The sequence below is a fragment of the Choloepus didactylus genome, chromosome 4 (assembly GCF_015220235.1).
Source record: "Choloepus didactylus isolate mChoDid1 chromosome 4, mChoDid1.pri, whole genome shotgun sequence".
In the NCBI taxonomy this organism is placed as follows: Eukaryota; Metazoa; Chordata; class Mammalia; order Pilosa; family Megalonychidae; genus Choloepus; species Choloepus didactylus.
The window spans coordinates 6,956,194-7,028,282 of NC_051310.1; the positions used below are offsets into that span (position 1 = coordinate 6,956,194).

At 45.5% G+C, this 72,089-nt stretch overlaps 1 protein-coding gene across 1 annotated transcript; it reads right to left on the reverse strand.

The window, feature by feature from the left end:
• Nucleotides 1-1,067: 1,067 nt before the first annotated feature.
• Nucleotides 1,068-39,649, reverse strand: YY1 (YY1 transcription factor). The gene is made up of 5 exons (XM_037831889.1): nucleotides 38,636-39,649; nucleotides 22,220-22,382; nucleotides 8,883-8,943; nucleotides 7,049-7,207; nucleotides 1,068-6,283 (listed from the first exon to the last, which is right to left on the reverse strand). Exons 1-5 carry the CDS (start codon nucleotides 39,324-39,326, stop codon nucleotides 6,101-6,103), a joined length of 1,257 nt encoding a protein of 418 aa, XP_037687817.1. The 5' UTR covers nucleotides 39,327-39,649; the 3' UTR covers nucleotides 1,068-6,100.
• Nucleotides 39,650-72,089: the final 32,440 nt, after the last annotated feature.

The following is a 72,089-nucleotide window of genomic DNA, read 5'->3' on the forward strand; positions in this document are numbered from 1 at the left end:
GGGTGTGAATAGCTTTGAGGGTGGCCAACCGCTTTGAATTTTGTCAGGTAGGAAGTGGGGAGCCACTGAGGGTGTGGGTGGGGTGGTGAGACCCTGGCCAGCAGACCCAGGTAGGAGAGTGGCACTGTAAGGAGAGGGCAGCAAGGCTGGGAGGGAAGCAGGGGTGGGAGCGGGGGGCCAGGGCGGATAGGCAGGGAGGGAGCGCCGAGGGCCAGGTGCCAAGGACAGGTGAGAAGTGGGCCTGGAGGCCCAGGGCAGTGGCGCTGTCGGGAGAAGAGGGAGTTTGCCCCATAAACCGGGACCAGGGCTTGTTTGGAGGGAAGGCTGGTCCGGGTAACAAAAGGCCCCACTGGGCCCCGGGGCTCACCAGGCTCCCCCGTGTTCTCCCAGGCAGGGGGAGACCCAGGCAAGTGCCAGGTTCCATTTTCACCTGGGGGCTGGGCCTACAGAATGCAATTCCAAAGCCCTCACGGCCTCAGTTCCTTTCCACCTAAAAATCTGCAGAGGTACACAACTATTTTTCCCACAGCAGTTCCCCGGCCAAGCGCAACCCCAGGCCTTCACTCGGCAGCTCCGGCTTCGCCACCTCACCAGCGGCCACTGCCATCACCAGCAGGGGGAAGGGGACCCTTGCCCCGCAGCCACCCCAGAGGGCAGCACAATGCTTCCTTTGCACTTTGCTTTGGTCCAATTCTCAGTGTACTTGATTAAGTTCTTAGGAGACTGTCTCAATCAGGAGGCTTTCCTTTGGGCCTGGAAGGCCGCAGGGCCGACCTGGGGATGCCGGTCCGGCTCCTGGGCACTGCACTGGGCTGTGCTTCCTGAGAAGCCAGCGAGTCCTCCTGAGGCTCTGTCCAGCTGCGAGTCCACCATTGGGGCAGCATTTCCTGCTGGCATGAGGCCCCGTTCCTGTGTGAGAAAGAAACCCACAAGGATCTGCCCCGGGCAGACCCGGCAACCAGCAGGTCAGACAGCAGATTCTGGCCAGGTCTGCCATGTAATGCAACCCTGAAACTCGGGGAGAGAGGCAGCTTGGAGGAATGAGGAACAAATGAGAACCACAGGCATTAAAAAGCTTAACATTATGCGTTTATTATATTTTATAGAGCCGTGTTACACATGCTTGGTGCTTCAAGCTGAGTTATTGTTAAATGTTTTTTTTGGATGCAAAGCCATCTGATGCTTGATGCAGATGCCTTAAATACTATAATATTTCTGCATCTATGACCTATGAGCTAGGGAAAAAACAAGGACAATTCCAGAAATGGCAAAGAACACTTAATAAAAAGATGTCCATGAGGCGCAACGCTCAAGTCCTCGAACCAGGCCCAACAGAAGTCACTAGAAAGTGAATCGAAATAGAACTGTTCTATCTGGTCTGCCCAGCCCGATCTGCGGGTAACAGAGCTCACAGCAGGGGTGGACAATGGCAAAGGAGGCTATCATTCGGTATTGATGCTCTTCACCCTCCATATCGTACCCCGACATCATGCAGCCCCCAAGCAGCGCAGCAAACAGAGCACAGCTGAGCAAACCACTTCCTCACTTCCCCTAGACACCCCAGCCCTGTTTCTTAGGGCGTCTGAGTGTCTTTCATTAATGAAAGTGGTCAATTTGAGTCAAATTTGTCACTAGGTAGGAGATCAGCCATTGTGCTTCAGATGAACGTGCTACACCACCCTCCTACTCTGCAGCCCCCAGAAAGCTGGCCGGAAACATTGGGGGGACCCAGCTTGGCCAGAGCTGTCCAAGGCAGCTCACGCCTTCTCGGACCCAGTTGATGGGAAGGAGTTTGATTTGCCTGATGACATTAACGCCATGTTAAGTCTCAATGTGCCCTTCCGGCTTCTGTAAGGGGAGTGGGTGAAGTGCATCACCAAGATGCTAGCTGCCCCTTCCCACCAAATCTAGTACCAGCCCCAGCCGAGAGACTCTCCAGCCCTGTGCAGCCACATCTCAGCGGCGGGCTGGGAGGCCTCAAGCTGCCTGCATGTCCACCCATGCACACCGAGGAGGGCAGCAAGCCCTCTCCTGCCCGATGCCGTTGGCCTCAAGGGTTTACACTCAAACCGTCCTCGGGTAACACTCTGCACAATCTGAGCAGCAACACGAGAGAACCCAAGGCCCAGGGTGAATTAGATCTCGCCAGCCACTCAGCCGAACTGAGGCCGAAGGCAAGGGCCCGCCCTCTGCTCTTGAAGAGCGAGCCGGGAAGCGCATGAGCAGAGCTGCAAGGTGCTCGGGAGCGTGGGCTTCCTCCCGCAAGTCCCCAGCACCTGACAGGCCTCACCTCTGAGGACATCCCTCACCTTCACCAATGCCAGTGGGAGCCAGACAAAGGGCCTTGCAGCCAGGGGGCTGCCCTCGAAGGCCAGGGATCCAAGTCAGCCCAGCAACAGGCCAAGAGCTGGCTTCAGCAGGCCACAGAGCAGCTGGAGGAAAGTCAAATCATTAGGTCGCGTCATCAAGTGGACGCCTGTTAGCAGCACTGGATCTCACCAGTGTTTTGACCCCTTGCTTTTGCTGGTGGTCAGATATCAAAGAAAGAAGACAGAAGGAACTTACGGAATTAAAGATTAACAAATGGATTCTGTAATCCACTCTGATCCCAAACTACACAGGAGTCAGAGAACACAGGAAATACATTATCGACTCTGTAACTGGGAGGTGGGGTTGGACTGGAATCAGGTTTCCAATTCAAAATCTTCTTTTAGGGACCCAGGCTTTCCTGTGCCACGGGCATGAACTCACTGCAACAGAGCTAAGTAAGCCAAGCAGACGCCAACACCCAACAAGGGTGCAGCGACAGGCCCGCTCAAGCCAGCACTCTTAAAGACTCAGGCAGAACATGGGTTTCTCTCATCTTCCTGCTGATTAAAAAGTGATTCTAGTTTGTAAAGAAATGAACTAGAACTTTGCTTGGAAACATTGGCAGGCATTGAGCATACTGTTCCATGAAAGGGTCTTACTTTAATTATGCAAGTTTAGCAAAATAAGCAACATTTAAAAGAACTTGTGCATGAACACCAGATAGGAATCAATTTCTAGTTAATTTTCTTCAAATCCTCAGGCTTGAGTTTAGGCAAAGCACACAAACACCATATGAAACCAACAGCATGGATTCAATGTCACCTTGGAAAATAAATGTCACTCTGGGGTGACTTCTTTATACAAATATTATGCTCCCCCCTGAACCCCACTACCAAAAAGGGGGAAAATAATAAGAAATTCAAAAATAGAAAACAACATCTTTGAAGTGTAAACTTATCCTCTGGAGTTTTTATATTACATATGCTAGAAACATGCATTTATTTCAGCTTAGATGTAAGAAAATATGTCTATCAGAATTACTTATAAATCAGATGACTCCTCAAGACAACTGACTCACTGTTGGAAACACCTTTTCAAGTTTTAGTAAATCATATCTATAGCAAAATTATAAACCTTTAACCACAAGCAAAATGGGCTGGAGTTGAACACAATGAGAACTACCTCTCTACTCTTTAAATTGTTGCTCATTTCTTAGTTTCCTACACTACTATAAATTGAGTGCACTAGGTCAATGAGGAACTTAACCCCAGATTCAACTCCTTACAGAAATTCACTCTGCAGACTGAGAGGAGACACGTGAACAGAGACAGAGTCAAGGGAAGTGAAGCTACTCCAGAGACAGAAAGGACAGAAATTACAGAAGAGAGCCCCCTTCCGAGGGACCAAGGCACACAGGAAGTGGGACCTCCCTCTGCACAGGAGCTTGGCGCCTGTGGTCAGTGCGTGGCCCTCAGACCGTTCCCGAGGGCTTCCCCACAGCACGGGTCTGCTCTGCTCTACTGGGAGCCCCTGGGCAGGAGTCCCAGGGACGGCACCCGAGCCAGGCTCCAGCGTGGCCCGATGCAGCTCCAGACCCAGAATCCAGCCACCAGGCCTTTGTGGCTTTCCAGCCCAGCTACGCTGGCACTACTTGACCTGACAGTGGGGAGGGAAGGAATGGACACCAAGACGACAGTCATCAGTGGAGGCCTTGGCCCTAGGTCTAGTCAAAAAGCTAGGTGTCAGCATCTGGGCACTCGGCCATGGAAGGAGCCTCCTCTGGGGGCTTACCTCTCTCCCGACTGCCAGATACAGCAAAGCCCAGCTGATCTAGAGAACAGCTAGGGTCTTCTGATTAAACTTAGTTCCATCAAACTACTCAGTGGATTACAATTTTTTACAGTCTCAAATTAAATGTCTCCTTTATGATTCAGAAGGCACTTCAAAACTCTGCAGAGCCACAGGGTCCCTGTTGTTAGAGCATCAATCCCCTGTACAGGGCTGATGGAGAAGCTGTAAGAGATCGGGCTAAATATCTTGGACCTGATGACGTCCTGCATGTTCTGTAAGTAAGTCTCTGATCTTATTAGCTAGTTGGTCATTTATCTTGCAGAGTCAAGCCTACAGCAGAGAAAGATGCAGAAAGACAAAAGTATGTTTGCATTTTAAGTAAATGGGATTTTGCAGAATCACAGCAGTTTATATAAAATATTCTCAGTGAGTCTGATATCTGACCAAGTAAAATTCAAAAATTTTAATTGTATATTTAAGAGGTCACATGTGAGAGGTAAAGTACTCATCGAGTACAACTTTCTAATAATCTAATCACCTTGACAATCTGCATCAGTAGCTGTTTGGAAGTATGAAATTAATTTACTGGCATTCAACTGCCTCATTTGCTAGCATTTAAGGCCTCCTCTAGATGGAGAAACAAAGGCTCTCAAACCAAAAAAAAACAAAAAAACAAATGCTTTCCTGTAAGACAAGCCGAAGTACCTGCTGGTGCTGCCTCTGAAGGCTGCGTGCGTAAGGGAAACGCCCAGTCTTCTCCTGCTTGCACCCCACTGCCAGTCAGCACCTTACCTGAGGACGCACACAGGCCACATCAAAACGGCTTCAGTCAAACATTTGCTGAGGGTGCTAAAATCAAATCCTATCACCAATCGGACTGGTTTGGGGGTACTCTGAGGTAGTTCCTTAACTCAGGGTGCCTGTTACCTACACTCTCTTTAGAATTCATAACATGTGGGAAGTATTAAGACATCCATGCATCGTTTAAATCACAAATCACTGTAACTGAGTACAAAAGAAAGGAAACTTGAGTTGCTTTATTTAGCTTCCAATTTCTGGGAGGCTCAAGAATTAGAATTATTCTGGACAAAAAAGAAAATAAGACTGTGCTTACAGATCTTTTTCTGCCATACTCTTTCTTCAGGATTGCTGTTTTATTGCTGCCCTTTCTGTTACATGGGATGTACACATCAGGTGTCAAAGGTACAACACATCTACAACTGAGCACCACTTTCTGTAACTGAACAGGCAAAGAAATTACACTGAACGTCAGCATCTGGCAGTATTTTTTGGGAAAAAAAAAGGTGACTAAAATGGGTTTAAATTGATTAACACTATTAAATCACATCTAATATTTGATACTACATGATTCAATACAGCTATACGGTACAATTATACAAAATGTGTTAACATCAAAGAATACAACCAAAATTAAGATAGCAAACAAAACCTATATAACTTTTTTTTTTTACAGGAAAATACTTTTGAAGTATGCATGTAACTGCCCATTCTTTTAAAGAAAATCTACTGCAAGCAAAGTTATCAACCTCCAGAAAAATCACACATAGCATTACTAAGCATATCCCCAAAAAGTGTACAATATGCACACTTGGAAAATACAAAATTAAAAAAATTGTAAGCAACAGGTGAGCTTCATATTTATAAGAATGTGAAAAGAAGTCCCATTTTTAGCACTGTTGTATAAAGAATTGTCTTTTGATGCGAAGTTCATGAATTGTCCTCCTGTTGGGACCACACTTTACAAAAACACCGTGTTTTTGAAACGAGATTACAGAGCAAGATAGAGCATCTTAGCAATGTCATCTTATTAAAGTTTTTTAATTTTTACTACTTTATCAAAACACGTCCCTTAGGTGTGTAGGATTAATTTTTAAAATTCTTTCCTAGAAATAATATACAAAGGAGAGGCATATTTATTCCCAATCACACTCCTGGAAGAAGCTTCCCGAGGGCGAGAAGAGTCTTCTCTCTCTTCTTTTCACTGGTTGTTTTTGGCCTTAGCATGTGTTAAGATGTGAGATTTCAGGTTAGTTGACTGGGCAAACTTCTTATTACAACCATCGAAGGGGCACACATAGGGCCTGTCTCCAGTATGGATTCGCACATGAGTGCGCAAATTGAAGTCCAGTGAAAACCGTTTCCCGCAGCCTTCGAACGTGCACTGTCAAGAAAGACCAGAGATCAGCCCACCTGGCAGCCGTGACCAGCCCCCAGGAGACTCGGGAGCAAGCTCACTGCTGGGCCTACTCATTTACCACACATTTTTTCCTCCCTACCCTGGGTGAACCTTCTAGATATATTTTAGGATCAATAGGCAGGGATCTCTAATTCTGCTTGCTGAACAACTCCTAAAACCCATGGATTGCCCTCATGAAATGCTTAACTATAACACAAGAGAAATACTTGGCAAAAAGGCAGGAATCTAGGTTTACTAGCTGGATTGCTAGTTTGTTCATTTATTTACAGGCTTCTGGAAATAAGGCAAAACATTACTTACATTTACTCTCCTACAATAAAACTTGAGGACTCCCCAGTTCATTAAACAGCAATTCAAAATGTCATTAACTACAAAAAATAAATTATTGCAACACCACGGTGAATGCACTAGAAATTTAGTTTTAGATTTGCTCGTGAGCAATAATGTTCTTCTCCTGATTACATAGTATACTCCATAAACACCTCGATACCTTTTGTATCCAGTAATATAAAGATTACATATGGGTAAATCAAGAGCTCCAAAAGCTTGGGGCAACCCTTCTAAATGATTAACTGGGACCCGATTTTAGTTACTCATTAAGGGAAAAAGCACATCCCCAAGAGCAACCAGACCCTGCCTCTCCAGGCTGGTGGTCCCGCGCCAGCCCACAGCCCATACCCAATGAGCTCTGGCCAGCGGGATGGTGCAGTGAAGGAGAACTGGCTCTACCTGAAAGGGTTTCTCTCCAGTATGAACCAGTTGATGTCGTTTTAGTTTTGAGCTCTCAACAAAGGCTTTGCCACATTCTGCACAGACGTGTACTCTGGGACCGTGGGTGTGCAGATGTTTTCTCATGGCAGAGTTATCCCTGAACATCTTTGTGCAGCCCTTAAAAGAGAGAGAAGCTTAGTGGTTCACACTGCAAACTGTTAGAAAGGATTCAACATGTCAAAGACATACCAGCCTTTACTGACATTAAAACATAGTAACCCCCTAGGCCCTAGCAGGCATATAGGCAGGGCCCCTCAGAGAGCTCCTTTACCTGATCAATCCCCCCATTTTAATTTTACTTTCACATTACACTGAATGTAAATGAACTATCTCAGACAAAAAAGCAGACAGTTGAAAAAGGCCTTGTCATTAATGAAAACCCCTTGTTTTTCAGACGAGGAAACTGTCTTTAAGTAGACTGCCCAAGGCCACACGACTGAACCCCACACCCTGGCTCCCAGCTACACACAACTACCTCACCAAATATGTTCCCCAAAACGAAGTAACAGAAGCACTGATAAATAAACGGAGTTAAAACGATGGTGGTCCACCACTACCTTTGGTGGGCCCCAAATTCTGTGCTGCAAGAATGGGCTGTCATGCTCCATCGCCTACTGTTCCCTCTTCTCTCTTTTGCCTCTTTCCCCTTCTTGACAGAGAAAGAAGCAAGAGGGTCTCCAAGGAATGGCAACTACAGAAGAAATTTATTTTGTGAGACACTAGGAAAAGGAAGAAGCCACAAACTGACTCCCGATGTGTGTGGACTGAGGCGGATGGCTATGTGGCGCTCAGAGAAGCATGTCCCTCAGCATTTCTTCTGCAGTTGTTGCCCGACAATGGAGTGGTGGTGGGGGGGGGGGTGAAAGACAGCATGGTAGAAGGACAGCACAAGTCAACCACTAGACAGCTTCACAGGCAAAAGGCAGAGGAAAGTCAGTTTTGTCACCTTGACCTCTAGGTTGATTTGCCATTTGGAAAACGGAATTTAAAAAAATTAATCACAAAGAAGCTGGCGATGACAGGCACTTAAAGCATAACTGTTCTCAAATGTTTGTTTATATTTTTGGCCCCAATGGAAATCATTTTACATTTCAAAATCTTTGCAGAGTCTTAAGAGATGATATCATAAAACTAAATTTATCCTCCTATCATTGATTTCTTTAAAAATTCTTTATTCTGCTCAAAATTTCTCCTCATCTGTTTCTCTGCATCTACATGATACTTTTTCTGTTAGTTCAACATCCAAGTTTGAAAACAGATTTTAATCATTACCTCAAAAATCCCTTTTCAGGCTCTCCTATTTTAAAGATTAACAACATTTGAAAACAGTTAAGTATCCCTCTAACAATATGCAATTAACAGGGCAGATGGAAAAACTGTGAAGGAAATTATGAAGCCTTCGTAGGCTTATTTTAGCAACATCCAAAATGATCTCCAGGTTTCAATTATGAGCCTCAGATCTCACAAAGGTCCACAGGAAAGACAGCCCAATGTTTTAAGATTGAGTTACTAATAATCCAGAAAGAAATAAAATCTTAACATACTATATTTGATATATAGTAATAAAAACATTCGCACCCTAGCGTAACCTCATTTACTACTATTTAAATTTAAGTGGCTTTACCGAACAACAAAAATTAATCACAAAATAGTCTCTTGAATTTAGAGATAAAAGATTATAGTTCCTCACTTTATCTCAACCATGAAGATGGAAATAAAAATGCAAATTTCTTATAAGCATGATAAAATTTCATAACGGTTTAATGCACACTTTCCCCCTAGCATTACTTACTTTATGAGGGCAAGCTATTGTTCTTGGAGCATCATCTTCTTTAATTTTTCTTGGCTTCATTCTTACCAAAAAAAAAAAAAGAGAGAGAGAGAGACAGAGAGATTTGTAGGGGTGGGTAGACTTAACTGGCATAAATCATATAGTCCCTAAAACGTTTTCCTTGTAAGTATAAAAGCTAGGGTTATATAAAATATTTCCACAAAGGGGGAGGGATGAGATAGCTAACAATCACTGAGTATCTACAACTGTGAATTACTATTCCCATTTTACACATAAGGACACGGAATCTCAGAGTGGTTGAGCTGTTTGTCTATGTTCTCATAGCTAATAAAGTCAGTGCGGCTCTGAATGGCACTTTGCTCCATGTGATTTAAACACATGCTCTTTCCTCCAAATCCTATAAAAAATACAAAAGATCAACAGCTCAGACAACTAAAGACTGTTTGGGAACCAGACAAGGTATCCAAAACTAGCTGCTACAATAATAAAGGCGCCTTCTAAGAAGGAAGTAAAGGATAAAATACAAACCCCTACATAATTGTTTAAAAGACTGAAACAACAGGAGTCCAAAAATGGGTCCATGTCACACTGACAGGAAATGATCTCTATTTAAAACATATCTTAAGAATACAAGGTAGAACAGTTGCCTTTTGAACAGGGAATTAATTACATACATACAAGTATAAAATACCTCTAGCAGGAAACACAAGAAACTAACACTGGCTACCTTTGGGGAGGAGCCCCTAGAGACTGGTGGAGAGGTGGGTCTGTGCCACCTCCCCCTTCTTACTGTTTAATTTTATAATATATTACTTTTGGCGGGGGGGTGGGGTAGAGTTTTTAAAAAATTAAGAGCATTTATTTTACAAGACATATATTTCTAGATATGGGGTGGAGGCCCAGAAGTTCACACATGTAACAAGAGTCCTGGTGACGTGGGTACAGACAGACAGAGCCACGTTTGGAATTACTGTCCAGAGAGCTTGCTGATTTGTGACTTACCTACCTGCCATTTCCACTGAACCAACCTTTGGTATTTTGGTAAAATTTTTCTTTCCAAATACTCCCTACAGATCTGTGTGTGATAGAAGGGGCGAGAAGTTAAGAGTTCCTAGAAAAACTAGAAAAAAAGATTTTAATCTCACAGAGACTCTCTTATTTTCCCCTTAGTTTTGCCATTTCACTCTAAGCAGGGCTCATATTTGTTAAATAACTAAATGAGTGATTCCTTAACAGTAAAGGTTAACTTATCACCACCCTTTTATTACAAAACATTATTTCTGTCATCTTTAAGTTAGCAAAGGCACTAAAACTACCCTTTTTCTTCATCCTTGATCTGGAAAAAGGATTACTTGATGATTCTTATTTTATAAAACCCGAACTCACTATAACTAGTTAAACTGTCCACCCCCTGGAGCAGTATAGGTCAAGTAACAGACCTGCTTATCTCAGTGGCGTTTGCTCAAGATTGTACAACATTATCTTCTATTTCAATTCTATGGGAATATTTTTAGTCTGGTATCTCTGCCACCACCAATGTTATGTCTTGTAATTGGAGTGTTACCACCCATTTAGCAAATATTTCCTAAGTGCCTATTGTGCACAGGATTCTGAAGTAGCCTTTTTCAACTTAAATACCAACATAACCTCAGGTTTTGGTCTCAGTTCACCAAGCTAGGTAGGACAAAAAATTTGGTGCCACTACGCCACCTGGAGGTTGAATCAGAGTTTGAAAAACAATACTAATTCACACCAAAGGTTTCCATTCCACTCAAATATTAACTACACACACACACACACACACACACACACACACACACACACACACACACAATCAAGTTTTAATCTCAATTAAGAATATTTATTGTTTTTAAGAGTCCATTGAAATGTTCTATGTCTTGATTGTGGAGAACGGACGTATTGGTAAAAGAGGGTGAATTTTACCGTATACAAACTACATCTAAATAAACCTGACCAAAAAAACAAGGCCAGTAGGCTGACACAGCCCCTTCCCATGCACCACCCTTCCTGGGGCTGCAATGGGGGTGGGGAGTCAGTGGCAATTAGGTGCCTGTGCCAGGAGGATAAGTGTGGCACAGTTACCCAGAAGAAAGATTCTTTTTTCCCATCAATGTTCTTATACACTGTTAATTACAGTCTGTAATTCACATTAGGATTCACTCTTTTGTTGTGCAGTTCTATGCGTTTTAACAATGGTATTTTTCTTAAAATGTCCTTTTCTAAATGTGCTAATATTTAGAAATATAATTAATTTTATATATTGATTTTGAAAGGGAACGGTCTTCTTTTCTCAGACTAAAAGAATGAGAATGTAAAATGCATTTGGACAAATCCTCCTTGGCATTCAAGGAGGAAACAAAGTTTAATTCCTTCTTCACTACAGAACAAAAATGTGGTAATAAACGTTGGTACATTTTATTTGCATTTGAATGCAAATACTGGAAAAAGCTGTTTTCCAAAAGATGTATACTCAGTGCTCCGTTTTGTGAATAAACACTAAATCACATGCTACTATGTAGAGTAACTTCTGGACCCTCCCAAACTATTCAGAAGTAACCGAGATTTGAGCTCTTCCATCAACTGTGATACTTGACAAGATCTTATGAAGCCAGAGACACATAGAACAGCAGAGGCATAAAGAAGCAGACACTACAGGACGTTATCTCAGTGCTGACTTTTACCGGCTGCATGACCTTGAGCAAATTAACTCTCCAGCCCCAGTTTTCTCTATGAAAAGGTATGTTGCCTGCTTTAAGGATGTGAGGATTAAAAGAGATGACGTCTGCCAAGCACTTGGGAAATGATAGCTATCTCATCATCGGCTATGTGTTAAATGGGCCCCGCTAAAAACAAGTTCACTCCTAAAATGTTACACCAGTTGTGCTTAACAATCTGGAAGGTCCTGATCCATCAACCTCGCATCCCCTCAACTAAAGGACTGACAGTTGGAGAAAGAATGGCACAAATAAAACAGAAAGGATCACATACAATAGAAGAGCTGAGTCCCCAACAACAGAAGTTTCCTGTTCAAATAAAAATGTAGAATACCCTCCCTGTGACATGACTGCTGGTTTTATAACATCTCATTCTGGCATATGTGGAAGGAACAACGTTGTAAAGGCTGGACTCCAGGACCCAAAACTGCAGAACTTCCTGGCATCATTCCACAGGACACTGTGTAAGCCAAAAGTTCCAATTAGTAAGTTAAATCTGCCAACATCCCTAAAGCTGAGATGAAACATTTTTGTAGTGGTTCTTTAATGAAAATAAGTCTTATCTCTGCAAAAATGGTCCAATTAGTTTACTTCTTGCCCAGAACTGCCAATTTTGACCTGCACTGGTGGGACCTAAGGGACAGAAGTTCCTATGCAATAGAGCAACCACTAGAAAGCATAAATCACCTCCCTTCTTTGTACAAAGAATAATGTTGCCTTAGACAAATGAGACAGTTTGTAAAGACCAAAAACTGTAAAGAATAGACAGTGTATGCTCATGGGATGACACTGCCGAGTTCTAAGGTACTTTCACCTCCACTATCAACATTTCATCTTTATATTAAGCCTAAGAAAGTCAGAGAAACAAAAATGAGTGGATAGTGAACAAAAAAATTAACCAATTTGGGATTCACTTAATTAAAATAAGACCACACATTATCTTTATCATTTTAGACCAAAGGTTTGTTTTCAAAGGGCTAACTTTAGTTGACATAAATCAACATAAAGACTGTTGATTTAATCAGAAAATAGAATTCTCTGGTTTTAAAAAATTTTTATTATGGTTACAGATATACAACACAACATTTCCCATTTTAATTTTAACCCCTTTCAAGTATTCAATTCAGTGTTGTTAATTACATTCACAATGCTATTCAGCCATCACCACCATCCATTACCCCCACAAAGCTGATAACTTTATTAAAGAGACATTTCAGGAAAGAACAAAGTCATCCATAGTCGTACCTCCCCAATACCAAGACGTCAAATCAAGTCACCCACATGCACATGTAACTGATATACGAAGCAGTGTAAACTCAGTGCAGCAGGAGCCTGAAATGGTCCATACTTTTGGTCAGGATCAAGTTCAATCTAGCACCTCATCACCCCACTACGCAAAGGAGGGAAAAGCAGGTCATACTCCACCTTACATATGCCAACAGTTCAGAATTCTAGTGTTGTTCATGAATCACCGAGTAGACGGGGCTGTGAGGAGGGAGTATGGCGGGCAGGGTGGTGGTGACCGTACGAACAGCAGAACAAGAGCTGCGGATTTTAATAAGCTTTGAAGATGTGGTCTGGCCCCTCCATGGTTTGAAACTTGGTGCCTCTCTGTTTTCAGCTTTCAGAGTCCTAGTTAACAATTCTGGGGCCTCAGGAAAATTCTACTCAACAGTTACACACATTCTCAAAATGTAAAGACCTAATAAAACAGAGCACTTCCAAGCTCAAATATCTCTTGCCAACAGCCCCATCCAATTAAGAGACTGGTTTAGGTGACCAAGAGCTTCTTCTCAAGAGATCCATGTAGAATGGGGATGAGAGTGAGCCCAGTCCTCAACCCACCTCACAATGCCCAAACCCTAGGCCTGGATTTTTTTTTACATTGTAAAATTTAGGAGAGGAGCAACCATTCATTCTATTTTGTATACAAAATGAAATCGTTAACAGGTTGAGTATAAAAGAAAAAAAGGAACACTTATTTACATTATATTATAATTTCTCTTATGATTATGAGCCGGGTTTAACCAAGTTGTTCCTCCTTCTTCTGGCCTCTTAGGCATTCTACCCACTATAGAATGAAACAGACTTGTAAATACAACATAAAATGAATCCTTGGGTGTCTAAAATTGTCATCAAACTGCCCTGACATTTGTCTGACAGATTTGCTGAGTGAAGAATTCTATGTTACAGTAACTTTTTTTTTTCCTTTATAGCCTGATGAGCACAGTTCCATCACAGCCTTCATTAGCTCTCAACTGAACTCTTCTACTTCCTGGTTTTATCTGCACCAATCCAGCTTGGATACACGTGAAAAGTAATTCTCTCAAATTAAAGCTCTGATCCTGTAGCCCCCTTCTATATAGCTCAAAAAACCTCTCAAACTGCCCAACGCCTGCTAAATAAAGTCCACATATCTTGGCCCAGTATACAGAGGCCTTAATGGTCTGGCTTCAATTTACCTAAACTCCACTGATTTCTGTATAAGTAACTCAATTTCCAGCCAAACCTGATTCCTTATTGTTTCCTGAATATGTACCATACACTATACACTTCAAATATATTTTTCTGCTGTGTTCATTCAGGTGGGCTCCACTGCCCTCCCCCCACACCATCTCTACCTACCAAAACTCTAGTTTTTCAAAGTGCAAATCATATGTCACCTCCTCTACAAAGCTTTCCTGGATTTCTCTGTTCCATCTATATCCCTGGGATAGCATTTTGCATCCTCAATAAATTCTGAGGCAATCAGGAAAGTTGATGAACTTCAAGAACATCTGACAACATTAAATGATGGCACAGTACTTGGCTCAATCTGTCCAAAACTCTAGCCTCACTGCTGACTATATACCCTACAGATACAGTTTTTTTTCCCCCCTTGGGAGGGAGAGATTAATATTTGATACACATAATCATATTTGAAACATGGATGGCAATAAAATCTGAAAAAAGTCACTAACAAAAGGATAGAGCCTTGATTTTCTTGCTAAGCAATGATAAGCTAAAAATAAAGTACATATTCCCTATAGCTATAGTTTCACTGAAGTAAAGAAGAAAAGGGTGGTTCCTTTTTATTAAAATGTAATTGGCACAACAAAGCTCCTAGAGCTAATAATAAATAAATTCAGTAAAGTGGTGGGGTACAATATCAATACCCCCAAATCAGTAGTGTACAGTAGTCTTCTATACACTAGCAATGAATAACCAGAAGAAGAAATCAAGAAAAAAAATTTACAATAGTAACTAAAATAATCAATTATCTAGGAATAAATCAAACAAGGATATAAAGGAATGGTGCACAGAAAACTACAAAACATTGCTAAAAGAAATCAAAGATGACCTAAATAAACTGTGTTCATAGATTAGAAGACTGAATATTGCTAAGAGGTCAATTCTACCCAAAGCAACTTACCTGTTCAACACAATCTGAATCAAAATTCCAAAAACTTCTTTGCAGAAAAACAGAAAAGCCAATCATCAAATTTATATGAAAGGATAAGGGACCCCAAATAGCCAATGCTAAAAGAAGAATGGAGCTGAGGACCCACACTTCCCTTCTGTAAAACTATTATAAAGCCACAGTAACCAAAGCAGCACGGTACTGACACAAGGACAGACATATAGACCAAGAGAATCAAATTCAGAGCTCAGAAATCAAACCTCACACTTATGGCCAACTGATTTTTGATAACAGAGCGAAGACCACTCAATGGGGAAAGAACAGTCTCTTCCACAAATGGTGCTGGAAAAACGGGACCTCCATATGCAAAAGAATGAAGGTGGACCCCTACCTTACACCACATACAAAAACCAACTCAAAATGGACCAAATATCTAAATATAAGAGCTAGCACTATAAAATGCCTAGAAGAAAGCATAAGGAGGCATCTTCAGGACCCTGCATTAGGCAATGGTTTCTTAGACTTACTCCCAAAGCACAAGCAACAAAGAAAAAGTAGAAAAATGGGACCTCCTGATATTTAAAAACATCTGTACCACAAAGGACTTTTTCATGAAAGTGAAATGACAACCTACATGACAGGAGAAAATATTTGGAAATCACACATCCGATAAGTGCTCAATTTTTCAGAATACATAAAGAAATCTTTCACCTCAACAACAAAAAGACAAAGAGTCCAATTTAAAACACCCACCAGAAGGGCTACTATTTAAAAAAAAAACTAACAAAAAAAACCAACCAACAAACAAAAAAGAAATTGCCAAGTGTTGGAAAGGATGTGGAGAAACAGAAACACCCATTCATTGCTGGTAGAAATGTAAAATAATGGTGCAGCCACGATGGAAGAGAGTTTGGTGGTTCCCCAGAAAGTTAAGTATAGAACTACCATATGAACCGGCAATCCTACTTCAAGGTATAGACCCAAAAGAATTAAAAACAGGGACCTGAACAGATACTTGCATAATGACGCTCAAAGTGACATTATTCACAACTTCCAAAAGATGAAAGGAACCCAAGTGTCCACTAACTGATGAATGGATTAACAAAATGTGATATGTATGTACAAAAGAGTATTATTCAGCAACCAAAAGAAATAAAGTCCTGATACATGTGACAACATGGATGATCCTTGAAGACATCATGCTGAATGAAGTAAGCCAGATGTAAAAGATCAGATGTTGTATGATCTCACTGATATGAAATAATGAGAATAAGCAAATCCACAGAGTTAGAATTTACAATACAGGGTGTGATGGTTTGGAGGCTTTATGGGCCCCATAAAATTAGTTCTTAAAGCTAATCCATTCCTGTGGGTGTAGACCTATTGTGGGTGGCAACTTTTGATGAGGTTATTTCAGTTGAAATGTGCCCCAGGCAGGTCTTAATCCTCTTACTGGAGTCCTTTATAAACAGAGATGAATCCTGGAGCAACACACAGAGAGAAAGCCACAGAAACAGAGAGAGGAAGCCACTAAAGCCAGAAGCTGGAAGCCAAGGAAACCTGGAAGAGAAGGGAGAGACCCAAAGACACTGCCATGTGCCTTGCCACTGAACAGAGGAGTCCAGGATCACTGACAGCCTGTTTTCGGGAAGAAGGTATCCTCTCTTGATGATGCCTTGATTTGGATAATTTTCAGTCTCAGAACTGTAGGCTTGTAAGCGAAGGAATCACCATTGTTAAAAGCTAGCCCATTTCTGCTATATTGCATTTTAGCAGCCTAGCAGGCCAAAGCACAGAGGACAGGGTAAGGGTAGGGAATAGGGAGTTAAGGCTTAAAATGTGTAAGTCTCTATTTGGGATGATGGAAAAGATCTGATTATGGATGATGGTGATTGTGGCACAACATTGTGAACATAACTAATAGTACTAAATTATATATTTATAATGTGGTTAAGAGGGGAAATTTTAGGTGGTATATATGATAATAGTATAAAAATTAAGAAAAAAAAAATCCATGGACCTGCACAACAAACACTGAACCCTAAGTTAAATCATGGACTAAAATTAATAGTACAATTATAAAAATGTGCTTTCATCAATTGTAATAAATGAACAACACCAATACAGTGTTAACAGGGTAGCATGTGGGAATCTTATGTTTTATGCATGATTGTTCTGTAAACCCACAACCTCTTAAAAAAAAAAAAAGCTGAACCAACTGCACATGTGCTTTTCTTGAAGATAACTGTTCTACTTCAGTATGTAGAACAAGTGTTTTATATTCTTATTTTGTCACCTAGAATATTAAACAGACATGCAATCAAGAGTTGAGAATGAATAAACTGCTGGTCTAGAACTCAGAACGACCACCAGAAAAAGCCCTTGAATGTTGTTTAACTACAGGAGAAGCGTTACACATGGGGGTTATAGTTGTTACCACACACTGACATAATCCTATAATCTGCTGGTAAACCTTTCTGTAAATTTTGGGTGGGGGTGGGCGGGGCACAACCTCAATTGGTTCAGGTCCCACCTCATTGAGATGGCAGAATGAGAAGATGCAAGGCGTCACCTGTGACCAAAGCTTTGAACAACCATCAAGAACTGGCAAAACCTCTTCCTCAAAGCTCCAGAGAATAGTTAAAGGACTACAGTAACAGGGCAAGCGTCAAATCAAGAAAAAGGCTACTTAAAAGCAGCAGGCTCTCGTGGTGCCCTGGTTGCGCCCCTTGTCACCTCTCACCAGTTTGTAACAGAGCCAGCCCATACTCCCAATGCGGGTAACTCAGTCCTGGTGGCGGCAGACGAGCCATCAGACACATACTGGGAGCACGCATGTCTGGCCCACTATGTCCAGTGGTAGCCCAAAGGCCTCGCCATCCCAGAACTTGCCTTGCATGTAGAAGGCAGTTCAAAGAACTCTCCTCTCCTACAGAGCACTGCAGGAGAGAAGTTACACGGTGCCCAGGCCAAGGGACTGCTGGCCATAGAATATGAGTGCAGTGCCCAAGACTGCGAGGAACCTGTTACTTATGCAAGAGGGGCCATTTGAAACTGTGTGAACAAGGGAATTCCTAGGGCCATATGTGCATGTCCAAGACAGGAGGAGGCACAGAAAGTATCATGGAGGCCCCTGTGCTTTGGCCTGGAGCTATTCTCTGATCTCATTTTATTGATAAACTCTGAAGGAGAATACTCCCACAGGTCAATCTGCAAAGACTGGGAAAGCTCTCAGGCTTTTCTTTTTTTCTTTCTTTTTTTTTTTTTTGGTTAGCTCCTGGCATTCCAGGAGAACTGTCATGATAACACTAGCTGGATATAAGCCTAAGGAACAAATGCCTCAGAGTCTAAATTCCAGTACCAGCACATTACAAAACATACAAAGAAACAGGAAGCAATGGACTGGGCAAACAAAAAGATTAAAGTATTAAAAACTATCAATGAGAAGGACCAGGCCTGGGACATACCAGACAAAGACTTAAAAAACGGTCCTAACTCAACAGCATTAGCTATTAGGGAAATGCAAATCAAAACCACAACGAGATACCATTTCACACTCATCAGAATGGCTACTATTGAAAAAAGAAAAGGAAAACTACAAGCGTGGGAGATGGTTTGGAGGAAAAGGAACACACACTCATTGCTGGTGAGAATGGAAAATGGGGTAGCTGCTGTGGTTAAGTTTAGGATTATCACATGACCCAGCAATCCGACATCTAGGAATATATCCAGAAGACCTGAAAGCAGGACTCAAACAGATCTTTGTACACCAATGTTCAAAGCAGCATTAATCACAATTGCCAAAAAATGGAAGCAACCCAAGTGCCCACTAACCAATAAATGGATAAATAAAATGTTGTGTATATACACAATGGAACATTATTCAGCCCCTAAAAAGGAGTGACCTTCTGATACATGTGACAACATGGTTGAAACCTGAAGACGTCATGTTGACAAAATAAGCCAGATACAAAAGGACAGATATTCTATGATATCACTGATATGGAATAATTAGAATAAACAAATTCAAAGAGTCAGAAGTTAGAATAGTTTCTGTTTGGATTGATGGAAAAGTTTTGGTAATGGATAGTCACTGCAGGTTTTTTGTTACTAGAATAAAAATTAAAAAGAAAAACAAAAAAACCTAGGACTATACAACACAGTGAACCATATTGTAAATGATGAAGTATAGTTAATAGTATGACTATAAAGATATTCTTTCCTGAATTGTAACAAATGTACCATACTAATGCAAGGTGTCAACAATAGGGTGGTATATGGGGACTCTGTATTTTAAGTATGACTTTCTGTAAACCTTCAATGTCTCTGGGAGGTGGGGGAAAAGGCCCTAAATATGCTCAAAGAGCTAAAGGAAAATATGGACCAAAAAACTAAAGGATACCAGGAAAAAAACAGATAAACACAAAGAGACTATTAACAGATGGAAATTATAAAAAAGAACCTAACAGTGCTGAAGGACCAAAGTAACAGGAATTAAAAATTCCCTAGAGGGTTTCAAAAGCAGACAGGATGTGGCCGAAGAAAGAATCAGTGAACCTGAAGATAGGACAAGTGAAATCATCCAGTCAGAGGAGCAGAAAGAATGAAGAAAAGTGAACAGAGACTGAGGAACCCATGACACCATCCCAGCATACCAATATTCTGAGTCCTAGAGGGAGAAGAAAGAGCAAAAGAGGAGGAGATAATACTCATGGAAATAATAGCTGAATACTTCCCAAATTTAACAGAAGACATGACTGCACATCCGAAAAGTTCAACAAACTCCAAACAGGATAAACCCAAAGTGATCCCTAGTGTCCCATATTATAATCAAAACACCAAATGCCAAAGGTAAGAGAGAGAGCTCTGACCGATGCATGAGGGAAGTAACACGTCATGTACAAGGGAGCCTCATTAAGATTAAGTGCCAGTTTCTCATCAAAATCCATGGAGGCAAGGAGGCAGTAGGATGACTTATTGAAGTGCTGAAAGCTAAGACTGCCAACCAAAAATTCTACATCCAGCAAAACTGCCTTTCAAAAATGAGGGAGGTGAAGACATTCCCAGAGAAGCACCAGCACCACTAGCCCACCCCATAACAAGAGATGCTCAAGAGAGTCCTGCGGGTTGGAAGGAAAGGAGAACAGAAAACAAACCGAAGCCACATGAAGAAATAAAGATCTCCAGGGAGGGTAGCAACATGGGTAAATATATATGCCAGTACTATTGCATTTTGGTTTGTAACTCCATTTTTTACTTCCTACAGGAGCTAAAAGGCAAATAAATAAAATGCAATGATAAATAAGTTTTGAACTCATAAACACAATTTGTGACAAGAACTATATAAAGGTGGGGGGTCGGAGGGGTATAAGAACATAGTTTGTGTATACTATTGAATTTAAGTTGGTATCAAAGCAAATGAGGTTGCTATAGATGCAGGATGCTAAAGTTAAGCCACATGGCAATTACGAAGAAAATACTGGAAAATACGCAAACTCATAGAGATAGTATAGGTTGCCAGGGGTGGGGGTAGAGGAAATGGGGAGTTAATGCATGATGGGCATAGGGTTTTTCTTGGGAAGTATGCCAGTTTGAATATATTGTGTCCCCCAAACGCCATTATCTTTGATGTAATCTTGTGTGGGCAGACATTATCAGTGTTGATTAGATTCCTTTGAGTGTTTCTTTGGAGATGCGCCCCACCCAGCTGTGGGTGATGACTGATTAGATATTTCCATGGAGGCGTGCCCCACCATTCAGGGTGGGCCTTGATCAGTGGAGCCATGTAAATGAGCTGACAGGCAAAGGGAACTCAATGCAGCTGTGAATGATGTTTTGAAGAGTAGCTACAGCCAAGAGGGACACTTTGAAGAAAGCACAGGAGCTGCAGATGAGAGACAGAGCATGAAGATGGCCGTTGAAAGCAGACTCTTGCTCCGGAGAAGCTGAGAGAGAACAAATATCCCAAGTGCAACTAAGAGACATTTTTGAGGAACTGCAGCCTAGAGAGAACGTCCTGGGAGAAAGCCATTTTGAACCAGAACTTTGGAGCAGACGCCAGCCAGGTGCCTTCCCAGCTAACAGAGGTTTTTTCCAGACTCCATTGGCCATCTTCCAGTGAAGGCACCTGATTGCTGATGTGTTACCCTGGATGCTTTATGGCCTTAAGATTGTAACTGTGTAACCAAATAAACCCCCTTTCATTTCTGGTGTTTTGCATTCCGGCAGCATTAGCAAACTATAACAGGAAGATAGGAAAAAAAATTTGAATGCCAACTATAACCTTGATATCAAGGTTAAAGTTCTTGAACTTGATAAATGCACTTAAGTTGGTTACATATGTGAAGATCCTTGTTCTTAGGAACTGGACATGGCAATGTTAAGTGTTCAGGAAGCATGCTGTGAGCAACCTACCCTCAAGTGTTCAAAGGAAGGACTGGTAAGACAGACAGATGGATAGATACTGGGAAACGTGGTAAAATGTCAAAATTGGTAGATCTGCGTGTCTGAAGGAGTGGGGGTATGTTGGAGTTTTCTGTATGGGGAATTACTTTTGTAACTCTGCTATAAGTTTGAAAGGATTTCCAAATATAAAGTTAAAAAAAAAAAGGTCACCTTGAACAGTCACAGGGGTCTCAGCCATAAATATTTGCTCTCTTCCGGTTACGCCAGCTTTAATTAACAAAACACTGGGAGCTTAAGTGATGACAGGCTGAAATATGAACTGATGCAATCCTTTCCTATGGTCAGTGGGAGGGTCTAGTATAGACCCAGGTCTGCAGCAGCTCAGTCCAGTACCACACATTTAAAATGTATACAAAGAGGCCAGGAGGTGCTGTGAGGATGTCCAACACAAAACAAATTATTTGCAAATGCAAGGTATTAGTAATAGGGTGGTATATGGGAATCCTGTATTTTATGCATGATAAATTTTTTTTAAAACTTGCAATTTTATTATTTACTCACCAGCAATGCTGGTTGGAATTAGAGCGTATTTGCTCAGCTTATTGTCTGCAAAGGTCTAAATGTTGCCACTCACATTAACAACAGTTGATACTAAAAATAAAACTATTTTTGTTTCCAGAAGTTTCCCTAGAGAAAAAATACAAACCATCCATGTGACTCAAGCACAAACAACACCGCTGGCCAAAACTCCAGTATTTTCTACAATTAAAAGAAAAAGAAAAGTTTTTATAACTTACCTGGCAAATTCTGCCAGTTGCTTGGGATCTGAGAGGTCTATGCCAGGTATCCCTCCAGGAGGAAGTTTCTTTCCTGTCATGTACTCTGAATAATCAGGAGGCGAGTTCTCTCCAATGATCTGTTCTTCAACCACTGTCTCATGGTCAATATCTTTTTTTTCATCTGAAACACGTCATGAGATTGATTATCTTAGCTGAGTAAAAATGTACACGGGGGCAAATACATTTTAAAAACCATAAAAACTGCTTTCATCAACAGCTGCTTAAACGGATGATTTATAGCTCCTCCCTCAATTTCTTTACTATCCACTCTACCTCCTTCATCTCCTGAAATCCCAGTTTTTGCTTGAAGGTCACCAAATCCAGTAGCATTTTATATTATTAGTTTACCATTAGTGTCCTCAACACTGCAACTTCCTGGTTCTCTTCCCAATTCTCTATTGGCTTATTTTCAGCTTTCTTTGCTTCTCCTCCTGCCACTTCTCACAGTTCTATTTTTTATCCACTATACACCCTTCCTGTTAACAATCAACTCTGTAACACTGACTCCAACCTAATTTTATAGCCTCCCCTCTCAGCTAGCCTCCTGCCTACCCCTCCTCAGTCTCCTAGTCTTTGCTGTTCTCTCCTCACTCACTGCACCAGCTCTAGTCTACAGCCCCCTAGAGTTCCTCCAATGTACCAAGGCCCACCTATCCTAACCTCACGCCCTTTACTCATGCAATTTCCACTGGCTAGTTTGCAGTCTTAGCTGTGTGATTTGTTAGTCTCTCCCACTAGACTATAAGCTCCACAAGGGCAAGGGTGTTTGTCAGTTTTGAACCCCCATGAATCCCCAGAGGCTTGTTCAAAGTCTACACATAGTTGGCTCTCAATAAAAACCTTTTTAAAGAATTTAGAACATTTCTATTCGCATATCTTCTTACTGTCATCTCAAATCCAGCAGTTAAAAATTAAAAAAAAAAAAAAAAAAAAAGCAATAGTGGCCTCATTTAATTAATCTCTTATACCCCAGACATCAAATCATATCCAATCACTGTTAAAAGGCAACCTCCCTTAGTTCCACTGCCATCAACTTAGCTCTTATCATTATTATCTCAAACCTGGTTTATTAAATGGTCTTCACAATTCTGTTCTCTACCCTACTGGTACTGTAAAGGATGAACTGCTCCAGAAAATAATTTCATCCAGGGTACAGATCCTTCAACTGCAATATAAATTACTTCAACTTTACTGCTTCTCATCAGCTCCCTCTAAATCCAACCTACCCTTCAGTCTAGCTCAAGGGCTCTAAGCACTCTCAACTCTATCACCCCAGCCTCAGATATTTACCTTTTCTTGAATTCCTAGATTATTTCATAATAATAATGACAGACTCTAAATCATTCAATTTTGAATTTCTGTTGGCCTTGCCTCTTAAAATAGTGAAAGTTCCCCCAGGCCAAAAAGAGTTTCCTGATACTTTGGGGGAAAAAAAAACAGAAAACAATTGCTCTGGAATTTGCAATGCTAACTGAACTTTTCTGCTTCTTGATCAAATTATCTATTTCAAAAAGAAAAGTAAATAAGAATCTTCAGAAGTGAAAATAGGCTTATGAAACCCTTACCTTTTAAAAACAAAAATTAGACCAAAACTAAACCCAAACAAAGCGCTACAATTGATGTCACTACCAAAAAACTACATATAGTTGTTCAGCACACCACTTTCTGACATCAGAGAAAAGCTAGAGCTGGAAGGAAAGATAGAGAAACAAATGTAGGTCCATTTTGTTCAAGTGGTATTATCAAGCAAAAACACCCTCAGCAGTGAAATACACAGAATACAACAGTTTCAAACTTTAAACGCCTCTCTTCTTCCACCACTCTTCATTTTAGGAAACATTATAGGTCATTACAAGGAATCACAGAATGTAACAGCAACTAACACTTCACTGAATGTTTACAACACACAGGCACTGTTGTAATCACTGCACAACTCATCAAATCCCCACAGACACCCTATGAAGTGGGCAAATGATCAGCTTCATTTTACAGAGGAGAAAGCTGAGGTACAGAGGTTAACTTGCCCACGGTTAACTAGCTAGTAAGTGGCAGATTTCATGAACTCATGAGTCTAAGATCTGTGTGATTAACTGTTAAGCTCTGCTGCCTCTTGTCTGGAGCTAAAAGGACTACTATACTATGTCCAAAGTTAACCATTTACAGATGAAAAGCCTCTATCTATGGACAGATGAAGGATCTAAGGCAAGAAAAACAGCTGGACATATTAACAAAAAAGGAGAGGAAATGGGATTATTGATGATGTTACAAAACTGGGACTCTATAATCTCACCCCTCTTTTCAGGGCTGCCTGTACTCTGGAGGCACTCCTTTACCCTCCAATCTCTCCAACTTAGGTACGACTACTCTACACCAAACTTCCAAGTGGTTCCAATATACACCGGTGCTCAAGGAAGCTCTTTTTCTCAATGACATTTTATATTCCTGGTGCAAGGATGACAGCAAGGCTGAGAATCACTTCTGCTCGGAACCAGCTGCTGATGAGGGTTTGCCTCAAGTGTCTGGGGACGCAGAGAAGGCTGCGCTAATGACATAAAGCAATCATGGGCTAAATCGTTTCTTGTGTTGGTTCAACGTGTACTGAGGCCCTTCTATCTGCCTGGCACTGGGCTAAACATGGGGAATAACAGCCAGAAGATATTTTTAAAGGCTCAGTTCTTGGTACCAACATTCAAGAACACTCAGAACCCAGAAGACAGTCACCAAGATGATTAAGAATTAGAACACAAAGTACCTAAGAAACCTAAACTGCAAGCTGACGAGATTTTATCTCTATGAGAGACTGGCAAACTACAGATGGTCCATGGGTCAAAACTAGCCTGCCACTTTTTTGTAAATAAAGTTTTACTGGAATACAGTCATGCTCATTTGTTTATGTCTAAGGCTGTTTACATGCTACAATGGCACCTGGCATCACAGTGTTGAGTATGGCCCACAAAACCTAAAAATGTTTACTATCTAACCCTTTACAGAAAAAGTCTGCTGACCCCCAAATCTTTATGATGGCATTTTGTTTAGAGAAAATAGGACTAAACTGTAACAGAAAATTTTCAAGGTGAAACAAGAACAATCCCTGTTAGTGAGATTACTGAACAATGGGATTCACTACCAATTAAAGCAACATTTTTCCTGCAGATCTTTAAAAGAGGACAGATTTAAAATTTACTTTGAAGGAGGAATAAACATGGCTGGGTAATGAATTAGAGGGAAAAGGGATAGGGATGTCAAGTATGACAACTAAGTTTCTTGCTTTTGTTTCTTGGTGGGCAGTGCTACCATTTAGTGAGATGGAAAGCAACAAGAGACATTTGTTTGCAGAGGATCTAGAGCTCCATTTTGGTTTGAGACATCTATGAGACATCCAACGGACAGACCTCAGGGAGGCAGGTGGATGTGCAAGCCTAGGGAATAAAAAGAAATCCAGGTTGGAGAGAAATATGTGAGAATCACTGGCATACAGACTGCGTTTAAAGCGACAGAAATAGATAAAATTATCTATCAAAAAAGATTCGCTGACTACACTGACAAGAGATTTGAGGAAAGAGGGTCCAGAACCAAATGTGGGTAATTTCAACATTTAGAGGACCAGGAAGACTTTGCTAAGGAGACTGAAGAGATCTGTCCACCTGTAGGGAGAATTTTACCCAGTGTATACCAAGTGTGGTGCAGTGAAAGCACCCTGTCCCAAGTACAGACACTAAGGGAGCATGTCCGTACAGAATTTTAATATTGTATTCTACACAGATGTTAATTTGGAAAACTCCTTGAAGACCAGCACACTGTGAAGAGTTATTAACTATGTAACAACAAAATGTAAGGAAATAAAAACCAAATTTTGAAGACTGCTAGAGAAACAACAAAAGATACTAGCTCCACCACTAATGTGAACTTTGAAAAATGTAAAACAAATGGTTTATAATATAGAATGTAGGGGAACTAGCGATAGAGAGCAATTAATGAAGGGGGAACGATAATCCAGTAAGAACAGATACGCTATCGTGTATCTGGAATGCCCAGGAATGACTATGGTCTGTTAATTTCTGATGGGTATAGTAGGAACAAGTTCACAGAAATGTTGCTATATTAGGTTACTTTCTTGGGGTAGAGTAGGAACATGTTGGAAATAAAGTAGTTATCTTAGATTAGCTGTCTTTTTCTTACTCCCTTGTTATGGTCTGTTTGAAATGTTCTTTTATTGTTATGTTTTTTAAATTTTTTTAAATTTTTTTTTATTTTTTATACAGTTGATTTTTTTTTAAATGTTAATTAAAAAAAAAAAAAAAGGAAAAAAATATGTAGAGCCCCCTTGAGGAGCTGGTGGAGAATGCAGAGGTATTGGGCTTCCCCACCTCAATGGTTGCTGATGTGCTCAAGACAGGGGACTGGTGGTTTGATGGGCTGAGCCCTCTACCACAGGACTTGCCCTTGGGAAGACTGTTGCTGCAAAGGAGAGGCTAGGCCCCCCTATAATGGTGCCTAAGAGCCTCCTCCCAAATGCCTCTTTGTTGCTCAGATGTGGGCCTCTCTCTCTAGCTAAGCCAACTTGGCAGGTGAAATCACTGACCTCCCCCCATGTGGGATCAGAAACCCAGGGGAGAGTCTCCCTGGCAACGTGGAATATGACTCCTGGGGAGGAATGTAGACCCGGCATCGTGGGATGGAGAACATCTTCTTGACCAAAAGGGGGAAATGAAAGGTAATGAAATAAGCTTCAGTAGCAGAGAGATTCCAAAAGGAGCCAAGAGGTCACTCTGGTGGGCACTTACGCACAATACAGACAACCCTTTTTAGCTTCTCATGAATTGGGGTAGCTGGCGGTAGATACCTCCAACTATCAAACTACAATCCAGAACCCATGAATCTTGAAGACAATTGTATAAAAATGTAGCTTATGAGGGGTGACAATGGGATTGGGAAAGCCATAAGGACCACACTCCCCTTTGTCTAGTTTATGGATGGATGAGTAGAAAAACGGGGGAAGGAAAAAAACAAAGGCACCCAGTGTTCTTTTTACTTATTGCTCTTTTTCGCTTTAATTATTATTGTCGTTATTTTTGTGAGTGTGGTAATGAAGGTGTCAGGGATTCATTTTGGTGATGAATACACAACTACGTAATGGTACTATGAACAATCGAATGTATGATTTGTTTTGTATGACTGCATGGTATGTGAATATATGTCAATAAAATGAATATTTTTAAAAAACCCTATAAAGAAAAAAAATAATAAATGTTTGAGGTAATTAAAAAATACATATATAGCACAGTTGGGAAGAGTAACCTCAGAGGCAAAGGTGTGTACATGAAGATGGAAAGGAAATAACTTGTGTGCAGCAATGGGGAGGGAGTCAGGAGAATGCTGAACCCTCCTGTGGACCCTGCGGTCTCCTCCACTTCTTGAATGTTCCATGCTTGCTCACACCTGGTCTTTCCCAATGTTCCCTGTCTCGATGAGGAACACCACTTCTTATCTACTTGTACAAGGCAGAAACCGGGGAGTCATCCTGAGCATCTTTCTCTCCCTCACCTCCATCCCAATCCAGCACCAAATCCTGTTAAATATCTCTGGAATCCACCCTCTTCTCTCCACTGTACCACCCCAGTCCGAGCTCCCATCATCTCCCACCTGGACCACTGTGACGGCAACTCCCAATTGGCCCCCTGATGCCTCTCTTCCTTCCATCAGATCTGGTGTCTCTCCTGCTTCTGGGACAATGTGCATCTTTCCTTCAAATGCATCAATCTGGCACTCCCTATTCCCTTTCTGAAAACTCTTTGATGGAGTCCTGTTGTTCTTAGGATAAAGGTCAAACTTTTTACATGTCCCAAAGCATCTCACTTGAACTTATCCCTACCTACTTCCCCAGGCTCGTGTCACACCTCTCTCCTCTGCTCTCTGCCTCTAGGGTCGTTAGCTTTCTTTCAGTTTCTCGAGTGCATGGCAGTCTAATTTCCTCAGGACCTTTGCACATGGTGTTCCCTCTGTTCTATATACTTTCTCCACTCTTGGACAAGTCTCCCCTCTACATTGTCTTATGGTAACACGTGCCCCTTCCTGATAGCACTTACCACTAAAGTAATTTTACCTCTAGTTGTGGGGTCAATCAATCAATAGTCAAGGTTCCCATCGCTTGACTGCAAGGGTTGTGGGGGCCCTGGACTCTGTCTGAGTTTATTCCCTGCTTTGCCTTAGATTTCAACCTTGAAGCTTAGCACAGTGCTTTGCATGTAACAGCTGTTCAGTAATGGTTTGTCAAATGAAAGAAAGAATGCATGAATAAATAAATGCACTTAACTGAATCTGTAGATTGAAATAAATTTTGGTAAATTAAAAAAAAAAAGATACTAGCTCCTATCGTCAGAAGAAATCAAACAATGTTTGACTGCGCTTTCACCAAGAACTGAACACTCATATTAAAACAGACCAAATAATGTCAATGCTTGTTATCTTTCAGCCATTCTTTCCTAATTTTGTAGAAGAAAAGCTTCAGAAGTTTTTACCAAACAGAAATTTATGATGCTCTAAAACAGAAACTAATATTTTCATTCATTATATTACAGACCAATATGTACACATCTCCCCCCTTTGTTCAAAAATATATTAACGGAAGACATTAATCCATTTCTTTCTCCTTTTTGTACCGTTTTATTTTATTTAAAAAAAAAAACTTTTACTCGAATAACATACATACAAAGTTCAATAAAGATGTTTACTCTGCACTGGCCATTATTAATATTTCTCCCATTTCATAATTATTACTGAAAACAGATTTGATGGCATGGTAGAGGAGTGTTAACTGATTCATTGTGGGTGTCAAATATGCTCTGGACACTAATGATTTCTACTGACTGGCAATGAGGGAATATCAAATACACAATTAGGTAAAATATGGTCAATGAAGCAAGGCACTGAAATCTGCTTTAAAGATGGCTGGATATATAATCCTCACTGGAGTCTTCCTTGAGGGCAGAACTTCTTATTTTAATTATCCTTTCATTGTTTCAAGGGGACAGGGTTAATCCATATTAGGAGTTTCAGTGAAATGGGTTTCTATAACCACTGTAACTTAAGTTTATGATTGTGATGACCAGAACACAACTGTTATGGTAAGGCAAGTTAAATCCAAATACCAGAATTTCTTTGTGAAAGAAGAGTGGAGAACAGAAGTCACTGATTCAAAGGGGTAGGGTGAAGAAACTGTCAGGCTGGGAATTTCTCACCCTAATTGACTTCTGTCAATTAGGCTGATTGCAGCACTCACTAACACTCTGGTTAGACACAAATGACCTAGAACAGTCAGATCAAAGTTAATGGTCCAAGATGGAAAGTGTGGAGAAACAAAATCTAGTCAACAAAACATACATAAATTGGGCACACACTCTGAATTACTTCAGCAGGACAATCAATTCATCCACAGTTTTTTTTTTTAAAACATTCTCTGATTTGCATGTGGTACTATTCCAAAGTACTACCCCTGCCTCCCAGCCATTCAGTTTCCTTCCATGGTACCAAGGCAAGAATCACTCCGATCTGGTTTGAGAGACAAAGACACTCAAAACAATCTAAAGTCAAAAAGACACGATCAAGCAACTAAGTGGGAAGGATGGGAAGCCTCAACAGGTCCAGAGAAGAGGTTCACCCAGGCATCTCACCTGCCCTCCACACTGCAGGCAAATTGGTCTTCTCACAGTTATTCCAAGTCTGATAAAAAGTAATTAACTCTCCCCTCTTGCGCTCCTCTCATAACCTGTCGAAATCCAGACCTCTCTCCAAAGCACAGATTCAACAGCTCTTTCTTTCAAGAGGCCTTTCATTCCTGTCACTCCAGCCTCCACTTTGAACCTTGGCTTCCCCATTTATTAAATAATGAGACTGTCACCTGTGTTACGCTCAAACAAGACAACACACTGAATGCCAAGTGTTACCTCTGGAAGTGCAGTGCGCATTCCCCTCCCTCCCAGTTTTAAGGGAAGCACTGGGTCTTACGCTGTTTGGCAGTGGCCACAGTGCCTTCTGTGTAACAGGGACTTGGCCAAGTACCTGCAGACTGAAGCACAAGGGATGCTAGTATGTGTATTAGTTTCCTGTTATTGCTGTAACAAATCATCACAAACGTGGTGGTTTAAAAAGCACAAAATTTATTCTCTTACGGTTCTGGATGGGAGGACAGAGGTCGAAAATCAGTTTTCCTGGGCTGAAGCCAAGGTATCAGCAGGGCCAGTTCCTTCTGGAAGCTCCAGGGAAGAATCCAGTCTCTTGCATCTTTTCTAGCTTCTGGAAGCCCCCTGCATTCCTTGGCTCAAGACCCTTTCCTTGAATCACTCCAACTTCTTGGTTAGATCCTCTCCTACTTCCTCCTCATTAGTCAAAATCTCCCCCTTTCTACTTGTAAGGGCACTTGTGATTACGTTAATCCAGGATAACATGCCCATCTCAAAATCCTTAACGACACCTCGAAAGCTCCCTTTGCAATATAAGGCAACACGCACACGTTTCAGGAAATTAGAACCTGGCTATCTTTGGGGGCCATTATTCAGCCTATAATACTATGGTAATCATATAAATCATAGACACTGACCTTCAGTATGACTTCTAAACTAAATGTCAACTCATACATAACAGCCATACTCAAATCATTATTGTATTTCATTGATTCTACTAGACTTTTTTTTCCCTCACATTTTACACCTCTAATATTGGAATCTTAGCAATTAAATAAAATAAGGTATTCTCCACCAGGCTTAATGGTTATGCTGAACTTTAGTTTTTTTAAAGCTATAGTAAGCATGTCAATAGCATAGCAAATCACTCATCTTCCCCAGGATCCATTTTAAGTCTCTGGCAGCTCTGAGATCCCAGTGGGCAATGTGACTCTACACCCAGCTGAACACCACACCACTAGGCACTACTGTCCTCAATGGCCCTCCACATGCCGAGCAACTGATTTTACAATTCAATCCTAAGGAAAGCCTGACTTCCTTAGAAGCTTTTGCCACCTTAAAGTATCAGATAAAGAGCATAATTACCTAAATTATTACCTTGATTGCCAGGAAGTGCAGACAACAACTAGGTTGATGCTGCTGCTTCCTGTTTTCTGTGATCCTGATTTTTTGTTTTCACCTCCTTATTCATTTACTCACCACTGCCACCACCCAAAACTTCACTGAAATTGGGGAGAGCTAAATATGTAGAATTCACTGCTAAGCAACAGACAAAAATCAGACATAGACTATTTCCCACCTTTCCCTACTAATAAGTCTTTAAGAAAGGATACTATCACTCATTATATGCTTCAAGCTAGCAACTGTCATATTTCTCAATCCAAACAAAACCTTTAAGGTATCAACCCTGTGTTGATGGCTAAAGAAATTGAGCCTTAGAAATAACAAGTAATAGTTCTTAAGAAGCACAGTAAGTGGCAGATCTGGAATTTGAACCGACACCTAACTCTAAAAGCCCATGCTTTTTCTAACCTTCTAACCCTTCTCCCAACCCTTAACAGTTACATGCCACCTATGTAGAAATAGAATAAAGAACGGTATTTTGGTCTATGAAAGACATAATCCTGCCTTGTAGAAGCACAACTTCCATCCATTCATTCATCCAATTATTTATCCAGCATCTTTTATGCCTCCTGCTATTCTAGGCTATGGGGATACAAGGCAAAGCTTACATTCCAGAGGAAGTAACAGACAATAACAAGTTTTTAAAAAGTCAGATAATTTCAGACAGAACTAAAAAGAAAATAAAACGGGTGACAGGAAAGACTGAGTGCAGATGAGGGGGAGTGTGAATTTGGATGGCCAGACAGGGGAGGTCTCTGAGAGCTGAGAACTGAGTAACAGGAAGGCACTAAGAACGCACACGTCTGGGGGCAGAGTGCTGAGGCAGATGTATCAGCAAGTGTGAAGGAACAAGCTCAAGTCACTGAAAGGCCAATGAGAACAGAGCATAATAAAAGCAGAGGAGATGTGGGAAAAGAAAGCAGAGGCCGTATCACATATGGCCTTGCAGGATATGACAAGGAGTTTGGGTTTTATTCAATGAAAGAGGATGTTTGAGGGATTTTTAGGCAGGGGAGTGCATTATCTAATTAGTAAGTCTAGAAAATCTCAGATTACATGTGACTAGATCCACAGAGGTAAAAACACGAGGTCCTGTTTTAGCCCAAGTTAAGAATCTCTAAGAATTTATTTGAAGTAGGAACATTCTTTTTTTTTTTTTTTTTTTTTTAAATCATCATTTTATTGAGATATATTCACATACCACGCAGTCATACAAAACAAATTGTACTTTCGATTGTTTACAGTACCATTACATAGTTGTACATTCATCACCTAAATCAATCCCTGACACCTTCATTAGCACACACACAAAAATAACAAGAATAATAATTAGAGTGAAAAAGAGCAATTGAAGTAAAAAAGAACACTGGGTACCTTTGTCTGTTTGTTTCCTTCCCCTACTTTTCTACACATCCATCCATAAACTAGACAAAGTGGTGTTTGGTCCTTATGGCTTTCCCAATCCCATTGTCACCCCTCATAAGCTACATTTTTATACAACTGTCTTCGAGATTCATGGGTTCTGGGTTGTAGTTTGATAGTTTCAGGTATCCACCACCAGCTACCCCAATTCTTTAGAACCTAAAAAGGGTTGTCTAAAGTGTGCATAAGAGTGCCCACCAGAGTGACCTCTCGGCTCCTTTTGGAATCTCTCTGCCACTGAAGCTTATTTCATTTCCTTTCACATCCCCCTTTTGGTCAAGAAGATGTTCTCCGTCCCACGGTGCCAGGTCTACATTCCTCCCTGGGAGTCATATTCCACGTTGCCAGGGAGATTCACTTCCCTGGGTGTCTGATCCCACGTAGGGGGGAGGGCAGTGATTTCACCTTTCAAGTTGGCTTTGCCAGAGAGAGAGGGCCACATCTGAGCAACAAAGAGGCATTCAGGAGGAGACTCTTAGGCACAAATACAGGGAGGCCTAGCCTCTCCTTTGCAGCAACCGTCCCAAGTTAAGAATCTCTAAGAATCTCTAAGAATTTATTTGAATTTATTTGAATTTATTTGAAGTAGGAACATTCTTTATTCTTCTTCATTCTTTATTACTACAAATTATAAGTGAGTTATCAAGTAAATAAATTAAAAACAAACTGAGTATATTGCTTCCTATTGTGATGTAGAAATCTGTACAGGAGTAGAATTTCTTTGCTACGGGGAGTTGAAAGTGACTTTAAGGATCACCCTACTTCAACTCATTTTACAAAGATCCTAAGGTCAGAAGTTACAAGACAAGCAAAGGCCATATACTTTGGTCCATGGCCTCTCTAGAGAAGAAATCTGACGCTGTTACGGTATGATTCCCGGATACCTTTGGGCTTGCTGTTATGAATAGTTATAAAGTAGAACAGAAAGGGACCCACTAAGACAAGATTCTTAGGGTTATGAAATGGTTGCCCCCTTCTATATTGCAATCAGTTCAAGTTCACCATACATAAGAAGATATAAACCTACACAAAGTCAACTAACTTCCAAGACCTCCCTACTTCTTCCTAGTAGTCTGCTAACAGTATTGAAATGCATACATGATTTTCAACATCCAAGTAGTGTTTCAGATGCCAAATTTTAAAAATACAAGGTTTGAGTGTTTATCTAATAATACTATAGAATACAACTCGCTGGTAAATACTTAGTTTTAATTTTTAATGTTTTAAAAATTACAAAAATTTTCACTTTCACTTACTCTTTCCCATACAAAGTGGTAAGAGCACAGAGAGCATAAAATGGTCACCTGGGAAGAGAAGCTCAGGAATTAGCCAAAAGAATGCAGATTTTACAAAACATTCAATCTAATCATTGTTCTGCACCCTCAAGTTTCCCAGCCTTAAAATAGACCAAAACTCTTACAAAGCAGACTTCAAACACAAAGAGAACAATTAGAAATGCTTTTTGTAAATATCCACCTAATTAATTGCTAGGAGTCATTTGTCTGTTTATCCCCCTAAATCTCTTCCTTAAGCCTAAACTGCTCATTGCAGGTAGTTCAGGAGCCCTGACCTTTTCCTGAGGTGGATTTTTTTCTTTTCCCACGAGGCGAAGTCAGTTGGTAACAGTGGAAGGGAAAAGGAAAAGTTAAAAATCCAGAGAGGGAGTTGGGCAGCACAAGAGGCTTTAGGAAAGTTAAGGCTTCAAGACTTCCAGCTGAGGAAGCAGGATCTGGGATTTCGGCTGCCCTCTGGAGGTCGTGAGGATGGCCTGCTTGCTTTGGAGGGTTTCTTTGGTTTGGCTCCATGGAATTTATATATGTAGTATCTCTAAAATGCTAAATAGCACAATATAAAATGAAGAGATGAAAAGTCCACAGAGGAATGGCAAATGGTCAGGACCAATCATTTTTAGCAAACCTAAACTTTCTGAATCTATAAAACTAAGAAGAATTTAACACTCTTCACACCTTTCAATTCACTGATTTTAGTTTCAAAGGGTTTCTGGTATTAGATGCTTTGGTCAATCTAGAACAAAGCAGTTCTATATTCAGTCTAAAATAACAGCCTTAGTAAAAGTCACTATTTCTAACTATATGAAACCTTGAGATTTTAAAACCTTCATGGTTTCTCTCAAAACTAAATGTTTCAAATGCTCAGCTTTTATCATTAGCTTTCCTACTTAACCCAAAGGCTTAGTTAAGTAGGAAAAAGTTCATAATAAGCTCTATAAAAAAGGAAATCACTCTCATTTAACAATGACAAATACGTAGGGAAAAAAAAATATGAGTTGTGCCCTAAATCTGGTAGCACATTCACTGACCTTAAAACAGCTGACTGAAAATACTCAAGACATACCTGAATTGTGATCAAATATTGAACATGTTCAGCCTCCAGACCATAATTTTCTCACTTGCAAAACCAAGCACTTTCTGTGTTAAATCGATACAGTGGAATATTATTCAGGCATAATATTTACAACATGGATGAACCTGAAAACATGCTTGAAAGCCAGACACAAAAGGCCACATACTGTATGATTCCATGTATATGAAGTACCCAGAACAGACAAATCCATACAGACAGAAAGATCAGTGGTTGCCAGAGTGGGGAGGGAGGGGAGGGGGCTTGGTACAGGTAACAGGCACAGGGGTTTCTTGTTGGGGTGATGAAACTTCTGGAATTAGACAGTGGTAATGGTTGAACAACCTGATGCATATGCTGAAAGACCACAGAAATGTGTATCTTAAAAAGATGAATATCATGGCATGTGAATTATGTCTCCATAAAAAAAAGGGGGGTGGGGGGCAAGTACAACTAGAACCTTCCAGGTTTAAAAGCCCTCTACCCTGCCCACTGCATTCGCCTTGGGCTGAACTTCCTGATAGGGCCGAAGCTCAAGAAAATCCTTGTCTTAACACCAGCTGGTTACAAGAACAAGAAACAGACATCTCAGAGAATAAATCCCCGAGTTAACACTTTAAGATATTAAAATTTACAGTGTTCAACAAAGAAACAGGAAAACCACTCTACTATAGAACTTTCTCTTACTGCTATTTCATTCAAATAATGTCCACCGTACAGAGTGCTATTATACTGTGGGAAATTAAAGGAAGATGGCAAACAAACAAAACAAACCCATAAAATCCAAACATTTGGCTTCTACAAACATGCTGGCTCCCACTAGAATATCCTATACGTACAACCAATTTTTAAGGACTCCAGGTAACTAAACTTCTGGCTTAGGCAAAACTTACCTCACAGCTTATTGCAGTCTAAGGGGCTCATTCCTCAGTTCAAATGAAAAAAAAAAAACAGGTGAAAGCATTTAGCACATTGCTCACCACAGTCAATACATGTTGACTCACATATACAAAGTTAAGTTTAACTAACTTGCAAACTCGTGTTATTTTTCAGGTCCAAAGATGAAACTACATTCAGAATTTGAACTCAGGACATAGATGACCACAAGCTATTGAGCTTCTCTTTGATACCGAGTGCAAACCACAAAAACGAGGGAGCTAGTTTACCACAAAATCTGAGAAAAGGCCATCCTACCTTACTACCCTCAGATACTTATAACACCTTTACACACACAGTTCTCTGTAACATATTAGACAGCTAACTCTTCAAAGAAATGAACATTAAAGTAATGACAAACGTGCAACCTTTTAAGCAGCCACGTGCACAGGGAAAGTAATGATTTCAAACACTGACTTAATTGTAAATTAACTCTCATTAGTCAAGCCCCCAGACTTTCTCCTGACTGGCTGGCGTGATCCATACCCATTCATCAAGCACAGCCAGGCGTCACCAAGTCTTCTGGGGTTGCAAAGAAGTGGGTTAGCAATTTGGTGTGAATTAGGACTGAATGCAGAACATGTAAAAAGCATGCAGATTTTCTAAATAACTGTAAAATCAGCATGACCACAATGAGGTAAGCAAATCTAGTTTTATTTAGATAGTATATCTTTACCTAGATATCTAATTTCAATTGGTATCCTGAATTCAGCAAACTCATCAATAACCAAATCCCCCTCCCCTCAATGGAAAACCATGGCTTTCAGTTCCAACATACACAGCGAATTGATTATTTCGAGCTACCAAAATATATGGAAGGTATCTTTTGATTCCATTAAGAACTAAGGTAAATATGTTTCAGGTAACATACAGATTCTGCTAAATTTAAGTTCCTACCCAGAATAACAACGCCTGTAAGCACTTGCTAATAGATTTTGGCAGCTTCAGTTATCGCAACTTGGGGGCTTTCAGAAGATACAAAAGGACTAGCTTTTCAGTCCAGCCTTTCTATCTTCTACACTTCATTTCAACGAAATCTGAATCTTGCAATAGTCAAAGGCCACTAAATAATGCTCCACCCAACTCTAAGTTTTTATGAAATAGCTTTAAAATAATTATATGGGAGGCGCCTCTACGACTTACATTTCGTGTTACCTTTATTCACCCCATGTCTGGAGTAACTAGCTAAAATATTATCAATCTCAATCTCTAGTTAAAATCCCAACAATTTAGTACAGAGCACGTGAATAAGATACTAACGTGAGAAAACCAGCATTAGAAGTAAAGTACAAGTCTTTCGACAGTTCTAAAGTAAAAATTAAAAGGTTTCACACGTGCAGGTAAGTCCCTCTTGCCCCAGATATTTTTTCTGGCCTTCCTTCAAAGCAGTATTAAAACAGAGAAGAACGGTTTCCTGAATATTTCTTTTCACAAGGAGAATAGGGAGATAGGTTTCTACCAAGAAAAACAGCATTTAGAGATTCAAAATTACTCTACTTTATTAATCTAATGGCAAATTTCTGTAGCTGTGTAACTCAGCAACCAATTCATAAACAACCATACTTAAAAAAAACTTACAAACTGTAAGAGCTAAGAATTATCTATTAAAATTCACAGGCTCCAAGCTACTTTTCACCCGGCAGTACCGGGGGAAGGGGAGGGGAGGGGGCAGGGGGGAGGAGGGGGGAAGGGGAGGGGAGGGGCAGGGGGGAGGAGGGGGGAGGGGAGGAGGGGAGGAGGGGGGAGGGGAGGGGGGAGGGGGGGGGGGGAAGGCGGAGAGCGCCGAGGAATTCGCTGGCAGCGCCGGGGGCCGGCTCCAACCGCCGCTGCGAGCCCGCACACGCGAGCCCGACGCGCAGCACCAAGTCCCGCCCCGCAGAAAGCGCCGGCTCCGGGGAGAGCGTGGCCCCCGGGGCAGGGTCCAGCGGCGCTGCGGAGCGGAGAGCGAAGGGCCCGTAGGCGCCCACGCGCGTCGCGGCCCCCTCCCCCCTCCTAGAAGCTGTCCTCCCCGGAGCAGTCGCGAGCCCGGGGAGGTGGGGGTCGGCGGGGAGGGGGACCGAGGGCGCAGTGAGGACCAGCGACGCCCCCCGAGGCCAGAGCGGGAACAGCAGCGCGGCCCCGGGCGGTGGCGTGTGTCCCGGAGGCTGCGCTCCCAGGGCCCGCGAGGCCCGCCCGCCCGCGCGGCCCCACCCCAGCCCCGTGCCCCCCCAACGTCCTGCCCGCGCCCGCCCCGGGGGTCGGGGGTCGGGGTGCGGGGCGGCCCACGCGCGGCGGCGAGTCCGTTGGGCCGAGCGCGGCCCGCGCCGCCCCTCCCCCGCCCCTCCGCGCCCCGCCCCGCCCGCCGCTTCCCCCTCTCGGAGAAACTACGCCATTGCGGCCTAGGCCCTCCCGGCCGCCGCCCCCCCACGCCGGCCCGGCCGCCATCTTCGGCCCGCCGCCCCGGCCCGCCATCTTTTGGGGCCGCCATACTTGCCCTGGCGAAGAAGATGGCGGCGCCCATCACACACATAAAACATGGCTTCCCTTCAAAACAAAAACATCCCGGGGCCGGGGGCTCGCGGGCGGCGCTCACCTGAGGACCACATGGTGACGGAGAACTCGCCCTCCAGGGTCTTGATCTGCACCTGCTTCTGCTCCCACTTCTTGTTGCCCGCGTCGGCGCCGCCGCCGCCGCCCGCCGCCCCGGCCCCGCCGCTCAGGTAACTCTTCTTGCCGCTCTTCTTGCCGCCGCCCTTCTTGACGCGGCCGCCGCCCGACGACGACGAGCCGCCGCCGCCGCTCTTGCCGGCCGCCGCCACGGTGACCAGCGTCTGCTCGATGTAGTCGTCGTCGCCGCCGGCCGGAGCGGGCACCGGGATGAGGATCTGGTCCTCGAAGCCGTCCTCGGCGCGCAGCCCGTCCGAGTCGTCGCCGCCCACCACCTCCTCGCGCGTCTGCACCAGGATCACCTCCTGGTGGTGGTGCACCTGGGTCGGGTCGTCGGTGACGAGCGGCTGCAGCGCGATCATGGGCGGGTGGTGGTGGTGGTGGTGGTGGTGGTGATGGTGGTGGTGGTGGCCGGCGTGCCCGTGGCCGCCCCCGCCGCCGTGGTCGCCGCCGCCGCCGTCCTCGTCGTCGTCGTCGTCCTCCTCCTCCTCGCCCACCACCGTGGTCTCGATGGTCTCCACCGGGATGGTCTCCACCTCGATCTCGTGCAGCTCCACGATCTCGGCCGGCATCTCCGAGCCGTCCGTGGCGATGTAAAGGGTGTCGCCCGAGGCCATGGCTCAGGGCTCCGCCGCCACGGCCGCCGCGGCCTCGGCTCCTCGGCTGCGGGCGGGCGGGCGAGGAGGCGGCCGGCCGTGGGGAAGGAAGGCAGAGGGAGGAAGGCGGCGAGCGGGCGGGGGGAGAGGGGGCGGGCGACTAGGGGGAAGGGGCGGGCGCAGCGGCGGCGGGGCTCCCCCGCCTCCCTCGCCTCCGTGCGCCCCGCGCTCGCCGGGCCGCTGCTCGTCCCGAGGTCGCCGCCTCGCCTCGCCTCGCTCCGGCCACCCGCCTTTGGCCGCGCCTCCTCCTGCCCTCCGGACCGGCGCTCCGCTTCCCCCTTCCTCCTGCGCCTCCGCCTCCTTCCACACAAATACCAACTCCTCAACCCGAGCCCAGATCTCGCCGCCGCCGCCGCCACACTCTGCTCGGGCTCGACCTCGCGAGACTTCCGAGCTGCCCTCGTCCCGCCCCGCCTCGCTCCCATTGGCTCGCCCGCCCTCTCGCTCCTCCCTCTCTGCCGATCTATCTTCCTCGTTCGCCAATGCGGTCCCGCCCACTCACCCGAGCTCCTCCTGGATTGGGGCTGGCGGGACAGGGGGCGGGGCGGCCCTCGCGCGCGCTGGCTGGCCCGCGGCGTGTGACATCAGCGTGCTGCTGCCGCCGCCGCCGCCACCGCCGCCTTTTGCCAGCCGGAGTCGCGCGGCTCCCGCCCACCGCAGTGCAACTGTAACAAAACCCGCCGCCTCAGGCCCGGGCCGCACTCGGGAGCGGGCGTCGCCGTTGCAGCCGCCGCCTCCGGAGCTGGTGAGCTGTCCGCGCGGCTCTAGGCGCCGTAAGGGAGGGGTCTCGGGAGAAGGGCGGGGCGGCGCGGCCGAGTGCGGGGCTGAGTTCGGGGCGGCCCCGGGGCCGCGCGGCGGAGTGACCAGGGCTCGCGCGCGGCCCGGTTGCCCCAATAAAGTCTGTTTTGACGAGAACCGCCTGTGCTTCGTTTTTCGCGTCGGGCGACGCCAGCTTCTGGCGAGCGACGGCGGCGGGGTGAGTGGTGGGCCGAGCGAACAAAGGCGGGAGGGCAGCGGAGGAAGATGTCTGCCGGCAGCCGCGTCCCGCCGCGGTCCCGCATCTCGCAGGGCTGGCGCGCGGGCTGCGGCGGCCTCGGCGGAAGCGCCGCGCGGCGCCGGGGCCGCCGTTGGGAGGATGTCCGTTATCCTTTTGTGACCCGCGGAAACCTGAGAGGGAGCCGTTGGGGGCCTGTTTCCCCGCAGATCCCAGAGCTGCAGGGTCCTGGCCGCTCTCGCGGTGGCGTTCGGCTATTTATAGCTGCCTAAAATTTCCTTCGCTCAAGCTTCCCTTTCTTCGCTGTCCAGCCAATCGTTGCTTCCCGTGCCCACCGCCTTCACCTATTTCTCTCTCATAGATGCTCCCACCAGTCTTTGTCTCATCGTTGAAAATTCCACATTTTTTCCCCCGCTGTGTTTCCAGGCAAGAATCAGCGGCAAGTTAAACCTTCCCTATTAGCTACCTCGCAGCGAAGTGTTTTTGCTTTTCTCCATCCTTTGGTCGACCAGACCATTGGTTTAAAGCTCACTGATTTTTAAGTAAATTTTGAAAAAAACTGGAAACTTGGGGGCAGTGTGTCTTTATTATACTCGCTTGTCTAATTTAATGTCCGTATGCATTTTTGGGGTGAATATTCTCAACATTTCCTCTTTTGGAATAGTGGAGGACTGTTAGTGCAGCTGACGCCTGTGATTATTTTGAACTGAAATACATCAATATTAGATCCAACTTGTAAAAACCAGCCGGTTTTTTTCTTCTTGGGAACATTAGAGAAAAGTTTATGCGTCCTAATTAAAAGATGACTTTAACCTAATTTAGTCCCTACTTATTTCTAAATGGTAATGGTCTTCATTTTTTAAGAATATTAGCATAAGGAGCGAAAAGTAGATGTAAGGGAGGAATGATCCTGTCTTGGAATCTGAGTTTTTACATCTGACTAATTCCCCTTGGAGTGCTGCAGCCACACAGTTTGAGAAAAGTCAAATCTGTTGAATTAAGTCATTTTGGCTAGGTAGCTTATAAACTCTGCATAAATATTTCACAAATGAAAAGTTGTGGGAGAGGTTTCAGTGGCTTAATGCTTTTTCATTTCGCTTTCACCACTCTGGTAGTCGATGGAAAAATGTCTTTCTCTGCAAGTAGTTGATATTTCCCCATAGATACCAAGATAGGTAGAGAAATAAGGGAAGCACCCAGTTAGGCAGCCTAGCTACTGAGTCATAGATCTGTGGATGTTCACAGTCAGGCAAAGAAAGCTAAAAAGGGATTAAAATTGTCCAGAAGAGTGGTAGGTGAGAAAGCACTAAGATGCCGGCAAGTGCTCTCTCGTAGCACCTGCGCCATGAATAGCTTTCGAAACTTGTCCTAGAGCAGGTGACCTATTAGGCAGGCCTTAAGTTTTGTGCGGTGGAATATGGTCTTGCTTTCCATCCACTCTTTAGTTAAAAAGGAGTATCTTACGACCAGGCATGCAAAGACATTGTGCTGTATTAGCTAACTTACTTGTACTTGCTGCTGAAGGTAAAAATCAAATAAAAAGGTGAAAATGCAGTTTCAGAACCATGGGGCTCCAAAGATAGGGGTTCTGTTTGAACAGGATGAATTGGGCCAGTGATCAAACCCCTAAACTCCTTGAGTCCTTGTATATTCCTTTTGCTTTGGCAACAAGACAAATGATTAGTGTCAATTCAACCAGTATTTCTCTGAACCAGTGTTTGTGGTGCTTTTATCCAGCCAGCTATCAGGGCGAGGGTTATAACACAATGCATGGAGTATTGCCTTTTGATTCACATGACAAACTGAAGTTTAAAGCACCGTGACAGAGAGGAGCTTTGAACTATTGGGCTCACGCAAGTGTTTCAAGCTCCAGCTTTCTGAAAAGCTTCCATATTCCAGGGAAATGAATGTCAGCAACAATAGAAGAAAGTATAATATTGGAAGAATTATAATAGTTGTGCAAAGCTTTCTAGAATCTCTGAGGAGTCAGAGCTCACCAGTGGCTGAGGAGATGTAACAAATACTCTGTGAAGAATCTCCTTTGGCCACCTGATCAGGACAGCAGCGGGACAGAGATGTGGACTTACCCAACAGCTCCTCTGACATGTCACCCCCCCCCCTTTCCCAGTAGTTTCTTTTCTGAAATCTCCAAAAGTGCTCACACTTGGTTTCAGGAGCAGATGATTTAGGAAGGGACATATGTAAGGAGAGTGGGAGTGGGTGGAAGGAGAAAGGGTGTTAGTTAAAAGATGGCTGTTACTTCACTTTCCCTGCTCTTTTCAGAGAGAATCTCATTGATTATAGGAAGGCCGACCATTAGATCGAATTCTACCATATTTTTTTGTCTAATAATTTCTCTTGCCACAACTAATTTAGTTGCCTCGTGAAATTGCTCTTCCGTTAGTTCTAACATCTAATTCTTTTGAAGTTAATTCAAGTAGTAAGTTGGTGCAGATGTTAAAAGCTGAACAGGATATCTAGTCCATTCTCTTTGCAGTGTAGGAAATCAGCTGAGAAAGGGGATGGGCTCAAGGTCACATTGCAAGATACTGTTGGTGCTGCCGCTGGAACTGGACTTTCTGTATTTCGTTCAACTGTGGGGCCTGTGCAAGTCTCAGAGAAGGACCCTGTTCCTGTTCAGATCCATGCCAGGTTCCTGGTGGAACATTTTCAAAAAACAGGATGAACATTTACATGTCTAAATTATATACCCACAGTAAATGAAGAGCTAGGTGTTTTCTAAATCTTCTAAGCTATAATTTGTTGATGCTGTTGTTATGGAAAAGTACTAGAATACTTTTTCCCTGGAAATCAATGCATATATTGGATTTGAAGTTTAAATTAGGATGAAATACTCCGAACATATATGTTAATAGGTGAGATCTTTATCTGTAAATCTAACTTTACACTTTCTCTGCAACATTTTATGTCCTTTTATAAGGTCTTAGTCAAATTCTTTTTGGAGACTTAGTGGTTTATTACAGTGAATGAAAATGGTTATTGCCCATAAATATGAGGAAAGTTGACATCTTTAGTAATAAATCAGTCTTCATTTTTTCTCTGCTTTGCTAGTACAGTTCCTTCCAAAGAAGAAACTAGATCAACTTTATACTGCAGTTGCTCCTACCATATATATCTCCATCAGAACAATTGTATAGTGAGTACTTGAACAGGATGAGTCGATATTCCTATTTTAAATCCATAACTTTCACAGCCACACCTTTTTTCACTCCACCCTTATTGCAGTACAGAAATGTGGGAAGGTGACTTACTTCTGTGTACGTATGAGGCAGGTTTGCATGTTGGAATGGAAACAGTGCACATGGACCTGGGAGTTAACTCGTCCTCTCTACATCCAGCAAGACATGCAGCCTCTCTGATGCAGACTTTGTTCATTAAAGAGGAGTGACACCTGAGGGATTGGGTGAGCCCACCTGTGCCTTCATCGTTTGATTGAGCGCCTACTGTTTGAGGCACTGAGAACACAGTTGTGAACAAGGTGGATGTGACACATGTCATTGTGAAGTCTGCAGTCCAGTGGGGAGGCAGGCAGTAAACAAACAGTTTGCAAATAAGTCCTGGGAAGAAGTGGAGGTTTGGGGAACAGGAAGACCTACCCTAGTCTGGCCGGGTAAAGGCCCTCTTGCGGAAGGGACATTTCAGCCATAACTTGAAGGGTGATAGTGAAGTATGCAATCAAGTATGCAATCAGGTGCTTGCCTGCAACCCAGACTTTTTTTTTTTTTTTTTAATGTTAATTTCTGTGTGGAAAAAGAATGGGTAAAATAAATCATCTGATAAATTTGTAAATATTTGGGACATACCCACAGCACTCAGCAGAGAAGACCTGTTTTTAGCCTCAGAATCATCAAATTGGCAAACTAGTCCCCTGAAATTGCTATTGAGGATGGCTGAGGTTTTCTCAGCACTTGCTTACTAACATCAGGTCCTACTTGAAAATTTTTATTCATTTTTTCTGAGCTATTCTCTGTTCAAAGTTTCACTATAACTTGGGGATCAATAAGGGAAATCATTTACGAGTTCCAGAACTTGGAAGAGAGACCAGCTGTAAGTGTACTACAGAGACTAAAATACGATCTTGGGCAAGAACAGTCTCTGAAGCCACGCAAACTCAGGTTCAGTTCCTGCTCCTGCGTTGATCATCTGTGCAGCGGTCAGAAAAGACTTTTCACCTCTCAGCTCTGAAGCAGGAATAATAGTAATACCAGTCTTCAGGAGTTTTAGGAACCAGCAATAATGGTAAGTAAAACATCTGCCTCGAGTATGCAGATAGCTATTAAAAAAGAGGACAAACTGTTCATGCTCTCCAGGTCTGGTTTATATTTCCTCCTTAATCTCCTCAGTCCTCAGCGAACTGGCTCCTGTCCACTGGTGGCTCAGCTTCTGTACTTTTGGTTTGCATTTGGGCCCTGCTAGCTTTGGGGTCTAATACGGCTGGGACCCAATGCCTACTCAGTTTTTTAGAATGATAAGAATTCAGTTGCTAGCTGGTCCTGTTATAAATGAGAGATTTGCAGTAGCAGTGATGAGTTTTTAATCTCCCTGAGCTAGCTGAATGGATTGCTTTCTGTTAAAAGTGGGATAAATGATTTTCTATAGTGTTTTCTGTGCCAATCAGTACTCAGTTTCTCACTGTTGGAGCTCCTTTTAGAGTGTTTCTCTATCGATGACCAGCTCCTGGTGTCTTCCCTGGTATTTTTTTCTCTGGTGATGCAGAGGTCCTGAGGCCAGTGAGGGTAGACCCCAGAGTGCACTGTCACGGTGGGGGCAACAGCTGTCCCTTGGGGCAGTGGAGCAGCCCAGAGCTGGTGACATGAGAAAGAGGAGTCTGCCTCAGTCTTTTCCCTCCTTCCACATTCCAGGGCCCACGTTCCAGGACAGTTACCCTCAAGCTTGCTTGGCAGTCTTTAGGACATGGTTCCTTCCTCCCTGTGTCATGTACAATTTTAACCTTGGGAATTCAGGGGTGGGGGTGGGGAGGAAGGGCTTTATGATATTCTAAGTTGAGCCATTCTGTTTACTACCTGGGGAATGGAGTGGAAGTATCCCTGTGCTATTTTATTTAAATGATACTGTCTGTTAAAAATACAGTTATGAAAAAAAGAATGCAACTGTGGATTGCCTGAATCTTTTTCTAGAGATTTTTCTGACCAAAATCATTCCAAAGGCACTGCTACCCCTGACATCGTCTGAGGCTGATGCCATCTTCTGGTGCCCTCTGTACCATCTCATTTGTGACCTCCTCATCCTCTCCTGTGTTCATTGAAGACCTAGTGCTTGCTCTGCAGTCTTCCTCTAACCTGAGTTGAACCAAGTCCTTGGTTGATTTTAGTTACCTCAGCCTCTTTGGAGTCCAACCTCTGCAATTCTAGCTGCCTTCATTTCTGCCTCCTGCAGCTGCCATATTGCTCCTTGTCATCGCTAAGAATGGTGCCACATCTGGAATCAAAGTCCCATTGCCCCACCTTGGATGAAACCCCTTGTTCTCTGTCTCTCACACACCTGCCCTCCCTTGATCCTTGCATTTTGGCCTTAGACCGTCAGTTAGCTAATCCCTCTTTCTTCTTTTCCCAGACTAGGATCTGTGGTTGATTACCAGCATCTTCAGCTTCTACGCTGCTGATGCCTCATAAAACGTCCCTTGGATCAACACACACCTGTCTCTGTACTTCTGAAATCCTGGGATGCTACTGGAGGAAACAGCATTCATGTATGTAGGTCCTTGCCATGACTTACTCATGGTCTGCAGCAAAGGCTGGGTGTTTGTGTCACCTGACAGTGTTTTTACTTGTCCTGGGTCAACTTCTTCAACCATTTTGCTCAGCACATTCTCCAAATTACTTTCCCTCAGAGTCTTTAACAAATCTACCTGTTCCATCTCCCCATCTCCCTCCAGGAGCCTGATTACATTGCCTCCTACTTGCAGAAATTTGGAGTGATCAGAATTCAGTTTCTTGAATGCCAGCTGCCCTGTTGCGCCCATTTTCCTCTACAAACTAACCAGTAGGAATGCCCTTCTGTTGTGAGGACATGCAGTGCTGCTCCCACCCTGGTCCTTTCCTGTGCTCATGTCCCCCGTCCTCGCGCATCTAGATCCCAGCCGTGCCACTTAGCTTGCTCAGACCTTCAATTTCTCTCTTGCTCCTGGCTCTTTTCCTTCAGAGTAAGTCTCTCTTGTCTTTAAAACAAACCAACCAACCAGGCTCTCTTGACCCTGTGTCTTTCTCTAGCTACAGCCTTCTCTCCTTTCATTCTCAGGCGCACTTCCTGAGACCCAAGTCTATCCACAGTGTCTTTCCTTAACCCCAGGTGCTGTGGCTCCCGTCAGTCAACTAGACATTCTCTCGACACGTTCCTTTTGTACCCAAACAAGCAAAGATTTTTCTGACCTTGTTTACATCTCTCTTGAATTTGACGTCATCTGTTGCTTCATCTCAGGGATTCCTCCTGCCTTTGCTTTCTTACAACCGCTCTGCTTTCTCTTTACCTTCTCCGGCTTCAGGCTTTTCCCCCACTTGCCGCTCTCCTTGTTCCACATGCTTTCCTGGGTCATCTGGTACAGTCTTGTGACTGTAACCTCCACCTGCACGATGACTGTTCCTTAACCTCTGTCTCTAGTCTGGATTTTCCCCAGAGCTCTAGATCTATGGCCAGCTGATCCAGACACCCATACTGAGGTCCCACTACACCTCCCTCCCGTCCCTGTTCCAGACCCATCTCCTCTCCCACAGTCACTCTCACGAGGCAAGTCAGCTGCCCAAGCCTGCAGCGTGGGGCTGCCATTGACTCCCCTGCGCCCTTATCCGCCACGTGCAGTCGCTGAGTCTTGGGAGTTTGACCTACTAAATACTCTTCAGACCCGACTCTTCTCTGTTCCTGCTGCTGCTCCCCTCACACAGGTCTTGGCTCTGTCTCACCTGAACCTTTGCCAGGCAGCTACGCTACCTACCTCCAGGACTCCTTCCCCAAAAGCGCCTCTGAATTTTTCTAACAGGCAAATGTGAGCATGTCACTCCCCTGTCAGACTCATCAGGGGTTTTCAGGGCCTCAGGATAGACCAGCTCCTCAGCAAGGCATTCCCAAACCTTCCAGCCTCATTTCCTTCCCGCCTGCAACTTCCAGATATGGCCACTGTAGTAGTTCATACCTTTGCTTTCAGACCCTTCATTTTCCTCTGCCTAAAGATTCCTTCCCCTCCTCCTTTAACTTCTACCCTTCTTCCAGGACAACTCAGATGGTACCTCCCCGAAGCTTTCCTTGCAGGCATGTTTCCATAGCACTCTGCCCAGCTGCAGATTGTATGTGCATTAAATGAAAGTATCTGTTAATGTTTCTGCTTTTCCACAAAACTGCACATTCTTTGAGGGCAAGGACAGTGTGTCACTCCCCTCTGGTTCCCAGAAGGAACCAGGACCTGCCCAATGCTGGAACATGCTGAGACCTAACCGAACAGAAATGTCTGGTGACCCCACCTTCTGTCCTCCTCCATGTCCCAATTGCATGGCTCCAGAGCCCTTAGCTGGACTTTAAGGAAGCATGGCATAGCAGGGAAAAATAGGAGCTTCAAAGTCAGCCACACCTGGGTTTGTGTGTTTTTCCACTGTTTACTTGGCTGAGTGATCCTAAGCAAGTTTCTTAACCTCTCTGGGCTACTTTCCTCATCTGTAGAATAGGAATATTTCTGTTCAAGATTGTTGTAAAGTTTGATTGAAATAATGTGTAGAGTGCACATGACATATAGCAGATGCTAAATACATTTCCTCATCTATTTTTCTCCCTCCCTCTTTGCTCTATCCTGACCCCCACCCCCACCCCGGCATAGCCCTCCTCTCCCCCTGGCACCCATTCCGCCTCACTGAAGTCTCTTTGTTCATGAACATACCTTGGTTTTCCACACCTTTGCTTAATGCCCTTTCTCATGGGCTCTCTCCCCGATTCCCACCTGCTGGTCCTTCAGGACTGTTCAGCGCGTCTCGAGATTCCCCCCTTAGAAGTCATCCTCCCCTGGTCGCCTGCTTCACCCAGCACTGGATGTTGCTGACTTATTAGTCAGTTGTCTGCCTTTTAGTTGGTGACTCGAACATAGTTACCAGGTTGAGAGCTTCTGACCACGCAGGGCCTGGACCACGCTCAGGGCTCCGACTGTTGACTTCAGCAGGATAAGCGGGCGGAAAACCCTTCCTCCTCTCCGGGCTAAACAGGGTGGTCGGAGCCTTAAAGAATCAGGCTCGCACGAACCCTGAGTTGTAGCTTGCTTGTCTTCAAGATTTTGTGTGTGATGTGAATTTCTCCATTTGCAAGCAAAGAAACAATGCCTAGAAACTAGACATAAATCTAGCAAATACATTCCAAATACAATGAAAAATCATCAGTTTTGGAATTAGTTTTAATTTGAAGAAAATAAAGAATATTGCTTGACCCAAACCACATGAATGTATTCGATATATGTTTCTAATTATTTCTTAAATAATTTGAAATAACTTCAAAAAGGAATCGAGCTGAGGAAATCCTTTGAGTAGACTGTGCTTTTAAAAGATAATCCTATTTTGACCCACTTAGTTGAAGCCGACAGAATCTTTCATTCAGCCCTCTCAAAGCAAACAGTATTGCAAGTAAAATCCTGTAACAAGCACCACACAGAGAGAGTCCGTATAAAAAGAGCATTTCCTGTAGAAACAAAGGCCTTATTTATTGCAGTATTAATCCAGTAGTTAGTAAGTTACGATGCTGTTGGCGATACAGGCTGGAGGGGTGTTTTATGGGTCTGTTCACACCTGTCTCTTACAGCCATTTAGTAGTAATTTCCCCTGGACTCCATTCATCCCATTTTTTTTCTTTAAACTGTTAAACCTCCAGATGCAAAGCTTACTAAATGAGAGAATAGCACCATGCCAGTTCTGGCCCCAACCTGAGGTGTAGGTTGCCACATCTAGCAGTCAGTTGTTCATGCTGTCAGGGATCGGTAGGAACTCGTCTACTTGAGTACAGGGTCACAAACCGGGCACTGCTCGCTTTCACACATGGATAGCTTTTGAATCACAGTCCCCCATCCTATATTTGAACCGCTCTCGTTTTAGGATCCCAATTTAGTAACTTACATATTTCTAAACATAAATAAATGTAAAATGACAGTCTATCTTACTAGATATTTTTGCCATGCAAACCTTTTGAAATTTTAGGTGCCCGTGCTGGGGGGAAGGAAGGGGTCTTGACTATCATCCAAAATATTTATTACCCCTCCCAGCTGGTAGTAAAAACAGCTGCTCACTCATATGGCTCTAACCACATGCCAGGCATCGTCTTAGGCACTGTACACAAGGTAGCGTGTTTAATTGGCACGACCCTGAGGGTAGATGATGTTAGTTCCATTTTACAGGTTAGGAATATTCAGATGTGTGCTAAATATGCACAGTTTATGGGATGCTTTTGCAGCTTTAATCTTAAAATATTTGGATTACACATCATAAAGACTTAGAAACAGCTGAAATGCTGAACAGTATAGGATGACTGAAGGCATGACTCTGTCACTCATACGTGTGTGTTTACATAGAGAAAGATTTGGAGTCCCGACAATGGACACTTCATTGCCTTCCCAACAGCCACTCTTCTCCCAGTACCCGATGTTCCCTCCTTACAGAGCCCCAATTGTTTTTTTGCACGTAGCACACTGACATTCTTTGATCCCTTGGGCTTCCCCCTAAGCTCCAGGGATAAATCGTGATTAACTAAGAACCAGGGTAGTCTTTAGCCGGTGATTGATCTGAGGTAGGATGTGCACGTGACCCATTTCTGGCCAAGGAAATGTAAAGGGAAATGTGTGCTATTAAAGAGGCTTCTCTTCCCTAACAAAAAGACAGAACCTCAGCGGAAGAAAGTCCCTCTCCTTCCCCTCCTGCCTTGAAAACTGGTGTGATGGCCAGAGCTGCAGCAGCCATCTATGACTGTGAGGAAAAGCCTGAGTCACTGGCCAGGCACTGTTTAGCCAGTGAAGCCACTGTTGCCTCTGGACTTCTTGAATATGACAGTGTGCTGGGGTGTTAGTAACTTGCACTGATGGACATCAGAATGTAAGTAATTCGTCTGGTAAGGAGAGGAGGAGAGTGGGATGGAGGGGGTGGGGCATTGAAGGGAGTTATTTTTGTGTGTCTCAAATGTTGTCTCTTGGTAATGTTGTGGTCCATCCCTATGGGATCCATGGAAGGTTATAAAGGCATGAATTTTGTAAATGGTTTTAATAACCTGAAAAAATTCTTTGATAAAATAGTAAGCAAAAATGTAGGATATTTGTACATATATGATCTCGGTTTTTTTTTGGAAAAGGTATAGAAAGAAATTGAAAAGTAAATATGTCAAAACAATGTAGTATGCTTCTGGGAAGTAGCATTTTGGGTAATTTGTGTTTTGTTTTGTTTTGTTTTTTTGTCTGTAGTAATCAAACGTGTTTTATAATCAGGAAAAAGTAAAACAGACATAAAGAAAAGCTTGTGAAGCCTAATCAGCTTAGTTTGAATTTGTGCTAACTTATTTTTTTGTCATTTTCCATTTTGTATCAGATCATCTGGTTACTTGAGCTAGCTACCATTTCCCTATCAGAAGAAAAATTATAGTTGGAAGCTGGTTCCCCCATTTAAAAACCTAATAGTGGTGAAATAGTTAACTGTGTTTGTGGTTGTTTCCTTTTTTTTCCCTCATAGCTAAGGACTGAGTTCTAGAACATCAACTTACCACTTCTACCTTCTCTAACAAATTTAGACTGTTTCCATCTCTGAAAATGTTTCTTAGAGAGTCACTGTGTTCCAACAGCTCTGGGCATTTCTTCATTCCACTTACTATGTTGTAGTGGAATTATTGGTCTGTTCCCCCCAGTGAACTGTACAGAAGTCAGAAGCAACTAATTCAGTTCACTGAACAGCTAGTGCCACCATGTGGCAGCTACCCTGCTGGCTCTCGGGGTTCAGTGGCAAGCAAGGCAGTGGCATTTTGGAAACTTGGCGGACTTCTGTTTTCTTTAAGGTGGGGGGTGGGGGTGGGGTGTTATGTAGAAGTCACTAATTTGGTGGGAGTCATAGAATTTGAGTCGAAAGAGACCCTAGAGCTGAGTAATACCATCATTTGAGATACTGAAGCTAGGTGCTGGCTGTTGTAGAGGAAGGGCTTTTTCTGCTCTCATCCTGGTTCATCTCTAGGCTGTCATAAGCTCTCATCATTGGGGTCATCTTAAGTCAGCTCTTCGGCCCTGAAATTCCTCTCCTCCAAAGCCTGCCTTCAAACACAACCTCTCCCATGCAGGATGTCTTTGTTGCAGTCACATCTTAGGTTATCACCATGTCCCAAAGTGTGCCTTGTCCCCCCTTGGTTTCCTTCCGTCTGGAAGGTCCTCCTCCCCAAGCTCTGCGTCTGGCCACTTGATCCTTTCATGTCCGCAGCTTTCCAGCCCGACACCAGCCCTCCCTCTTTCAGTCAGCATGGAGTTGGCTTCCGTGCGGCTCTGTGTTGTATTGTAGTTGTGTCCTGGCTTCCCCACCAGAGTGCCATCTCCCCCAGGGGAGGTGGGGAGTCATGGTTGGAGAAAAAAGTAGCAGCATCTACTAGAATTCAAATCCCACTCCTCTTGAAGCCAGCACCCCCACTGTTTGGTTGGAACACTGTGGTGCCTGTCAGGAGGGGCAGGTGTGTCCGTGGCTTGTTAAACCAGCTAACTGGAGAAGAAGCAATGCATGGAGCTCTCATATAGTGTGATGCTACTTTGTTTTTAAAAGCTCTCCCTCCAAAAAAATACAAGTGTGTATGTACTCGTTTATATGTTATGTGAGGGTGAAGAAAGGAATGGAAGGCTAGACTCTCCCTGGTTAAGCAAGGCGGAAAGAGAATAAAGAATTAAAGATGAGACTTACATATTGAACTCTGAGCAAGTGGAGACATTTGCCATTCGAGGCCTGGAAGCTGGGAGGAGATGTTGCAGCCCACATCTGGGTCACCCAGTGGATAGGGCCTGAGAAAGCAGCAAGGCTGTTCCCGCTGGTTACGTCAGCTCCTCAGGACTGAGGGGTTGGAGACTGCCGCCAGAACCGGGGCATACCTGTTATATTTAGCGTGAACTAAATAGGCTTGTTCTTTACAGGAGAGAGAATGAGATCTCTCTCCTCTCGTCTACTTGCGTCTCTGACTGCCGCAGCATCACCCACTCGTTCTCTGCCTTCCTGCCTGTTTCTGTGTACTCAGCTCTCCCTTCTCGATAATTCTTTCCTTTTTTGCATCTTGTCTGCCAGTTTCCTCCTGCTTCTGCTTTCCCTTGCATGTTGTCATTTTTCCTTTCCCTAGCCCTCATGTTCTTCTTTCTTCCCTTCGTACTTCGCTTACCTCCTCCCTTTTTAATATTGAGTTAGTGTGTATATTTCACCCTCCTATTTATCAGCTCTGGCTTTATGTGCTATTAATAGAGCCAGCAGATGACTTGTGCTTTGGGGCTTTTTTTCTCTAGAAAAATCCCAGCCTGTGATGCTCCGCCCGTTTAGAACTAAACTAGACCTGAAACGCAGTCTGTTCATTCTTCCCCCACCGCAATTCAGAAACCCGGAGTTGGCCTTGTGACCTCTCCAGCCTTCATCCTCCTCATCTAACTCATGCTCATGCCAGGTCTGTTTGCAAATATTTCTCACTCCCATCACGTCCACCTTCTCCCCTCTCAGCCTAGTCGTGGGTGCTGTGGTCAGGGGTGGGCTCCTTTCCGGACCCGCTTCTTTCCTGCGTGGCCTCCGGGAATGCAGAGATGGGAGAGGTAAATGCTGCATATCCCAGACACCCTGGGAACAGACTCTGGACAGAAATTAGGTTCCTTCAATCCAGTGCCCGATTTGGAAGGCTAAAGTAAGACATAGGCAGCCTTCCCGGAGTTTTGTTTCCTGACAAGCAAGGTCATGGAGATGTGTCACACCTTCCATGTCCCTCCCTCAGCTTTCTGGGTGTGGGGAGGCCCTTGTTGCAGCAATGGTTGCAATATTTTGTGACCCCAGGGCCACCACCGTGGCTGCAGGCTCTTGAGCTTGGCAGTCCCAGTGGGGCCTCCCAATTCCCCACCTTCCTGATTTGGGTGGAGGTATTACCTCTTTTGGTGGGTCAGCCATTGCTGGGTGCCCAGCCAAGACATTATTTTCAGCTTATCCAGTGATTTCTTAAGTACCTAATTCCCTGTGTTAATGCTTGTCCGTTTAAAAGACCTCAATTAGCTTCCGTTCCATATGTTCAACCTGACATGCCAAGCACGGGTCATCTCAGTTGGATCACTGAAGTAGCTTCCCTGCGGTTGCCGGCTCCAACTGACCTAGCAGTGTTCTCTCCCCACAGCTACGTGGGTATTTTGAGGACGGATCCCATCATGGAATTTCCTTACTTCAACCCCTTCAAAAGACATGTTACGGAGAACAAAATGCAGACTTCTGACCAAGGCTTGTGGGTCCTGCATGGCCCTTCCCCTGCTCACTCCACCTCTTCTTGTACCCCCCTGCTCACTCCACCTCTTCTTGTACCCCCTGCCCCGCCGCTGCTCACTCCTTGCCTCCTCGCTGCCTTAGCATGAGCCGTTGCCTCTGCCTGGAAGACTTTCCCTCGCCTCCCTCGTGTTTCTGCTCTGCCAGTTCCTCTACTCCAGGTCTGAGCTGAACTGTCCGTACCACCGAGAGGCCTTCCCTCACCATCCTCTCCAAGCAGGGCCACCTTACCCATCTGTTTTCCCCCTAGCATGGAGGAAGCCTATGGTTTATAGGCCCAGACCCTCGATTATGACCTCTCCCTGCTGGATCCTTGGGTCCTGGAATGCAAGCACCTTATCTGGTGACCTCTGTCCCAGTGCCTCCCACAAAGAGCTGTTCAGTCCCTGCTGGTTGAGTCAGTTGAGGCCACACCCCATAACAGCAGCACTTCAGGCTGCAGTTTTTAGCAGACAGCTAGTACCCTAAGCCCTGTATGGGCAGGTAGTTAGTATTTTCTGAACTGGATTGAATGTTATTTCCCCTCGAGGAGCCTCTGTCTTTCCAATTCTCAATGCAAAATGGCCCTCAGTGTTATGGAGGATTGTAGAACTAATTCATTATTGCCCCTTACTGCTTATAAATTTGGCCTGTAGTTTACATGTTACATATGCCTGGGGTTTGTTTAAATGACCCCGTCCCCTGCCTTATCAAGTAGCAGGTTGGGTTGACCAGGCAGCCCTGAACTACTGCTTCTGATTCCACAAACAACCTGATCCCATACACCCAATTCCATTCAAGAATCAAGGTATGGTAGCTGGGCCTCCATGATGGATATAACATTATCCATCCTTACAGGGAAGATTTATGGGCCTATCTCAGAGTCAAATAAACAACTCCGCATGAAGAAAGGCTCAAGTCTGAATTGACTTAAAGTTGTAAAGCACATAAGTTCTGGTTCTGGCTTGGAAGAAGTGTCTGAAGCTAGATGGGGAAGTGAAGAAGCCATCTGGATGTGCTGAAGAGGTAAACGGGCAAGGATGTGGTGGAGGCAACTTCCTGGGGGACTGCTGTGAGGCCATTGTGTCCAGTGTGACTCTGTCCCATGCCCGGCTTTGTGATAAAGAATGGGGAGTTGACTGGGCCGAAGACAGGATGGAGAAAAAGAAATTGTCACAAGAAAAAAGCAGAGTGGCCTGTGCTTTGGACCCTGCCTCTGGTTTTCCTTCTCATGGTCGAGGGGTGTGCTGGTTTGGAGGTATTCTGTCCCCCAAAACGCCATGTTCTTTAATGCGGTTTTGTGAAGGCAGACGTATTAGTGTTGATTAGTTCGGAATCCTTTGATTGAGTGTTTCCATGGAGATGTGATTCAATCAACTCTGGGCAGGACCTTTGATTGGATAATTTCCATGGAGGTCTTACCCCACCCATTCAGGGTGGGTCTTAATTGAATCACTGGAGTCCTATAAAAGAGTTCACAGACTGAAGGAGCTCAGACCAGCTGAGAGACATTTTGGAGACAGCTTTTGAAAGCAGACTTTTGCTGATGCTTGCTCCGGAGAAGCTAAGAGAGACAGATGCCCCAAGAGCAACATTTTGAAGAACGTTGAGAGAGGTTGGAACACAGCCTGGGATCTGCAGACACCAGCCACGTGCCTTCCCAGCTAACAGAGGTTTTCCAGATGCCATTGGCCTTCCTTTGGTGAAGGTATACTCATTTGGACATTTTCATGGCCTTCAGACTGTAGATTTGTAGCCAAATAAACCCCCTTTATAAAAGCCAACCCGTTTCTGGTATTTTGTGTAATAGCAGCATTGGCAAACTGGAACGGGAAATGCTGCGGAGGGTGCCGTGTGCGGGGACAGCTGGAGCCCTGGATCTGTGGTGCTTTGGCCACTTACATGCTGGCAGCATTGGTGGGCTTTCTCACCCCTCCAGCTGTCCTCTCCAGCTCTCAAATTCTTTGCTTCTATTGCTGCTGCCTACACTCTACCCAAGCTGAAGACAGAAAAGAAAACACGGAGCCGCCTCCTGCTCCAGGTCCTCCTCCCCATGAGCAGAGCAACCCTGAACAGTGACTAGACCTCCGGGCCCCTACGGGTGGGCAGGCCTGGCGTTCAGGGCAATGTCTGAGTGAGGGGAGATTGTGCAGGTAAAGCCCCGAGCACAGTGCTTCGCCAGCGTGCCACGTGTTCCCATCAAGAGCATGCACGTTTCTCTGAAGCACAGAGCAAGTGGGGGGGCACTTGCAAACAGTCATGAAACCTGAATTCTGCTATCTTTGCTACTTACTCATTGTGACCTTGGGTAAATCCCCTTGGGGTTGCAAAGATTTTATGATATCTGTAAAAAGTACAAAGAAAAGAAGCCTCCATCTGGCCTGTTTCTGCTTTGTTTCCACATGGGCTTTTACCTCTAACTGCAGCAGCACCTGGGGCTCACCAGGTGTTCTCAGGAGCCAGGGCAGGGGCTTGGGCCTGTCCTTGTGGGTGGGCCCATCTGGTTCTGGGGGGCATCCCCGTGAAAGACAGTCATCGGGCGGGAGGCTGGCTCGCCACCGCGTGCCAGAGGTCCAGGGCCCCCAGGCGCGAGTGACGGGGGCGGGCAGCTGCCGGCAGCCAGGCCCTATCCAAAGCCCAGCAGGTGTGTGGCAGGTGCTGCTGCCTGCTCTGCCGAGCCGGGACAGCTGGCGCAGGAGGCTGTGCTTTGCAGTGGCAGTGGCCCTGCCTGAGGCCCACTCCCCAGGGGCCGGAAGGGGCTGGGGAGGCAGGAAGCAGGGTGAAGCCCCCAGAAGAGCAGAGCACTGGGGGCCACCAGGGGGCCATGGTCTCCAGTGCCAGGGTCAGCCTCAGGGGTGGTCTCTCCTGGCAGCTGGAGGAAGGAAGGGGAATTCAACCACAGTTGGTTTCCACCCCCTCCTTAGTCCAGAAAGGCCCCTGGGCTGTAAGCTGGGGGCCGTGTGCCATTGCCCGGTCCTGAGGGTCCCGGTAGCATCCCCTCCATTTCCCACGGGAGGAAACTCAGAGAAATAGGGAGTTCTGCTTGCTGCCGGGCAGTTAGTTAAGTCTCACAGCCAGAAATATCCAAACCCCACTGCTGGATACAGAGGGTTTGTTTTCTTGTTTTGTTTGCCACCCAGTTATCAATGTTACAAATCAAGGGGCAATGAATATCTTGTGCTTTCTCTTTTTGGTTATTTTTAGGACAGCAACTACTGGGTCAAAGCATGGGAGCATTTTAAAGCTTTTGATACATAGTTTAATTTTGCCCCCAAAGGCGTGTAAAGGATGAGTTTGCACAGCCAGCAGCAATGCAAGGGTGGACCACTTCCACCGGGAAAAGATTCTTTTCCCCATGCCACCCTGTCTGTGGACGGAGTGGCATAAAGTGGCTCTTTATCATACAGTTCTCTTTCCCTCCTCAACACTCCCCCTTCCTGTCACATGGAGTCACTAAATCCTGTCCTTTTACTGATTCTCTTTGTGTTTTATGCATTTGCCTTGGATTTGGTGTGTACATACAGAAGAGTGCAGAAAATATGTGAACAGCCTAGAGAGTGTTGGTGAGCACCTGTGAGACACCACCCAGGTCACAATGCAAAACCCAGCCAGTACCCCAGGGCCTGTGGCCCCCCGACCCTGATGCTGCCTTCTCCCAGACGTGCTGAGTTGCCCGTCAGGGTTTTAATCGGGATTGCACTGAACTTGCTTCACGTTGGGAGAGCAGTCCTCTTTATAATGTCATGACCATGCTCTAGGTCTCTGTGTACTGTGTTGTCACGCTGTAATATATCCAGAATAAAACTACGATTGCCCCTGTTGAGGTCTAGTACATAGTTACCAAAAGCTTGTTGGGTGGTTCCTATGTCTGATGCTATTGCAAACGGTTGTTCTCATTTCATTTTCTAACCATTGAAGCTATAATATAAAAAGGCAGTGATTTTTTTTTTTTGCATATTGATTTTTGTGTCCAGCAGCCTTGCCAAACCCTCATATTTTAGTGACTTATCTATTGATTCTTTGAATTTTCTATTATCTCTAAAAATTGACAGTTTTGTTTCTTCCTTTCAAATCTTCATACCCCTGTTTCTTTCTTGCCCTACTGCCTGGCCAGGACCTCCAGTATAATTTGAACCATACCAGAAGTGGTGACAAGGGACAGCTTTGTCATGTTTCCGTTCTCAAAGGGAAAGCTTTTGGTGTTTCACCATTAGGTGTGATGTGTGTTATGGGTTTTTTCTAGCTATCCTTATTCAGGGCAAGGAAGTCCCCTTCCGTTCCTAGTTTGGTAAGCGTTTTGTCTCATGAATGGATATTGAATTTTTTCTGTAATCAGAGAGAGATAGTATGACTTCTCCTTTTTCCCACTGAAGTGATAGATTGCTGAGTTTTCCAAAAAATGAACAATCTTTCACTCCTGGGGTAAAGCCAGCTCGACTGTGCTGTAGTATCCCTTTTAGGTATTGCTGGATGCAGTTTGTTACTGTAGGGTTTTTGCATTTTTCATGAGTGAGCTTGGCCTGCACTTTTCCTTTTTTGTATTTTCCTTGTGAGTTTTTGTTTTCAAGGTTCTGACTGCCTCACAGAACAAGTTGGGCAGTTCCCTCTTTTTGCTGTGTTCTGAGGTTGTAAGGGTAGAATCCTTTGTTCTTGGATGCTTAGAATTCACAGGGAAGCCACCTGGGCCTGGAGGTTTTTTGTGTGCAAAGGTTGACTGCCTATCACCTTCTCTTTGGTGAATCTCCAGTGCCATCCCTTTCTTCTCGTCCCCCGAGACCACACCGCCTCCCACCTAGATATGGTGGGACCCCAAGGCCTCCTCCCCCCTGTTCTGACAGAAGCTCCACCTCCACCCTGGCTCTCTGCCTGGGGACTGTCCATTAGTCCCTACCCCCACTCCCCACCAAGACATTCCCAGCCCTCAACTGTGACCCAACCACCTGGATGACACAGTTTCATCCCCAGGTCCCTGCCTCCCCCATTATCTCTGCACATTATCAAAAATGCTGTGGGGTGGAATTCCCCTACCCCAGGAGTGCTCCAGGAGGACAGGTACATATTTACATCTGTTGATAGGTCCATCAACAGGTACGTCCAGTGCCTACAGGGCACCAGCTCCTCGCTAAGTGCTGGGGTGCACCAGTAACCAAGACAGCGGGGTTCCACCCTTCAGAGCTTTCCAGGAAGCAGTAAATCAGACAGCTCTCACTGCACCTGTGAGCAAGGAGAGCCAAATTAAATCACCCAGAATCCCACCGTCAACATCTTGGGGCATTTCTCCCCAGTCTTAAAAATAGATATAACCTACTTCCCTTTTACAGATGAGGAACCTGAGACACAGAAGGCTTAAGCCAAGGGTCACAGGGCTAAGGAATGATGGGGCCTGGGTTAACTCAGGTGGCCTGGCTCGGAGACCCACACACACACCCTTTTTTTTTTTTTTTTTTTTGGCAGGCCAAGCCGTGGCCCCTGATTGGGGGTCCTGGCTTTTCATTCATCATCTTACTACTAGGTCTTCCTCTAGGGACACAGAAACGGGCAGGCTGGCCCAGGCCTAGGCATCGGCCTTACCTGCTCTACCTGCTTCCTTCGCAGGCTCACCTGGGGACCAGACCCCGCCGGGTGTCCGGTGGCCTGGGTTCTCCCGGCCCTGCCACCAACTCGGTGACGTCTTGGGGACGCAGTTTCCAGCTCTAGGAAAGAGCGCCGGGATTCAGCCAGGAACCCAGCCTGACCCGCCGCGCCGACCTCGAAGGCCCGCCCCGGAGCGGGCATGGGTGGGGGTCCCGCGGGGGGTGTGGCAGGCGGCCCGGGGGGCCCCGCACACTTCCCGGCCTCGGAGAGGTGAGAGGGCCAGAGGTCCAGGGCCAGCGGGGGTTTGGGGTGAACAGCCTGGGGGCCGCCGTGGGGCCTGCCCTGCCCTCCGGCCGCCGCTCCGCCGCTCCTCCGTGGGCACTTACGACGGTCCCGGCCCCACAAACAGCCGGGCCGCCGGGACACACGCTTCCGGCCCCCGTGACTGGCCTCCTCCCCAGAGGAAAAGCTTGCCCCGAAAAAGCCTTTGACTTTTCATGCCACGGACCCGTGAGGCAGTCCGGGGAAGTCTCCGGACCCCTTCTCAAAATAATATTTTTAAATAAATAAAATACAATAAGAGGATCAGGAAAGGACCCGGTTGTAAAGAAATGCAGTTAAAACTGCATGAACATGTACATAAGGAAGTTGTGTATTTTATTGACTAATACATTAAATAACAAGGGCAAGCAGCAAGTCTGATATTCACCACAAATCTGAAGGAGCAACGAACCAAGAGGATATTTAGAGATTTCTGTAACAGTTAAAATGTGATATGAAACTGTCTGGATTTCTGTGGGCAACACTAGAAGACGAAAATGTAAATACCAGTTAGAGGTGGGTGAAAATAAGGACGTAGTTTTTTCCCATCCAACTTCACAGACCCTATGAATTGATTATCTGAGCCCCACCCCTGCACCCCCACCCCAAGTTCTCTCCACCGACCCTGGGTTAAGAGCCCCTGCTCTAGCTGATGGGGGCAGCTAGATGGGGAGGAGTGAAGAGTGGAGCAGAGCAGAGGGAAGGAGAAGCCTTCAGTTTTGGGTGCGTCTGTTGAAAAGGGAAGCCCAGGGCTGGTTTTCCTGCCTCTGGGCCTTTGCACGTGCTGTTCCCTTGGCTAGGCCTTCCTATCTCCCTCCCACATCAGGCACCCTAGGCACAGTTTCTCCCCAGGAGCCCCAGCTCCACCCCAACCCCACCCCTGCCCAGGGTACCTCTCCTTCTTGCTTCCAGGTTTCTTGCAGGCTCTGCTCAGTGAATGTATTCATCTCAGGCGTTTGTATTCAGGCCTGGCTCTCCTGCTGGACTGGCAAGACCTGCTGCATCTCAGTCTCTAAGGGCCGAATCCAAAGCCAGTGCTCAGTGGGTGTTTGTAGAATGAGTGAATGAATGAATGAATGACAAAGACATACCTGGCTGTGCAGCAGCCACCTCCAACTCACCTTTGGGACCCTTTCCCTTGCACCTAGCCCCTCCACACACCGAGAAGAGATGGAGTGGGGGGAGAAAGGGGGCAGCCACTGAGGTTGGGGGAACACCTCCCAGGGCCCGGGCTCGGCTGCACCCTGCTACTTACCTTCTAGCAGGTAATTCTCCCAAGAGCCTGCAAGATAGGGTTAGGGATAGGGTCAGGCTGGGGCCTGAGAGGTTAGGGCTCCCTGCCCAGATCTCGCAGCCGGAAAGTGGTGAGGGAGGTAGGGTTCAGGCCAAGGCCCGTCCGCCCGGTCATGCTGGTCTCCAGGAGGAGTTGCGCCCCCCACCCCGAGATGATATGGTGGTTGCCACGTGGCCCTCTCTGAAAGGGAAGACTTTGATCAAAGACGTCACTAATTAAGAACATACAAACAAATAAAGCTTTCTGTTTTTGTTGGCCCTGGACTGCTGGGATACAGCGTGCAGAGAGGATGGAGCCTCTGCCTCACAGAGCTCCCAGCCTCAGGAGGGGGGTAAGGGGGTGATTGGAACCCTGCAACACCCGGGGCTGTGAGCCAGAGGGGCGACTGGAGGGACCACTGGGTCAGGCTGGGAGGGCTTCACAGAGGAGGCGCTGCTTGGGTGCAGCCTAATGGGTGGGGAGGGAATTCCAACTGTGCATAAGAGGGCTGACAGCAGGAGAAGGAAACAGCAGGGGCAAAGGCCCGAGAGGGGTGAAAGTGCAGGCCCCACCCGGGCAACCGCGGGGAGTTCAGCGGGGAGCACCTGGCCCTCAGCAGCCTCCAGCGCAGCGGATGAAATGAGATCCGAAACCCGCTGGTCACGAGGCCAGGAAGTGGGCGTCAAAGGTCTCCTCCCCGCACAGGCGACAGGAGAGCACCGCGGTGGGCTGGCTTCCTGCGAGGGCCTCTTGGAGCCAGGCGCCCTGGTCGGGGTCAGCCCGACGTTCTGCGAGTGGGCGGCGCGGCCCAGGAACCAAGGTGTGCGACCAGACGAGCGGAGGCCGCCGGGGCCTTGAATGTGGAGGACGCGGGAGCCTGGGCCTGCACACTGGGACCAGCGGAAGCGGGAGGGGCCTGGAACCACAGACTGGGGCGCCTGTGGCCAGACCAGATCAGGGTGCAGTGGGGGGCACGGGGGTCGGCAGTGGAGTGGCTGGGGCAGGCCGGGGTGGGCACCTGCACACCAGGGCGGACCCCCCAAACCCAGCAGCAGGGATCCTTGGGTACAGGTGTTTTTTCCTCATTGAATTCCCCATGAGGAAGACAGATGATCTAGTCATTCATTCATTCATTCACTCATTCATTCATTCAGAACACATGTCCATGTGCTGTAGTGACAGAATTTTCACATTCTATTTTAAATATTTCTGAACTGTTTGATTTTTTAAAAATAATGAACATGTATTTACCCCTGGATTCAGAAAAGGTAACAAAGATTCAAAAAAAAAAAAAAAAAACATTGTTGAGAAAGGAAGTCACAGGTAGGTAATAGTTAGCTCTGTTCTCCAAATGTCCAAACATTAACATACAACCTCTCCACTCACACAGGCCCCATTCTGGGGACCCACAATGGAAATTTCCCTGAGGTCAGGAGGCCAGGAAAATATGCCTTCCCTCAATAACCGAAAAGAGTCTTACCCCGTGGATCCCAATCCTGCTCTCATCCTGTTTTTCTTTTTGTAGTGGCCACCAGGAAGCTTCAAGTCAATTTTTCCTCTGATCTTTGATATCTGTGCAGGACATTCTGACTCTGACACACATTTTTGGACACTAACTTTACTCCTGACCTTGTCTCGCTCATCCACCCTTATTTGTTTGCATGTTTTGTAAATTGCCTCAAATTCTTTTTGTAATGAAGATGGAATTTAACAAAGGATTATGAATACTGAATCTCTATATAGTTTTCTTTTTCTTAGTTGCTAGGGTACTAGAATAGTTAGAAGGAAAGAATTGAAATGGTGGAACTGTAACCTATAGCCTCCTCTGAAATTTGTTCTATAGCTACTTGTTAAATTGTAATTTGAAAGTTATCACCTTTGTGTATATATGTTATATTTCTCAATAAGGAAATAACTGAAACTGTGGAACTGTCACCCATAACATTCTTTGAAATTTGCTAACTACTTGTTAAATTGCACTTGGAAATTTATCATTTCTATATATATTATTTTATTACTCCACAACAACAAAAAAATGATATTAAAAAATGTTAAAGGTACAAAAGGGAAAAGCCAGTCTTCCCTCCACCCTTATCTCCCAGCCACACAGCTCACCTTTCCAGAAGTGACCACCCTTAGCTGGTGTACCTGTTTGTATATATTATGTCCCCCAGAAAAAGCCATTATCTTTGATGTAATCTCATGTGGGCAGACTTATCAGTGTAAATTAGATTGTAATTCTTTGAGTGTTTCCATGGAGATGCACCCCACCCAATTGTGGGTGATGACTCTGACTGGATAATTTCCAGGGAGGTGTCCGCCCGCCCATTCAGGGCAGGTCTGAATTAAATTACTGGAGCACTATATAAGATCAGACAGAAGGAGCAAGCTGCTACAGCCAAGAGGGACACTTTGAAGAAAGCACAGGAGCTGCAGATAAGAGACATTTTGAAGACAGTCGTTGGAAGCAGACTTGTGCTCCGGAGAAGCTGAGAGAGGACAAATACCCCAAGTGCAACTAAGAGTGACATTTTTGAGGAGCTGAAGCCTAGAGAGGAACGTCCTGGGAAAAAGCCATTTTTGAAACCAGAACTTTGGAGCAGATGCCAGCCACGTGCCTTCCCAGCTAACAGAGGTTTTCCAGATACCATTGGCCATCCTCCAGTGAAGGTACCCGATTGCTGATATGTTACCTTGGACACTTTATGGCCTTAAGACTGTAACTGTGTAACCAAATAAACCCCTTTCATAAAAGCCAATCCCAAACTACAACCCAGAACCCATGAATCTCGAAGACAGTTGTGTAAAAATGTAGCTTATGAGGGGTGACAATGGGATTGGGAAAGCCATAAGGACCACACTCCACTTTGTCTAGTTTATGGATGGATGAGCAGAAAAATAGGGGAAGGAAACAAACAGACAAAGGTACCCAGTGTTCTTTTTTACTTCAATTGCTCTTTTTCACTCTAATTATTATTCTTGTTATTTTTGTGTGTGTGCTAATGAAGGTGTCAGGGATTGATTTAGGTGATGAATGTACAACTATGTAATGGTACTGTAAACAATCGAAAGTACGATTTGTTTTGTATGACTGCGTGGTATGTGAATATATCTCAATAAAATGAAGATAAAAAAAAAAAAAGCCAATCCATTGCTGGTGTTCCGCATTCTGGCAGCATTATCAAACTAGAACAGCCGTTTCTTGGGTATTCCTTCCAGAGACAGTCTACACAAATACAAGAAAATACACACATAGATACTGTCCTGCACTTTGATTTTTTCACTTAACACTATATCTGGGACAGCATCCTTGCCCTTTTCCTGGCTGCGTAGTATTCCAATGGTTGGTGGGCCAATTTGCATTAGCCGGCATCCCAGTGAGGAGCATCTAAATAACTTCCAATTTGCCACTGTAAACAAAGCTGTCATGAGCACACGTCCTTGTCTGTAGTGTGTGTGTGTGTGTGTGTGTGTGTGTGTGTGTGTGTGTATCTGGAAGAATCCATTTCCCTTAAAAAGCTCCTAAAAAGAGATCTGGCAGGACCCACATTCCTGCAATAATGTGTGACATGGTTGTTTCCAAAACCTCACCCAGTGATGGAGTCTTTCATTTTCAGGAATTATTTTGCACAGAGCTTGACTACCTGATACTAAGTTGTCATCAATAACTTAGGATCCTGTGAGCAATGGCCATGAAGAAATCACATTGCTGAAATCCAGGGTGCCAAAGGCAGTGATTCATCCTTTCAATTTCCTGTAGTGAAAACCCATGAACCAAACAGCCTGATTGTAAATGGGGCAGCCAAGCTGGGAATTGGCAGATAGGACACCCCAATTATACAGGGCAGCTCAGGCTACAGCCAGAATAGAGGGAAATTCATTTTTCAGAGCCCTTGGTCAGCCTTAAAAATGCACATGCCTTTTGGCAGTTCCACTTCTAAAACTTTCTCCAGAGGAATAAGCACAGCTGTGTGCTTAAATATGTCTCACAGATGTGTTTACAGTCACCCCAAAATAGAAAGAACCTCAGTGTCCCATAGGAGGGGAGTCTGGTTACATAAATGGAGGATACTAGCCAAGGGACTCAGTACCCTTCAGCTGAGGGGAAATGTGAGTAAGCAATCAACCATCAGAAAAATGGTCAAGTTTCTGTGACTCTGAAGAAAGAAGGCTGATCACAAAGCAGGATACACAACATGATCTTAATGTTGCAAAATGATATGTATGCACAGAAAAAAAGATTGAGAAGATGGACACCAAAATGTTAACAATGATTCTATTTGGAAGTTATCTTTTTATTCTTTCCTAATTTTCATGCATTCAGCAAGCAATTAATTGAGCAGATACTATGTGGCAGGCTCTGAGCTGGGCTCTGAGAGCCTGCGGTGGGTGAGACAAAGATCCTGCCTTCTGGGCTTACCTTTCAGTGAGAACTGCCTACAGCGATCTGTGTGTTACCTTCCCAAAGTAAGTAAAAACTATTGTGGTTATTTTTAAAAGCATCTTAGAAACAATGTACAGCTAAAATGGAATATAATTTGGCCATAAAAATGAATGAAGTTTTGATTAATGCCATAACATGGATGAACCTTGAAAACATTATTCTAAGTGAAAAAAAGCCAGATACAAAAAACCACATATGATATGATTCCATTTATATGAAATGTTCAGAATAGGCAAATCTGTAGAGAGAGAAAGCAGATTAGTGGTTGCGAGGAGCTAGGGAAGGAGGGGAAGGAGGAGTGACAGCTCAGGAGTGCAGGTTTCATATTGGGGTGATGAAATTGTTCTGGAATTAGACAATGGACCTGCTTGCCCAGCCTGGTGAATATACAAAAACCCACTGAGTTGTGCAATTTACAAGGATGAATTTTGTGGTGTGTGAAGTATATCTCAATAAAGCTGTTATGAAAAAGTGTGTAGAAAAATACCTACATCTCTCTGTCAACTTCCAACAACTGGTCACTGCATAGCTCTGGGCTGTGGGACTCTGGGGGTGGGTGTGGATTGGTGGTGCAGCTCTTTTCCAGATTTTCTACAATAAACGTGCAACATTCATAATCAGCATTTTATTTTTTAAGGCTCATCTACAAAACATTCACTTCTTGTACATGTTGTTTTATAATTTGTCTAAAAAGTAGGGAAATACAAATATATACAGTTTTTCTTAAATTAGAAAGAAATAGTGGAAGGCTGATGGTTGCCCATAGACCTGTGAGTTGAGGATTGCTTTAGAGGGGTGACAGGGTCTCTGGGTGTTCACCAGATGGGTAATTCTCTCTGCTTTAGTGTGTGTGTAGAACTGAGCATCATAAAACAAAATCAATACTTGAGTTCCTTGGTTTTTGGAATATTTATTACCAAATAGCTACATCTGTTGAGTGCCTGCTGTGTGCCAGGCCCTGTGCCGAGGCCCTGAACATCTAGGACATCATTTCATCCTCACACCAGCCCCGAGGAGACAGTGCATGTCCCTGCTACAGGGGTGTGACCGCCTCGGGAGCACAGGGCAGGCAGGTGTGTGTGTGTGAAGCCTGAACAGAGCTAAACCCTCACCTTCCAGCAGGAGACAGTCATTGGATTATTTCTAAAAGTGAAAAATCATTAGCTGTTAGTATGAGCCTGTTACACATATGGAAGTGAGAGCTGGAAGAAACTTCTAGAAGAGGGAAAGTGGCTGCCTCTGGGGGGAAGCCCCAGGAGTGGGAGCAGTGAGGCAGGAGACACCATTTCCCATTATAAGCCTTGTAGTTTCATTTGTCCTCTTAACAAGAGTATCTGTTATTCATTTTACTAAAAATAAGTTAAAGTAAAAAAGGGAGAAAAAGCAGAGGATCAGAGAGGTGGAGCCACTTACCCAGGGTCACACAGGATTCAGAGCTAGGCCGCTCTGAACCCGCACTTGAGGTTGCGTCCCTGCAGCCCTGCCACACCAGACTGGTAGGGGTGAGTCCTGCTGGGCTCTGAACTGATGCCAGCAGTGAGGGGTAGGCCCTCACGGCGCAGGGACCAGCCTCTGACCCCAGGACTATCAGATGTCGCTGAAGTGAAAGCCGGGGATGAACCTCAACAAGCCCTTTATGAACCTGAAAAGGCCCTTTTCACACGTCTGACCTTGCAGCCTGGGTTGTGGGCACTGAGTGTCCACCAAAGCCCTCAAGCTGTGCCAGCAAATTAGGTGAGTGGTCCCTGAGTAGGCTGCACTGTCCTGCAAGCCCTCGGTGACCTGTCCTCTGAGGGTGGCCAAGCGTGCCAGGCAGAGGGGCTGGGCCTCCGCTAGGCCAGGCCTGAATTTAGGACTCGGCATCTGACGGTCACATGGCAGCGGTGAGGCCATGCTGAGCAGAAAACGGAGTTCAGAAAGGAAGGACAGGCTTTGATAACGTGATGGATGAGGTGAAGTGGCACGTGCAAAGGCCCAGGGTAGCTGACATGGGTCAGTGCAACTGAGAAGGGCAAGGGTGTGGATGTGGGTCTTGCGGGTGCAGCCAAGGAGAGATGGGGGCTAAGGGGAGGGCAGGGCTTCAGGGCTTTCCGGGCCCCTTTGTCCAGGGGACCCCCATGCCTGCTGGTTGGCTTGGTGAGGATCACCAATGGCCCTTTCACTCTCTAAGTGTCCCAGTTCGGACAAGAAGCCTGGCCCCCACTTAGAGGCACATCCAACAGTTCGGACCCGGCGCAGAGGGGAAGAAGGCGGTTTGCACTAGGGGAGGGGCTCGTTCCAAAGATTGTTCTGGGTGCAGGATGGGCCCGAGCAGCCATCCCGGGGCCCAGGACAGATCAGGGCGGCTGAGGGATCCGGGGAGACTGGCGGTGACATTGCCAGGGCTGCAAACTCGCTATGGCAGCAACAGGGAAGAAGAGGCCAGAAGGATCCCAGAGGCGTTGGGAGGGACAATCGACGTGCCCCAGAGACCAATGGGCTGTCGGGCAGTCAGCAGTGGGCGTCTTTGGATAGGACACCCCCCTGGACGGTGGTCCATCCACTGAGCTCAGGAGCAGCTGAGGCCCGGGGTTGAGTGGCGGAAAGGGAGATGGCGAATCCAGGTTGGTGCACGTTGAGTTGGAAGTGCTAGGGCCATTCCAGAAGAGATGTCCCAGAAACAGTGGGAATCCGGGTACCGCTGGAGAGCGAGACCTGGGAGTGGCTGATGAGCAGGGAGCAGGGGGGAGGTTCCGGGGCTGGGGGGGTGGGAGGGCAGCAAGAGCCGAGAAAGGCCCAGCCAGCTGCCCAAGACCAAGGAGGTGGGCCCCACGTGGGGTCTGAACAGGGGTGTGTGTGCCAGAACCCAGGAAGGAGAGGGCTCAAGGATCTGGGGGATCCAGCTAGACAAGAACAAGGAGCTTCCAATGGGCAGAAAGTAGCCTCGGGGAGAGCAGAGATTTGAAGATGGGGGAGGGAGAGCAGCAAAGCCAGGCCTGCAAAAATCGGGGAGGTGGGGTGCGGCGAGCAGGAGGTGGAGGGGAGATGGCAGCACAGTCAGAGCTTTCAGAAGGTCCAGCTGAGGGCAGGAGGCTGTGGCGAGGGGGCTGGGGAGGGTTTTCTTCTGAAGGCTGTAGGGAGGCTCTGGGATCAGGCAGAGGTGGGGGGACAGAAGAGGGGGTGACTGAGGCTGCAGGCTCAGCTTGAGGCCCGTCAAACTCAGCGGGAAGGTGGAAGAGAGGGCGCCAGGATTTGTGGGTGGGATCTGAGGTCTGAGGGCATCTCTGTGACAAAGGGGGTGGTGGTGTCTGGGTTTATTGAGCTCTGTCCTGGGAAAGGGTCTCCCATGGGGGGTGCTGGAGTGGGGTAGACTCTGGGAGGGCTCCTGAGTCTGGCAGCCGCTCAGGGTCTGCTCCGTTCCCAGGGGGGCGATGGGCAGCCCTCAGGAGGCAAGTCTCCATCGGGTAACGAGTGGGGGGCGCGTGTCCACTCTGTTTCCTGTTATTTTGATCAGTGAGAGGCAGGCCCTGCACAGAGATCCCCTCCTCCACCACCGGGGGCTGCCCCGGGAGGCCCCACCTGAGCCCCTCCAACCTCCCTCCAGGACGTCGCTCTTTTCAACCCCGAAACACGGCCCCACATAGTTCAAGGGCAAATGGCCATGTTCTCCAACGGCCAGACTCCAGTTTGCGGAGTAGTCCGTCAGACGCTGTTCTTTCCTTCAGCAGTCATTTGCTGATTTCGGAGGCTGGGCCCTGTGCTTTGGTAGGGGGTGTGGGGGCAGGGCAGGCCCCAGCTCCCCACACAGGCTTCCCGGAAGGGGGTGAGGGCAACTGAGCGCTGAGCCCCTAGGAACACCCCCTGGGCCCCGCTGCCCAGCTCCCGGAAGCCTGGCTGGGCTCACATCCACCTTGGGGAGCCCCCCAGGGTTCCAGGTAGGTCATTTTGGGAAGACGCAGAAAGCAGCAGGTGGCACAGACTTCCTGAACCTTGGGGACACAGGGACACCTGCTACCTCCTGGGAAGGGGGATGGCAGGGAGCTCCCAAGGTGGGATCAGGGGGAGTTGGAGGCAGGGGGGAGGAACCGGGTCGGGAGACTCACTAGTGAGCCGCCGGCAGGCATGCAGGCCACCATGAAGCAAGGAAAAGACTCATGTGCTTGGTGACAAATGGAGAGAAAAGATCCCAAGCAGTGGTTCTCAAATTTTTTGGTCTCAGGAACCTCTTGTTGCTTTCCTTTACATTAATTGTATCTACAGATATCTACCATGTTAGAAATGAAAACAGATAAAAATTTTCAATGTTTAAAAATTAGTGTTGAAGCACCAATCATGAACCCATTCATTATATATTAACATCAATAGCATTATTTTTATGCATATATTTTCCAAAGCAAAGAAAATTAATGAGAAGAATGGCACCATTGCACATTCTTTGCAAAATCTCTGACATCTGTGCTGAGCCCTCAAGCAAGGGACTTGCCCTTATGAAGCTCATTACCACAAAGGAGAGTCTAAACTTGCATGTAATGGTGCCTAAGAGTCTCCCCCTGAGTACCTCTTTGTTGCTCAGATGTGACCCTCTCTAACTGAGCCATCTCCAGAGGTGAACTCGCTGCCCTCCCCCCTATGTGGGACCCGACTCCCAGGGGTGTAAATCTCCCTGGCAACGCAGAGTATGACTCCCGGGGATGAATGCGGACCCGGCATCGTGGGACTGAGAGTATCTTCTTGTCCAAAAGGGGGATGCAAAATGAGACGAAATAGTTTCAGTGGCTGAGAGATTCCAAATGGAGTCGAGAGGTCACTCTGGTGGACGTTCTTATGCACTATATAGATAACACCTCTTAGGCTTTAATGTTTTGGAATAGCTAGAAATAAATACCTGAAACTACCAAACTCCAACCCAGCAGTCTGGACTCCTGAAGACAATTATATAATAATGTAGATTACAAGTGGTGACAGTGTGATTGTGAAGACCTTGTGGATCACACCCCCTTTATCTAGTGTATGGATGAGTGGAGGAATGGGGATAAAAACTAAAGGACAAATGGGGTGGGATGGGGGGATGATTTGGGTGTTCTTTTTTCACTTTTATTTTTTATTCTTGTTCTAGTTCTTTCTGATGTAAGGAAAATGTTCAGAGAGAGATTGTGGTGATGAATGCATAACTATGTTATCATACTGTGGACAGTGGATTGTATATCATGGATGATTGTATGGTGTGTGAATGTATTTCAATAAAACTGAATTTAATAAAAAAAAATCTCTGACATCTGGCTTAATAGAAGCAGCTGGATTCTCACATGCTTCTGCATTCAATCTGTCGTGAAGTGTAGGAAGTCGGGCCTCACACAATACATAGCTGGAAAGAGAAGACCTCAAGGCTCCTGAAAGGTCTTGGGGAGACCCTCTGAGAAGGGACGGTGGGCGGGAGGGACTCAGGACTCAGGCACCCGGGGCTCAGTGCCCAGCAAGGAATCACTGTGATGAGGGGTTGGGGTGGAATGGTGCAGTGGAGTCCTGGTCCTTGGGAAGCCAGGACCGGGCTGTGGCTGCCCCAGGTGCATGCTTCATCCTGCCTCCTCCACTTTCCTTCCCAACATGTCCCAGACCCCTATTTATCCAGTAGAGCCTGGGGCCTCAGGCTGCCTGGCATGGCATATACCCCCACACCCCAACGGCCTGCCCCTGACCAGTCCAGTCGTTCAGCTGCTGGGAGCGCCCCCACAGTGAAAGGCAACCCCAGTGCTTCCCTCCCGGGGCTGCACCTGGCCTGAGCACCTGTCAGCCTCTAAAGCTCCTGCATGGGACCTGGTACCGGACGCTGCCATCGTCCCTCTTCTCTGCTCATAGCACTACACGGGTATTAAGCGCCTGGGGTGAATCAGGCCCTGTGCTAGTGCAGGGGTGTGTCAGCGGGTGTAGACTGGCAGTCGGCAGCCCAGGGTAGGGTGGTCAGTGCCAGCGGAAAGAAGATGCTCAGGGTCTGAAGGAGCCCCCAGAGGGACCCTGACCCAACCCCAGCTAGGTCTGGAAAGATCAGTCGCGGTCAGCTGCGAGAATGGGTGCGGGAGTGCGGAAAAGGGCGCTCTGAGCAGCGGGCGCGGCCTGGGAGACAGCCTGGTGCGTGTCACACGTGGGTGAGTGGCAGAAGGCCGGGATGGCCCGAGCGGATGGGCCAGCAGGAAAGAGGCGGCTGGGGGCGAGGCCGGGAGGCAGCGGGGCTCAAACCGCAGGGCCTCGGGGCCTGGCAAGAATTTGCATCTTTAACCCCAGAAAGCCCCTTGAGGGTCGGAAGACTTCACTTCGGCCGATGGGTGGGAATGGGATCCCAGGAGGGCGGGACCTGCAGGGACGCTGCGCGGGGACCACACCCCACCCCCCGCCGCCCGCTGGAGGGCGCTCGGCCCGCGGAGCCAGACCCCGCCCGTCTCCCTAGTTGGGCGGAGTTGGGCACGTGACGCGGGCCGGCCAATCCCTGCGCGGGCAGGGGCCCGGGCCGGCCAATCCTGTCATCGCTGCTGCGGCTGCGCGCGCGCCTCGGGGAGAAAGGGCGGCTGTGGCGGTGCGGGACAGTCCCGCTGGCGCAAGTGGGGCTCCCCGCTGGTCGGTGGTTTGTGGTTCCGGGGACGCCCCCTCGGCCAAATTT

What these genes read in the sequence shown, in the direction of transcription:
- YY1 (XM_037831889.1), bottom strand. Translation starts at nt 39,326, where the DNA reads ATGGCCTCGGGCGACACCCTTTACATCGCCACGGACGGCTCGGAGATG. An exon ending in CAACTGGCAGAATTTGCCAG is followed by an intron (nt 8,944 to 22,219) that starts GTAAGTTATAAA and finishes TTTTTTGGTAAG; the next exon opens with AATGAAGCCAAGAAAAATTA. An exon ending in CAATAGCTTGCCCTCATAAA is followed by an intron (nt 7,208 to 8,882) that starts GTAAGTAATGCT and finishes CTCTCTTTTAAG; the next exon opens with GGCTGCACAAAGATGTTCAG.